Below are 72089 nucleotides of genomic sequence, written 5' to 3' on the forward strand. Positions count from 1 at the left end.
AGTGGTCAAGGTCCAGGCTTTAAAATGGAGGTGAGTAATAAGGTGTTAAAGCTAATTTTGTTTCAGCCAATAGATGCTTGTTGATGCTCCAACATCAAAATGGGTACTTGAGGAACAATAGAACATACGTCAGAGACACTGTGTATGAAGGATGATATGAGTGTACTTGGACAAAAGGACAACATTACACAAGACGTGTTTCAGGCTGAGAGAAAATACATGTGCTGAACCTCGACATTCACTGACAATTAAAACTCATTGACAGAGAGAGAGACTGATACACTTGTGATGTTTACGTTCTATTCACAGATCATGAAAGGAACTGTGACGAACCTTTTGAAATAAAGAGTCAGAACGGAATTATGGACAAACCAATAAATAGTCAAATCATTAGGGGTGATTTTGAGATGAAAGAGAATAACATATGGGCACGGACCCATGTTGAGTTGGGTTTTTGTTGCAGCGGACAGCTTCAGAACGACTGTTGACCAGGAGCTATGCCAAGCAGGGTTGGGCTCAATTGAGCATTTTGGAATTGACTCCCATTAAACTCATGAATTGAAATTCTAATTGAATTGGCCACACCCCAAAGAGTGTAGAACAATAATTTTTGTTTGAGTGACAGGAAGTCGAATTTAATTCAGTGCAATTCAAATAAATTCCACTCAGTCATAGCTGTTGGTAACAAAGTGACACACCCCTCCTCCTTTCGTCTTATCCCAGTGTGCCGTCCGGTCTTGAAGGTACATAGAATAGAAACAGAAAACCTCTGTTAACCAAAAATAGAAACCTCTGTTAACCAAAAATGCATCAACTCAAATTATTTTCATCTTCACATATGTTATTTTTCATCGTCTTAGGTTTTTGTGCTGTGCCCGCAATCGGATGAGACACATCATGCTATTGAATACAGGGTGGGAGTCATGTTTTGGCTGATAAATGTCCTAAAATGGGAATACATTTCACATTTCAAATGGTACCACAAAGATAGTTGGAGGTCCAGACATCAGAGAATGATGACTTGAATGGGAACATCTGTTGTTTTTGATTATACTGTTAATCATCATTGGAAAACCTATTGAAATCATATAAATATAGAATATAAGTTACCATTTCCATTCAATTTCAATGGTATAGCAGATCAATTCCAGTGGTCTGAAGGGATAGGTCCATTCTATGAATTCTGTTTCTATGACTGAAAAGACACCCATCCCGTATTCAATAACATGTTAATAGTTAGTTAATAAGTTAACCAATAGCTACACAGAAATATCTGCATTGACCCTTTTTGCTCTAATCTCTTTTGACTCATCACATACGCCGAGTCACTTTATCCCTACCTACACGACATGACCAAAAGTATGTGGACATCTACTCATCGAACATGTCATTCCAAAATCATGGCCATTAATATGGAGTTGGTCCCACCTTTGCTACCACAGCAGCCTCCACTCTTCTGGGAAGGCTTTCTACTAGATGGTGGAACATTGCTGTGGGGACTTGCTTCCATTCAGCCACAAGAGCAATAGTGAGGTTGGGCACTGATGTTGGGCGATTAGGCTGGCTCGCAGTCAGCGTTCCAATTCATCCCAAAGGTGTTTGATAGGGTTGAGGTCAGGGCTCTGTGCAGGCCAATCTAGTTTTTCCACGCTGACCTCGACGAACCATTTCTCTATGGAACTCGCTTTGTGCATGGGTACATTGTCATGCTGAAAAGTTGGAAGCACAGAATAGTCTAGAATGTTATTCTATGCTGTAGCGTTAAGATTTCCATTGAATGAAAGATTTCCCTTCTACATCTGCATTGCTTGCTGTTTGGGGTTTTAGGCTGGGTTTCTGTAGAGCACTTTGTGACATCTGATGATGTAAAAAGGGCTTTATAAATACATTTGATTGATTGAAACTAAGGGGCCTAGCCCGAACCATGAAAAACAGCCCAAAACCATTATTCCTCCTCCACCAAACTTTTCAGTTGGCACTATGCATTAAGGCATGTAGCTTTCTCCTGGCATCTGCCAAACCAGAAAAGTCAGTTGGCCTGCCAAATGGTGAAGCGTGATTCATTACTCCAGAGAGTGTGTTTCAACTGCTCCACAGTCTAATGGCTGCAAGCTTTACACAACTTCAGCTGACGCTTGGCATTGCGCATGGTGATTTTAGGCTTGTGTGTCACTACTCGGACATGTAAACTAATTTCATGATGTGCCCGATGAATGGTTCTTTTGCTGACATTGCTCCCAGAGGCAGTTTGGAACTCAGTAGTGAGTGTTGCAACCGAGGAAAGACGATTCGGCGGTCCCAATCTGTGAGCTTGTGGGGCCTACCACTTCACAGCTGAGCCGTTGTTGCTCCTAGACGTTTCCACTACACCATAACAGCACTTACAGTTGACTGGGGCAGCTCTAGCAGGGCATAAGTTTAACAAACTGACTTGTTGGAAAAATAGCAGCCACATTGAAAGTCACCGAGCTCTACTGCCAATGTTCTATGAAGATTGCATGGCTGTATGCTCAATTTTATAAACATGTCTATATGTACATATCTACCTCAATTACCTCTCACCCCTGCACACGGCAGCAAGAACAAAATGCCTTTGGTTATGTCAGAGTGTCTTCTAATGACCCAATTTACTAACAACACAGCCTGGAACCAGGCAGGCAAACACACAGCACAACAAGACAGCCTTCATCCCACTGTGACAGAGAGAGGGGTGGAGGTGGAGGGAGAGAGCGGATGGAGAGGGAGTGAGGGGGGAGGGGGGGAGGGAGAGAGCGAGAGAAAGAGGGGTGGGTAGAGAGAAAAGAGAAAGTGGGAAGGAGAGAGAGAAAAGAGAAAGGAAGCGAAAGGTTAGTGAGAGAGAGAGAGAGAGAGAAACTGGGAGGGAGAGGGAGAGAAAGAGGGAGAGAAAAGAGAGAAACACAGACAGGGAGAGAGTGTCTTTCAGAGCTACAATCACACAACACAAACCAAGTGACTGTGTGCTCAACCTTGCCAAAGAAAATAAGTTACCTCTGTTCCTCCACGCGCTCAGGGGACTGGGCACTAACTGGCAGGAGCTGTGCCCACGCTCCCTCCTGTAAACATTTAAAGGTATACTTTGTAGTGTTGGACATGTGGCGCAATGTCGACACTAGTGGCAGTGAGAATAATTGCTTGACTGCACTCCAAAGTGCTTCATCTCGTGCCCCATACTCTAGGAGACAGGGCTGTCTTACAGAGTGCCCGCTTAGAATTGACGGTCAAGGAGAAAATGTTTGGACTCTCCTGGAGCATAATTGATAGCAGTGACAAAAAGAACATGTATGTCTACAGTAAAATTGCATCTGTGTTCACACTTTCCCAACAACTTTGATATTTTTCACTTTGGAATTGTAGTCATGTAAACATTAACGCTAGCAACCAGCTCCTCACATCCACTGGAGTACACATAACAATACATGGGAAAATGCTTATAATTCAATGATGGGAATGTATATCTCAAACGAATTAGCTAGTAAACCAAGGGTAGTTGGTAGCTTTGGTCCAAACTACTTTCAGTTGAGGCAGCCTGGGATGTCCCATGCCTCGATTAGTAATTTGTCGTTGATGAAAGAGTTCATTTTGACATGACTCAGATGTTGGTTAAATTAAAGCACAAACATCAACATGCATTTGAAACATGAAATAAATATATTGACATATTACACGTGAACCCAAGCTAATACAAAACATATATACTTTAGCAATTAAATCTTTTTTTAGCAAATTACAAGTTGTAAATTCATTCCGAGCAATATGGGCCTATATTGCATAAAAAACATTGAATAATAACTAAACCATGGATACACAACAACATATCATCAAACCCATTCACCCATAACTCAGCATCCTAGTATTTCTGACCATTTAGAAATGTTACATTACAGTCTTCCCAACCTATTGTCACATCCTGACCTTAGTTCCTTTTGTATGTCTCTATTTTAGGTTGGTCAGGGTGTGAGTTGGGGTGGACATTCTATGTTTTGTTCTTGTGTTTATATTTCTATGTGTTTGGCCTGGTATGGTTCCCAATCAGAGGCAGCTGTCAATCGTTGTCTCTGATTGAGAACCATACTTAGGTAGCCATGTTTTCCCACTCTTGTTTGTGGGTGGTTATTTTCCATTTCAGTGTTTTTCACCATACGGGACTGTTTTGGTTTTTCTTTATTCGTTTGTTCTCTGTGTTTAGTGTAATAAATATGACGAATATTTACCAAGCTGCATATTGGTCCATTATTCCCTTCTCCTCCTCAGAAGAGGAAGACGACAACCGTTACACCTATCCTCTGAATGACATTTACTGTATGTTGTGCAATGTGACAGTCGTTCTCCAGTCTTTGACATAGGTTAGGCCTAGGCTTCTTCTTGCTATACCCCGGTCAGATGTTAGTCAGCTCTTTGGAGATCTGGGGAGTAGATTTAGTGCCTTTGTCTTCAATGCATATACCCTTTTGTCTTCTGGATTGAAAGAAGATAACATATATTTGGTGAAATATTTATTGAATCAAGGAAATTGTCACGACTTCTACCGAAGGTGGCTCCTCTCCCTGTTCCGGCGGTGCTCGGCGGTCGGCGTCGCCAGTCTACTAGCGATCACCAATCCCTTTTTCCTTTTCTGTTTGTTTTGTCTTTGGTTCTTTTTCACACCTGGTTTCATTTGCGTTAATTTCTGTGTGCATAATTGTAACCTGTTGCCTGCCTAAGTTTGTGCGCGATTAGTCTTTTGTTGTGATGTGCTTGGTTGGATTTACCATTATTTGTTTTCTCGGTTCAGTAAAGCGCATGAGTGTCGGAACTCTGTTTGTTCCTCCGTGCGTTTGCACGGGTTCTCTGTTTAACGAGGGCGTTGTCCTTTTCGATTGTGCCATTCCTGTGTTGGTGGACTGTCTTATTAAAACACGCTTCTCAAACATCCCTGCTCTCCTGCGCCTGACTCCTACACCTACCACCTAGACGCACCTTATCACAGAAATGGCAATAACTTACAGCTAGTGCATTCATCTCAAGATAGCTAGGTGGGACAACCACATATCACAGTTATAGTAAGTACATGTTTGCTCTAAAGTAGCTAGTTACAGCTAGTAAGGGAAGGGAGGGGGAATCAAGTACGAGTGTTGGTTCACAAAACATATTATTTAGTATACTCTTTGAAGAGGTAGGATTTTAGATGTTTTCGGAAGATGGGCAGGGATTCTGCTGTCCTAGCTTCAGGGATAGCTGGCTCCACCATTGGGGTGCCAGGACAGAGAAGAACTTGGACTGGGCTGAGGTGGAGCTTCCCTCCTGTAGGACTGGGAGGGCCAAGAGACCAGTGGTAGAACAGAGTGCTCGGGTTGTAGCGTTTGAGCATAGCCTTCCCCAGGAGGAAGAGCAGCTCTGTCTTGTCAAGGTTGAGATTGAGGGGGTGGGACAACATCTAAGCTGAGATATCTGCCTGGCACACAGATGCGTGTCACCACCTGGTTTTCAGAAGGGGGGAAGGAGAAAAGTAGTTGAGTGTCATCTGCATAGCAGTGATAGGAGACACCATGTGAGGATATGATGGCGCCGAGTGACTTGGTGTAATAGAGAGAAGAGGTCCTAAAACCGAGCCCTGGGGTGAGAGAGAAAACATAGTCAGATGACGAGAGAGCGGCTGGAGTAGCAGTGTTCTCTGGGGTTATACATGTCTCCGTTAGGGCCAAAACGTCAAGGGACTGAAGGGCAGCATAGGCTGAGATGAACACGCCTTCTTGACCACAGATCGGCAGTTCCAAATGCTGCCAGAGACTAGGAATTCCATGTGTTGTGCAAACAGGGTACACTAAATTAGAAGGGGTTGCAGCCAAGGGGTGGAGAGTGTCTGTAAAGCCTACAGGGAGAGGAGCGAACTGGGATAGAAAACACAGACATAGGTGCTAAAGCTACAAAAGCAAAAATAGATCATCTGAAAAGAACTAGGTAAGATACAAGTGAGAGAGTGGTGTGTAGCCTTCCCCTCTTTCCTTCCTCGAACAATTCCGCAGAACAATTAGACAAAACCGTCCTAGAAAGTCGCTGACACGATCGCTGCTGAGAAAACAGCGGAGACTAAATTACTAATACTAATTGCTAATTGCCTTGCAAAAGTGAAGAGCACACCTACCGGTACTAATTTCTTATGAGAGGATAAACCACTCTGCCTCCAATACAGCCACTGAATATCAAAACCACAAAAGCCACAAATTGCCCCTTAATCCTGGTTGATGTGTCAATGTGTGACTGGCAGTCAGTAATTCACAGCAATCAAATCAAATTGTATTGGTCACGTACACATATTTAGCAGATGTTATTGTGGGTGTAGTGAAATGCTTGTGTTCCTAGCTCCAACAGTGCAGTAGCATCTAACATTTCACAACAATACACACAAGTCTAAAAGTAAAATAATGGAAATATAGAAATATTAGGATGAGCAATGCCTGAGTGGCATTGACTAAAATACAGTAGAATACAGTATATACATATGAAATTAGAAAAACAGTATGTAAACATTATTAAAGTGACTGGTTTTCCATTTAAAGTGACCAGTGAAACAATGTCTATGCACATAGAGCAGCAGCCTCTAAGGTGCAGGGTTGTAGCCAGCTAGTGATGGCTATTTAACAGTCTGATGGCATTGAGATAGAAGCTGTTTTTCAGTCTCTTGACACCAGCTTTGATGCACCTATTATTGACCTCACCTTCTGGATAACGGGCTGAACAGGCCATGACTCGGGGTGGTTGATGTCCTTGATGATCTTTTTGGCCTTCCTGTGACATTGGGTGGTTTAGGTGTCCTGGAGTGCATGCAGTGTGCCTCCAGTGATGCTGTATCTATCCTCTGTGTAATCAAAGATCCTGGAGAGAGTTGTACATGAGCAAATGTATGAATATGTTAACAAATAAAGTCTCATGTATGATTTTCAGTCGGGTTTTTAGAAAAGATACTCCACTGATTCATGTCTACTTTCTTTGATTGACTTTGTCAGGAAAGAAGAGCTTGTTGAGAGAAACTGCTTGACCTACAGAAGGCCTTTGATACAGTTAACCACTGTTTTCCTAATCTCCAAACTGGAGGCACTGGGGTTAAGCAGTATCCCTCTAGGCTGGGTAAAGTCCTATTCATCAGGAAGGGAGCAAATAGTAGAATGACCTAACCCTAACCCAACTGCCAGAGAGGCAAAACTAGGGTCTGAAGATAGCATATAATCTAAAAAGCATTTTATCCTTTAATCCTTGCCATTTATTATGGCCATTTACCGCTATTTGAATGAACAATTCTTACATATTGCACCTTCAACTACCCTGCACCTGCAACTGCAAAACTCTACAGACAACACTCCACTCCCCTCATATTCTGTTAAACACTACAGAAAACACGCCCCTTCTGTTCCCCCACCCACATATGTGACAATGTCAGCAGACAAATCCCCAACCTGCTACAATAGCTAACATTCAAACATTTCATTGAAGCAAAACACCTTCCAACGGATAATGTTGCCATACTGTACATATGTCATAACAATTTATGAACAATTTAGATACAGCCAATGTCTTAGATATGGTTTATTATAGTATTCATTTCAATGTAAAAATTAAATAAAAATAAAGATGGGGGATAGAGGGCAATGAATACAATGTTACTGAAAATATCCCTGTCACTCCTCCCTCACTTCTCATCCTCTGAGTTTCAGTGAACAAAATTACCATAACCATCCCACTGTGCAATAATGGGTCATTTTAACTCCAAAATTCTATGTGATCCAATCAAATCAAATGTTATTTGTCACATGCGCCGAATTCAAGTGCTGTAGAACTTACTGTGGTGACCTAGTTAAATAAAGGTTAAGAAAAATATAAGTAAAAAATAAAAGAGCAACAATATAATAACAATAATGAGGCTATATACCAAGTCAATGTGCGGGCGTACAGGTTAGTTGAGGTAATTGAGGTAATATGTACATGTAGGTTGAAGTAAAGTGACTATGCATAGATAATAAACAGTGAGTAGAAGCAGCATAAAAGAAAACTTTATGGCTTGGGGATAGAAGCTGTTAAGAAGCCTTTAAGACCTAGACTTGACACTCTGGTACCGCTTGCTGTGCGGTAGCAGAGAGAACAGTCTATGACTAGGGTGGCTGGAGTCTTTGAAAATTCTTAGGGCCTTCCTCTGACACAGCCTGGTATAGAGGTCCTGGATGGCAGGAAGCTTGGCCCCAGTGATGTACTGGGCCGTATACACTACCCCCTGTAGCGTCTTGTGGTCAGAGGCTGAGCAGTTGCCATACAAGGCGGTGATCTGAGGACCCATGCCAAATCGTTTCAGTCTCCTGAGGGGGAATACACGTTGTCATGCCCTCTTCACGACTGTCTTGGTGTGTTTGGACCATGATAGTTTGTTGGTGATGTGGGCACCATGGAACTTGAAGCCCTCTACCTGCTCCACTACAGTCCCATTGATAAGAATGGGGGCGTGCTTGCTCCTCCTTTTCCTGTAGTCCATGATCATCTAATTTGTCTTGATCACATTGAGGGAGAGGTTGTTGTCCTGCCAGGTGTCTGACGCCTCCCTAAAGGCTGTCTCATCGTTGTCGGTGATCAGGCCTACCACCGTTGTGTCGTCGGCAAACTTAATGATAGTGTTAGAGTCGTGCTTTGCCACGCACTCATGGGTGAACAGGGAGTACAGGAAGGACTTAAGCACGCACCTCTGAGTGGCCCCGTGTTGAGGATCAGCATGGCAGATATGTTGTTCCCTACCCTTACCACCTGGGGGTGGCCCGACAGGATGTCCAGGATCCAGTTGCAGAGGGAGGTGTTTAGTCCCAGGGTCATTAGCTTAGTGATGAGCTTTGAGGGGACTATGGTGTTGAACGCTGAGCCGTAGTCAATGAACAGAATTCTCACGTAGGTGTTCCTTTTGTCCAGGAGGGAAAGGGCAGTGTTGAGTGCAATAGAGATTACATCATCTGTGTATCTGTTGGGGCTATATGCAAATTGGAGTAGGTCTAGGATTTCTGGGATGATGGTGTTGATGTGAGCAATTCATGGTTACAGACGTGAGTGCTACGGGTCATTTAGGCAGGTTACCTTGGTGTTCTTGGGCACAGGCACTATGGTGGTCTGCTTGAAACATGTAGGTACTATATTACAGACTCTCCCAGGGACAGGTTGAAAATGTCATTGAAGACTCTTGCCAGTTGTTCAGCGCATGCTTGCTGTACACTTCCTGGTAATCCGTCTGGCCCTGCGGCCTTGTGAATGTTGACCTGTTTAAAGGTCTTACTGACATTGGCTACGGCGAGTGTCATCCCACAGTACTTCGGAATAGCTTGTGCTCTCATGCGTGCTTCAGTGTTGCTTGCCTCAAAGCGCGCATAGAAGTTGTTGAGCTCGTGTGGTAGGCTTCTGTCACTGGGCAGCACACGGCTGGGCTTCCCTTTGTAAGTCAATAATAGTTTGCAAGCCCTGCCATATCCAACGAGCGTCGGAGCCAGAGTAGTAGGATTCAATCTTAGTCCTGTATTGACACTTTGCCTGGTTGATGGTTCGTCTGAGGTTATAGCGGGATTTCTTATAAGCGTTCAGGTCAGAGTCCCGCTCCTTGAAAGTGGCTGCTCTATGTTTAGATCAGTGGGGATGTTAAACAGAATCCATGGCTTCTGGTCGGGGTATGTACGTACGAGCAATGTGGGGACAACATCATCGATGCACTTATTGATGAAGCCGGTGACTGTTGTGGTATACTCCCCAATGCCATCGGATGAGTGCCAGAACATATTCCAATCTATGCCAGCAAAACAGTCCTGTAGCTTAGCATCTGCGCCATCTAAACAATTTCGTATGGAGCGAGTCATTGATACCGCCTGCTTTGGTTTCTGCTTGTAAGCAGGAATAAGGAGGATATAATTATGGTCAGATTTGCCAAATGGAGGGCGTGAGAGAGCTTTGCAGCTCTGTGTGTGGAGTAAAGGTGGTGTAGAGTTCTTTTCCTCTGGTTGCACATGTAACATGCTGGTAGAAATGAGGTAAAATGGATTTAAGTTTCCCTGCATTAAAGTCCCCGGCCACTAGGACCGCCACCTCTGGATGAGCATTTTCTTATTTGCTTATGGCTTTATACAGCTCGTTGATTGTGGTTTTTGTGCCAGCATCAGTTAGTGGTGGTAAATAGACAGCTACAAAAAATATAGATGAAAACTCTCTTGGTATATAGTGTGGTCTACAGCTTATCATGAGATTCTCCACATCAGGTGAGCAAAACCTTGAGACTTCCTTAATATTTGATTTTGAGCACCAGCTGTTATTGACAAATTGACACAGACCGCTACCCCTTGTCGAGTCAGAGGCAGCTGTTCTGTCTTGCCGATGCACGGGAATACCAGCCAACTGTATATTATCCATGTCATCGTTCAGCCACAACTCAATATTTCAGTTTTTAATGTTGTTAGGATAGTTTTGAATGGAGCTCATCCAGTTTATTCTCCAATGATTTCATTTTGGCCAGTAGGACAGATGGTAGAGGTGGGTTACCCACTTGTTGACAAATTCTAACAAGGCACCTGCATCCCCTGCATTACCATCTTTTCTTCATGCAAATGACAGGGATTTGGGCCTGGTCTGGTATATGGAGTAAATCCTTCGTGTCCGACTTGTTAAAGAAAAAAACTTTTTCCAATTTGAGGTGAGTAATCACCATTCTGATATCCAGAAACTCTTTTCAGTCATAAGAGACGGTGGCAGAAACATTATGTAAGAAGTTTAACATTACATGTCTAAACAAAAGATCCAAGTTAAAGCTTGCTGTTAGCTAGCTAACGTTGACGTTACATGTCTAAACAAAAGACCCCAAGTTAAAGCTTGCTGTTAGATAGCTAACGTTAGCGGAGGTTAGATGGCTGGCTTGCAAGCTAAAATCAACTTACATGTATGAAGTGTGTGTAACGTTAGTGTCTGGAATTTGTCTTTCAGCATCAGTAGAACAAGCCTGACTCTCATCCACCAGTCATACAAGGAAAATGGTCTAATGCCTCCCATCAAAAAGCAAGCTGGCCCAAGCAAGCACAGGTTACACCTGAAGCATGAGGACTTACAGCGAGTGGTGAACTCAACTACGCAGAGGATAATGTAATAGTTTTACCAGGACACCACCCAGGACACAACACTTTGGTGGAAAGCTGCTGCCATCCCATGTGACAAAAGCAGCAGTGTGACATCTTTACAAGGAATCTATAACAACACTTGGTATGTAAAGCATAAACACATTTTTATTATTTAATTGACCTCCAACATGATTGCCACTACTTTTATTGATCACACATTTTTTTCTGTATTTTCCAGAGGTACGTGTCGTCGAGCTGTTTTCCTTCAGGAATTTGTGGAGAAAATTTCTGCCCCACATCTCAAGCACTAAGCCCAGGACAGACCTGTGCTGGCAGTGCCAGAGAACTATCAGATCTGCCAATCTGCCAGAAGCTGTTTAGTCACCCACGCTGAAGAGGCAAGAGCAGCATCTCCTGCTTGTTCAGAGTGAGCGGTCTGTCTACCAGAAGATGGTTGCTGACCTGTCAAGACCTGCAGTTGCCTCTGGGGGGCCCTCCTGAACCAGCAAGCAAAGACATTTGGATGTATCACAGCTTTGATTTTGCTCAACAAGTAAGCAACATTTCCTCCTTTATACTGATTAAGGACATAGATGGATAGATATACACTCGAATAATATATACAGTGGGGCAATAGTTGAAGTGTACCTATGATGAAAATTACAGGGCTCTCTCATCTTTTTAAGGGGAGAACTTGCACAATTGGTGGCTGACTAAATACTTTTTTGCCCCACTGTATAATATATAAATTTATATATATACTATATATATATATATATATATAAATATATATATATATATATATATACACTGCTCAAAATAATAAAGGGAACACTCAAACAACACAATGTAACTCCAAGTCAATCACACTTCTGTGAAATCAAACTGTCCACTTAGGAAGCAACACTGATTGACAATAAATTTCACATGCTGTTGTGCAAATGGAATAGACAACAGTTGGAAATTATAGGCAATTAGCAAGACACCCCCAATAAAGGAGTGGTTCTGCAGGTTATAACCACAGACCACTTCTCAGTTCCTATGCTTCCTGGCTGATGTTTTGGTCACTTTTGAAAGCTGGCGGTGCTTTCACTCTAGTGGTAGCATGAGACGGAGTCTACAACCCACACAAGTGGCTCAGGTAGTGCAGCTCATCCATGATGGCACATCAATGCGAGCTGTGGCAAGAAGGCTTGCTGTGTCTGTCAGTGTGGTGTCCAGAGCATGGAGGCGCTACCAGGAGACAGGCCTGTACATCAGGAGACGTGGAGGAGGCATGTGTCTGCTCAAACGGTCAGAAACAGACTCCATGAGGGTGGAATGAGGGCCCGACGTCCACAGGTGGGGGTTGTGCTTACAGCCCAACACCGTGCAGGACGTTTGGCATTTGCCAGAGAACACCAAGATTGGCAAATTCGCCACTGGTGCCCTGTGCTCTTCACAGATGAAAGCAGGTTCACACTGAGCACATGTGACAGACGTGACAGTCTGGAGACGCCGTGGAGAACGTTCTGCTGCCTGCAACATCCTCCAGCATGACCGGTTTGGTGGTGGGTCAGTCATGTTGTGGGGTGGCATTTCTTTGGGGAGCCGCACAGCCCTCCATGTGCTCGCCAGAGGTAGCCTGACAGCCACTAGTTACCGAGATGAGATCTACATGCACCATTTCTTCAACAAATAGTTGGTTGGGGAAACACATGTGGAACTGAATTGTGATAACTGCAGTGGCCAAAACAAGAACAAGTTTGTGCTCTGATATTGTGCCTGGCAGACCATGCACAAGCTCCACCACAGTCTGGACCTTCCCTTCCTGATCACATCCCACACCAGGTTTTCCCACATCTGGTGCTTTGGCCTCATCAAGCAGCACTTCAGAAAGACCAGAGTGAACACTTTGTCTGAGATTGCTGGTGTTGTGAAGAACAGCACTGTGACAGGGGTCAACATCCCACAACTGGTTGGACTGGAGGATGGTACGGTGCTGGTGGAAAGCAATGGCTGACAACAACACCTGACTGGGTACTTCAGGCCACTTCCACAGATCAAACAGTACCAGCACTTCAGGTGAATATCATTTCCATTACATTGTATGAGCTTATTCATCTTATCTAAACTTTGGAGGTGAATTGATGTTGTGCAATGTTGTAATGTCTTCAATTTTGGGGGGTTATTTCCTGTTTTACAGTTTCGATACTCTGCAGCCTGGTGTTGTCGCCGCCAAGGAGTGTCCGGGCTGTCGGGACCAGATTTCAGCTGCTGCGCAACACTGACATCCTTCCTCCCATAGATAGTCTGCCAGAACAAGCACAACATGGCCTGGACACAGCTCGACAAACTTATGTTTTTGAGAAGATCAAGGAGTTTTGCGTCGAAGAGGCTATGGACATCACATGCCCTGCCCCAAAGTCAAGGGCAGGACAGAAACAGGCTGTCCGAATATAGATTCCCTTGTTCATGCGTGGTTCAGATGGACCAGTCATCAGCACTATCTGCAGTGCCTTCTATTTTTTTTATCCTGCTGCTCAGCCACTGTATCCCTGATTGTATGCATACAGCTACCTCGTCTATCACTACTGTTATTGATACATACTGTATATTGTTTTATTTATATTGACACTATCTGTTTCTGATATTGATAATATGCAAGTACCCATTTGGCTGTACAATTTACACCTTCTGTAGAGACCCATCCACTTAGCAAGACTTAGCTAAATATTGATAAATAAAATGAATATTGATATGTGATTTTGTTAGAGAGAGTCACTAAACACAAATGCTTCATTTGTAAATTATGTCTGAGTGTTGGAGTGTGCCCCTGGCTATCCGTCAATAAAAAATTAAATAAAAACTGGTCCGTCTGGTTTACGGAATTTGAAATGATTTATGCTTTTACTTTTGATACTTAAGTACATCCGAGCAATTCCATTTACATTTGATTCTTAAGTATTTTTTAAAACCAAATACTTTTACTTCCGTCATTTTCTATTACAGTATCTTTACATCTGGACACTTTCTGTTTACCTGGAATGTTTCCTTATTGTAGGCTACTACCACTTTTAGTCTTTGACTTTACTACACTACTCACATGTACTCACATGTGAATCCTTAAAGAGATGGGTGGGGCTGGCATAAGATGGTGTGAACAATGCTGAATGGGTGTAGAAAAGATCTCTCCAGTAGGTACCAAAATATTCAAAGGCCCTTTTCTCCAAAGTGAGTTTACAAGTGTATCAACTTTCAAAGCAGAATTACTTTCCCATTGTTCCTCAAAAATGCAGAGTATGATATACCATTTTGTAGCTCTGAGTCTCTCTTTTTAAAAATGTAAAAAGCCCAATTTCAAATTTTGCTACATAAGACCGAATCCAGGTGGAGTCACATTTAACCTTCTGCTAATCAAGGAGTTCATGCGCATTGGTATAGGAAGAGAACAGAGAAGAAACAAGGCATTCTCTCTTTAATTAACATTAGTCTCCTTGCTTCCCTGACTGGGTCCATTAGCGTACTACCAACCCATTAGTCTTATCAACGCAGGCAGCAAAGTTTTCCCAAGAGACCTCTAAGCTACAAGGTGGGGCCATGAGAGGGTTTGACCCGTGAGCCCTTTGACCCGTGGACCGGAGGAGTATGTTCTATGTGCCACTCCACCCGAGCTTGTAATCATGTCTCCTTTTTGGGAGAAATAGAGCGTTGTATGATTTGTATGAGTTGAGCTCTTGGTGACGTTGGTTGTAGCCTCTCGCAGCTGCGTCAGGAGTGTACCCCGTGTCTGTACTCACCCGGGAGACAAAACATACAATTAGAGCTGGTACCGGCCAACAAATGAAGTCACACTCAGATGCTGGAAATAAGCACTTTCCTTTAGTAGTGCTATTGATAGTGTTGTAATGTGTCTGACCACAGCTGGTGAACAGCGGAGAGGAGCAGCGAGCAGCAGCAACGAGGTGGACGTCCATTGGTCAAGAGGTACCTGTCTGAAATGCGCACTGAAGGTGAGTTCCTTTTAACTCTAGTTCTGTGTCTTTAGAAATTAGTTTGAGGCGATAGGGAATAGGAAACATCTGTCTCAATGTAACTGAAAAAATGCAGATTTTACTGAATAAAAAATTGCAAAACACTCACTTTTACATAACACATGGCATAAATAGAATACAGGACACTTAAAAACATTACAGGAAATGTTTTCATGATGGAAACTGAAATGTTAAAATGTAATTGGTAAAAAAACAAAAACATTTTAGAGTTGTTGTACAGCCTGACAGTAGTTGGTAGAGTCGTGTTTCTCAGGCAGTTCATATGGCAGAGGACCATTCGTGTCTGTTCCTCAGGAGCCTGGTGGTGCAGTCACCACTTTTTGGAGGGAGCAGGTCATGGAGTGGGTGTTCAAGCGTGTGCATGGCCTTAACTAGGTGCACTGCAGCTTGCTCTTGCCTGCTCTGCTCCACCTCTGGAGATGATCCTCAGGGCCCTCCACTGCACCCTGTTGGGTAGTGTTGTGGAAATTTCCTCTATTTACCAAATCATGAGAGCAAACCACACACAAGTCAGAGTTAGTTATCACAAAGTCCATTTTTAATTATATGAGCTCTATCACAACCCTGTGACTCTCAGATCAATTCAGTGTCTATGAGAGTCCCTCACACATTTCAACTGAGATCCTTTATAGCAAAGACACATGGTGAGACAGCATAGGCATAATTTACCGTTCAGCTTTGTCTCCTAAACTATGTTCTTTTCTCAAACTCAGAACCATAAACCAATCCTCCATATCAACAGGCACATATCAAATCCATCCTATCTTGACAAGATCACAGAGACACACTGACTGGCACACAGACATTGTGGAGCCAAGAGATACACGCTTGACCTCTCCCCTCTCTCCGGCCCAAGCAACTTAGTCTTGACATAGAACAGATACTGCAACCCCGCCACAGTATTATACAAAAATAACATTCTGATGAGAAGTAACTTACAAACATATGATGAATATAAAACATCTTACCTATGTTACCAACCAATTCTGATTATTCCCCAACGGTAGGGCCTGCTGCTTTTTGTTGCATCCAACTAACAGCACTCCACTCTATTCCAGACAAGACCTGATCAGTGTAGTGTAAACTGTGACCAGATTTTCAGTGAGTAGGCCATTTCTGGCAAGAATAATCGTTTTGAGGCCATTTTGACTGCTCCACATGTGTGTCAACACGAAGGTTAGAGTCTAGATGAAAACCAAGGTACTTGGTCGTTGCTACAACTGGTACTTCCTGTCCCTCTAGGATGAGTAGTGCAGGTTGTGGAGGGTCTCTTGAAAAACATATCCGAATGTCCAGACTTTTTCCCCATTCAGGAGCATGTTGTTGGATGTGGCCCACTCATCCAGCTGCTTTGCCTCCCAGCCCATGGAAGTGTCCTTCAGGATGCTGGTAGTGGTATGGTTCAGGACAGCCCCAAATCATCAGCATACCCAGTGTCCAAAGTGTCACTGAAGACAACTTTTCGAGTGGACATGTGAAGGAGAAGCAGATATGGTGAGACCACGCCCCATTGTGGCACACCAGAGGTTGGCGTTGACCGACGGCTGAATGTGCCTTTCGCCATCACCCTCTGCCTTCTTCTGGTGGTGTAGCTGTGGAGCCAGGCTAGTAACCTTCGACACAGTTCTACGTCAGACGGAGGTTGCAGGAGCGTCGTGTGATAAATGTTTTTTATTTTACCAGCTAAGTTGACTGAGAAAACATTCTGATTTACAGCAATGACCTGGGGAATTGTTACATGGGTGAGGAGGGGGATGAATGAGCCAATTAGAAGCTGGGGATGATTACTAGGCCATGATGGTATGAGGGCCATATTGGAAATTTAACCAGGACACCAGGGTTAACACCCCTACTCTTATTTTGTGCGATCTACTCAGTCAAAGACTTTGGACATGACAGCAAGTAACACTCTCACCTTTGCTGGTTTTCTGGAGTCTGTAGCTGTCAGCCAGGAGCGTGTGCTTTGGGACGTAGGCATACTGGTTCGTGCACTCAGAGATAACTGTTGGCATGAGTTTTTGATGAAGCTCTCTTGGATTTTTAGAGAGATCGGCCTCCAGTCACTCGTTGTACATGGGTTTGACGCTTTAGGTACGGGGACACAAAATGTGAGTCCTCCAGGCAGCAGGAACAGTTCCTTGTCAGTAGAAGGTATTAACAATATGTGTGATGACAGGGATTAGATATTCTAAGTGCTCTCTTAGTAGCCAGGCTGAAATGCCATCAGGCCCACATGCTTTCCGTAGGTTGAGTCTAGTCAGAGCTTTATCTGCCTAGTAGACATGGGCAGCGGGAAGATGGTAAAAGGTGTGGTGCTTGTCCATGCGTAGCAAAGAAGCCATTTAAAACATCAGGCACGTCATCGTCTTCAACTCCCTCAACCTGTACTCTCCCTACTCATGTTTCCTTTTGCCCCAGTCCTTTGTCAGTGAAGTCCTACCATTCCATGGGGTTTTTCTTCTTTAGGTCCTGGATTGTAGTAGTTTTTTAAAATTTGCTTCCTTCATAAGCATTTGCGCTGTGTTTCTGTATTTTTTCCATTTCATTGTTGAAAGTCTTCTGTCTTTTCCTGATGGCAGCCTTTATTTGTTTAGTCTTCCAGGGCGAGTTGCTTTCTTATTTATGATCGGCATGCATACAACAAGTGCAGTTTAAATGCAGAAGTGGAATGTCTCCACCTTTCCTGAGTAGTTTGTATTTGTATTTATTAGGGATCCCCATTAGCTGCTGCCAAGAAAACACACTGTGTGCCCTCAGCACCTTACTCCACCACTACCACATATCTACAGTACATAGTCCATGTGTGCATATGTTATCGTGTGTGTGTATGCATGTGTCTGTGCCTATGTTCGTGTTGCTTCAGATCCCGCTGTGGCATAAGGTGTATTTTAATCTGTTTTTCTTTTCATTACATTGTACTGCTTGCATCAGTTTACTTGATGTTTTAATAGAGGTCCGTGTATATAGTCGTGGCCAAAAGTTTTGAGAACAACAGAAATATTAATTTCCACAAAGTTTGCTGCTTCAGAGTCTTTAGACATTTTTGTGAGGTGTTACTATGGAATACTAAAGTTTAATTAAATCAAATCAAATCAAATTTTATTTGTCACATACACATGGTTAGCAGATGTTAATGCGAGTGTAGCGAAATGCTTGTGCTTCTAGTTCCGACAATGCAGTAATAACGAGCAAGTAATCTAACTAACAATTCCAAAAAAAAACTACTGTCTTATACACAGTGTAAGGGGATAAAGAATATGTACATAAGGATATATGAATGAGTGATGGTACAGAGCAGCATAGGCAAGATACAGTAGATGATATCGAGTACAGTATATACATATGAGATAAGTATGTAAACCAAGTGGCATAGTTAAAGTGGCTAGTGATACATGTATTACATAAGGATGCAGTCGATGATATAGAGTACAGTATCAACGTATGCATATGAGATGAACAATGTAGGGTAAGTAACATTATATAAGGTAGCATTGTTTAAAGTGGCTAGTGATATATTTACATAATTTCCCATCAATTCCCATGATTAAAGTGGCTGGAGTAGAGTCAGTGTCATTGACAGTGTGTTGGCAGTAGCCACTCAATGTTAGTGGTGGCTGTTTAACAGTCTGATGGCCTTGAGATAGAAGCTGTTTTTCAGTCTCTCGGTCCCAGCTTTGATGCACCTGTACTGACCTCGCCTTCTGGATGACAGCGGGGTGAACAGGCAGTGGCTCGGGTGGTTGATGTCCTTGATGATCTTTATGGCCTTCCTGTAGCATCGGGTGGTGTAGGTGTCCTGGAGGGCAGGTAGTTTGCCCCCGGTGATGCGTTGTGCAGACCTCACTACCCTCTGGAGAGCCTTACGGCTGCCAGAGGGTACAATAATTTCATAAGTGTCAAAGCCTTTTATTGACAATTGCATGAGGTTAATGCAAAGAGTCAATATTTACAGTGTTGACCCTTCTTTTTCAAGACCTCTGCAATCCGCCCTGGCATGCTGTCAATTAAATTCTGGGCCACATCCCGACTGAAGGAAGCCCATTCTTCCATAATCAATGCCTGGAGTTTGTCATAATTTGTGGGGTTTTGTTTGTCCTCCCGCCTCTTGAGGATTGACCACAAGTTCTCAATGGGATTAAGGTCTGGGGAGTTTCCTAGCCATGGACCCAAAATATCAATGTTTTGTTCCCCGAGCCACTTAGTTATCACTTTTGCCTTATGGTAAGGTGCTCCATCATGCTGGAAAAGGTATCGTTCGTCACCACACTGTTCCTGGATGGTTGGGAGAAGTTGTGTTGGTACCATTCTTTTTTCATGGCTGTGTTCTTAGGCAAAATTGTGAGTGAGCCCACTCCCTTGGCTGAGAAGCAACCCCACACATGAATGGTCTCAGGATGCTTTACTGTTGGCATATGACACAGGAATGATGGTAGTGCTCACCTTGTCTTCTCCGGACAAGCTTTTTTCCGGATGCCCCAAACAATCGGAAATGGGATTCATCAGAGAAAATGACTTTACCCCAGTCCTCAGCAGTCCCTGTACCTTTTGCAGAATATCAGCCTGTCCCTGATGTTTTTCCTGGAGAGAAGTGACTTCTTTGCTGCCCTTCTTGGCCACCAAAAGTCTTCGCCTCACTGTGCGTGCAGATGCACTCACACCTGCCTGCTGCCATTCCTGAGCAAGCTCTGTACTGGTGGTGCCCCGATCCCGCAGCTGAATCAACTTTAGGAGACGGTCCTGGCGCTTGCTGGACTTTCTAGGGCGCCCTGAAGCCTTTTTCACAACAATTGAAGCGCTCTCCTTGTAGTTCTTGGTGATCCGATAAATGGTTGATTTAGGTACAATCTTACCGGCAGCAATATCCTTGCCTGTGAAGCCCTTTATGTGCAAAGCAATGATGACGGCATGTGGTTCCTTGCAGGTAACTATCGTTGACAGAGGAAGAACAATGATTCTAAGCACCACCCTCCTTTTGAAGCTTGGTTAAGGGCTTGTTGAATGTCCTTCCCTATAATATTGTATCAACAATTTCTTTCAAAAGTTTACTAAGGGATGGTAACAGGCTGATTGGTCGGATTTTTGAGCCAGTAAAGGGTGCTTTACTATTCTTAGGTAGCGGAATGACTTTTGCTTCCCTCCAAGCCCGGGGACACAATTTCTAGTAGGCTTAAATGAACAATTATGGAATATAGGAGTGGCAATATCATCCATTATTATCCTCAGTATTTTTCCATCCAAGTTGTCAGACCCCGGTGGCTTTTCATTGTTGATAGACAACAGTAATTTGTTCACCTCTTCCACACTCACTTTACGGAATTCAAAATTACAATGCTTGTCTTTCCTAATTTGGTCAGATATACTTGGATGTGTAGTGTCAGTGTTTGTTGCTGGCATGTCATGCCTACATTTTCTATTCTTGCCTATGAAAAAGTTATTCAAGTAGTTGGCAATGTCTGTTGGTTTTGTGATGAAGGAGCCATCTGATTCATTGGAAGATAGAGCTCGCCTTTTTCCACCAAATGTCATTTAAGTTCCTCCAAAGCTTTTAACTATGATTCTTTATGTCGTTTAATCTTTGTTTCATTGTGCAGTTTCTTCTTTTCAGTTTAGTCACATGATTTCTCAACTTGCATTATGTTTGCCAATCGGTTGTGCAGCCAGACTTATTTTCAATTCCTTTTGCTCATCAATCCACGGGGATTTAATATTCTTTACAGTCATTTTCTTAATGGGTGCATGCTTAACAGTAACTGGAAAAAGCAATTTCATAAATCTGCCAAGTGCAGCGTCTGTTTGCTCCACATTACGCACCACAGACCAACACACAGTCTTTACATCAACCACATAGGAATCACAACAAAACTTATTGAGTGACTTTTTATACACTATATTTGGCCCAGAATTTGGAAAATTGGTTTTCCTAGATATGGCTACTATATTGTGATCACTACATCTGATGGTTCAGGATACAGATTTAAAGCTAATTTCTTCAGCATTAGTAAAGACGTGATCAATACATGTTGATGATTTCATTCCTGTGCTGTTTTTAACTACCCTGGTAGGCTGGCTGATAACCTGAACCAGGTTGCAGGCACTGGGTTACAGCTTGAAACTTTTTCTTGAGTGGCAACTTGATGAAAGCCAGTTAATATTTAAATCACCCAGGAAAATATATATCCCTGTTTATAACACACAATTATTAAACAAACATTTCACAAGTTATCCAGATACTGGGCAGTTTCCTACCAGAATGGGCTTTAGGCGAGGCAGATTAACCTGTAGCCATATAACTTCAACAGTATTAAACATGAGATCATCTCGACGCTTTACAGGATTTTTTTTTTACACAATGTTTCTGAATATAAACAGCAACACCTCCACCATTGGCATTTCTACAATGCCTTGCAAAAGTATTCATACTCCTTGGTGTTATCCCTATTTTGTTGCATTACAGCCTGTAATTTAAATAGATTTTTATTTGGATTTCATGTAATGGACATACACAAAATGTTGTTAAATGTTAAAAAAATAAAAAACTGAAGTGGTGAGTGCATATGTATTCACCCCCTTTGCTACGAAGCCCCTAAATAAGATCTGGTGCAACCAATTACCTTCAGAAGTCACATAATTAGTTAATTAAAGTCCACCTGTGTGCAATCTAAGCGTCACATGATATCAGTCTATATACACCTGTTCTGAAAGGCCCCAGACTCTGCAACACCACCAAGCAAGGGGCACCACCAAGCAAGGGGCACCACCAAGCAAGGGGCACCACCAAGCAAGGGGCACCACCAAGCAAGGGGCACCATGAAGACCATGAAGACCACAGATCAGGGTTGAGTTATGAAAAAAATATAAGAAACGTTGAACATACCACGGAGCACCATTAAATGCATTATAAAAAATGGAAAGAATATGGCACCACAACAAACCTGCCAAGACAGGGCCACCCACCAAAACTCAAGGACCAGGCATGGAGGGCATTAATCAGAGAGGCAACAAAGAGACCAAAGATAACCCTGAAGGAGCTGCAAAGCTCCACAGCAGAGATTGGAGTATCAGACCATGGGACCACTTTAAGCCGCACACTCCACAGAACTGGGCTTTACAGAAGAGTGGCCAGAAAAAAGCTATTTCTTAAAGAACAAAATAAGCAAACACATTTGGTGGGAGACTCCCCAAACATATGTAGGAAGGTACACTGGTCAGATGATACAAAAATTGAGCTTTTTGGCCATCAAGGAAAACTTTATGTCTGGCGCAAACCCAACACCTCTCATCGCCCCGAGAACACCATACCCACAGTGAAGCATTGTGGTGGCAGCATAATGCTGTGGGGATGTTTTTCATCAGCAGGGAATGGGTAACTGGTCAGAATTGAAGGAATGATGGATGGTGCTAACCTGTTTGCCATCCAGAGATTTGAGACTGGGACAGAGGTTCACCTTCCAGCAGGACAATGACCCTAACCATACTGCTAAAGCAACACTTGAGTGGTTTAAGGGGAAACATTTAAATGTCTTGGAATGGCCTAGTCAAAGCCCAGACCTCAATCCAATTGAGAATCTGTGGTATGATTTGAAGGAGCTGGAGCGGTTTTGCCTTGAGGAATGGGCAAAAATCCCAGTGGCAAGATCTGTCAAGCTGATAGAAACATACCCCAAGAGACTTGCAGCTGTAATTTCTGCAAAAGGTGGCTCTACAAAGGATTGACTTTGGGGGATGAATAGTTATGCATGCAAGATTCCTGTTTTTTGTCTTATTTCTTGTTTGCTTCACAATAAAAAATACAAAACATACCCTGCATCTTCAAAGTGGTTGGCATGTTGTGTAAATCAAATGATACAAAACCCCCCAATTAATCCATTTTAATTCCAGGTTGTAAGGCAACAAAATAGGAAAAATGCCAAGGGGGTGAATAATTTCGCAAGCCACTGTATATTTTCTGTAAATGGTATGAACTTGTATTTCTACCACTGTATCATCAAAGGTATTATCAAAGTGAATTTCAGAGATAAGTCAAAATATGAATGTCATCTGTTACTAGCAAATTATTAATTTCATTAATATTTTTTCTGAAGCTACATGTCTTACCGCGGGCTAGTTTGAGCACTTTTCTTCTGGGATGCTTATCGCTTTACTGGGAAGCTTAGCAGAAGTAGATATGCTCATGTCATATGTTAGTACAGGGTGAGCTGCACACACTTCCTCCCCGGGCACACTGGCTCAGTGCTAACAGTATACATGTGGTTCATAGGCATATGATTACTGCATACAATAGTTGAATCAGCAGAGGTATTCAGGGCAGTTAGAGGGACATACATTAGGTTACTTACATTGTGTCTAACAATGCCCCTGGTGTAAATCAAATCAAAATCAAATCAAACTTTATTTGTCGCATGCACCAAATACAACAAATGTAGACCTTACCGTGAAATGCTTTCTTACAAGCTCTTAACCAGTGCAGTTCAAGAACTGTTAAGAAAATATTTACAAATAAACTCAAGTAAAAAAAAATATATCATAAAATGTAACACAATAACATAACAATAATGAGGCTATATACTGGGGGTACCGGTACCGAGTCAGTGTGCGGGGGTACAGGTTAATAGAGGTAATTTGTATATGTAGGTAGGGGTGAAGTGACTATGCATAGATAATAAAGAGCAAGTAGCAGCATTGTACAAAACAAATGGAGGCAGGGAGGGGGGTCAGCCTCCTTGTAGGCTGTCTCATCGTTATCGGTGATCAGGCCTGCTGCTTTTGTGTCGTCAGCAAACTTAATGATGATGTTGGAGTCGTGTTTGGCCACGCAGTCGTGGTTGAACAGGCAGTACAGGAGGGGTCTCAGTACACACCGCTGAGGGGCCCCAGTGTTGATGGTCAGCGTGGCAGATGTGTTGTTGCCAACCCTTACCACCTGGGGGCGGCCCGTTAGGAAGTCCAGGATCCAGTTGCAGAGGGAGGTGTTTAGTGCCTGGATCCTTAGCTTAGTTATGAGATTTGTGGGCACTATGCTGTTTACACTCTGAGCTGTAGTCAGTGAACAGCATTCTCACATATGGGTCCTTTTGTCCAGGAGGGAAAGGGCAGTGTGGAGTGCGATTGAGATTGCGTCATCTGTGTATCTGTTGGGGTGGTATGCGAATTGGAGTGGGTCTAGGGTATCCGGGAGGATGATGTTGATGCCAGCCATGACCAGCCTTTGAAAGCACTTCAAGGCTACCGACGTCAGTGGTTTGGGATGGTAATCATTTAGGCAGGTTACCTTCGTTATTCTTAATTTTTTTGTTTCATCTTCGTTATTTATCTTCCCTATTGAACATACTATTCTCCGTCTTAAATATTATCATTTATTTAGATATTAGAGTAGCTGAGGATTAATTAGAAACATAGTTTGACTTGTTTGGACAAACTTTACTGGTAACTTTTTGGATTTGTTTGTATGCATGTTGAAAGAGTGGATTACTGAGATCATTGGTGCCAACTAAACTGACATAAAGAAGGACTTTATCGAACAAAACAACCATTCATTCTGTAGCTGGGAACCTTGGAATTGCAAACAGAGGAAGGTCTTCAAAGGTAAGTGATTTATTTAATCGCTATTTGTGATTTTGTGATGTCTGTGCTGGTTGAACAAGTATTTTGATGTGGGGCACTGTCCTCAGATAATCACATGGTATGCTTCTGCCTTAAAGCCTTTTTGAAATCTGACAACGCAGTTGGATTAACAAGAAGTTAAGATTTTAAATGATTTAAGACACTTGTATTTTCATGAATGTTTAATATTACATTTTTTGTATTTTGAATTTTGTGCTCTGCAATTTCACCGGTTGTCGTAGGTGTCCCGCTAGCGGTTCATGTGCCCTAAGAGGTTTTAAAGTCCCTGGCCACTAGGAGTGCCATTTCTTGATGAGCATTTATTTGTTTGCTTTATGGCCTTATAGAGTTGGTTGAGTGCGGTCTTAAATAGTAAATAGGTGGTAACGAATAATATAGATGAGAACTCTCTTGGTAGATACTGTAGTGTGGTCTACAGTTCATCATAAGGTACTCTACCTCAGGCGAGCAATACCTCAAGACTTCTTTAATATTAGACATCACACACTAGCAGTTATTAACAATTTGACACTTACCCCCACCCCTCGTTGTACCATCTCTGTTCTACCGGTGCATGGAAAATCCCGCCAGCTCTATATTATCCGTGTTGTCGTTCAGCCACGATTCGGTGAAATATAAGATATTACAGTTCTTAATTACTTTTCTTACGATTAATATCTTATAAGATATTAATGGTAATCGTAGGTCATCAGTTTTATTTTCTATTGTTAGCAAGAAGTACGGAATGCAGTGGGAGTTTACTCGCTCGCCTACGGATTCTCAGAAGGTCTACGTCTTCTTTTCCTTCGTCTTTTCTTCACACAAATGACTGGCATTTGGGCCTGTTCCTGGGAGAGCAGTATATCCTTCTCGTCGGACTCGTTAAAGGAAAAAGGGTTTTCCAGTTCGTGGTGAGTAATCGCTGTTCTGATGTCCAGAAGTTATTTTCGGTCATAAGAGACATCATAAGAGATGGTAGCAGCAACATTATGTACAAAATAAGTTTAAAAAGTTACAAAATCTCGCAATTGGTCAGGGGTATGTAAAGCGTCAGCCATCCTCTTCGGCATCATCTTAACTTTTAAATAAATTTGCTGAAGGATTATGACCACTCTGCGTCGCAATGGTAGGCAATAGCTGATCTGGCTTGGGTCATTGATAAGTCAGTTTCCCAACGCAGCCTTATAATGCTGTGAAAGTTTCCAGCAAAGCGAATGATTTGGGTGGATCCCATCTTCATTATACAACGTGTTTTGTTTCCAAAAGGTATCAACATAGTCAACAAAAGTTACATCCATTGAGCTGAAGTAATCACATAGCCAGTTGTGGAGAGAATCCTGCTAAAGCGTTCAATGCCACGATTCAGAGAGGGAACAGGGCCCGATATGATGGGTCTAAATAGAAATCACTAACTCAGAGGCTGCTGCCTACATTGAGACCCAATCACTGGCCACTTTAATAAATGGATCACAAGTCACTTTATACAATGCCACTCTAAATAATGCCACTTTAATAATGTTTACATGTCTTACATTACTCATATCACATGTACAGTATAGACTGTATTTTATTTATAATGTTTACATATCTTACTTTACTCATACCACATGTATATACTGTATTTAATATCATCTATCGCACCTTGCCTAATCCAGTTTCAACTGTTCATAGCTACCCTTCAATATGTAATTAAAACCCACATGGACTACGATAGAATTGATTTCCATGTCTTGACGTTGTACATTCGGGAAGCAGCTTAGTATTGTCATTTACTCGAGCTCTAGAACGGTCACATTTCTTACCATGGAGCTGCCCAAAATCACAGCTGGCGAGAAAGATGAGGAAATCCGCTCACTCCCACGCTTCACAGGATTCGGAGAACCCTTTATGGCGGCCGAGAGGCAGGATAACTTGAGCCCGATGCTCCCGGCACCTGTTTCAGGCCTCCAACAGATGGAGAAGCCCTGCGAAATCCAGAGCCAGGATGGAAGGTTGCCGACATTGACTTCGCAGCAGACACAGGCACCCAGAGCAACGAAGGTGCAGGAAGATCAGGCTCCAAAACGATTTGTTGTTTGTATCCGCTCCAGGCCTTTCGTTGGTAGTGTTGACTGCTTTTCAGGAGGGGGCTGTCTTTGGCGTCCACGGCTCGTGACATGAGACCATCATTGATTGCCTTGCTCCTCTTGCTGTGCTCCTTCAACTCCTCTTTCAGATGGGGGAGTTCCGGATATCACCGGCCAGTCAGATAATGACAAGGCAGAGATGCAGCCAACAGGCGCGAACGCCATCCAGCCACTGGCGTACAAAAGGTAAACATACCACTCTGCTTTCCCCCCAGTTTCTTATGTAGGCTGTTGACCTGCGTGATCAAGGAAGCCATCTCAAGCCTATAATCATCTGCAAGCAAACAATTGTCGCATTGGAACTCTGAGTGAAACGCTTTGTCCCGAAACAAAGCTTAGTAGATATAGCTCTTACAGCGCTGGAACCATTAATTTATTTATCCAGACAACGAGGGCTCCATTGCAAAATTCATCTGGTACCAACTTCGTTAGCTTGATAGCTATCAGATTAGTGTATCTGTCAAGCAGGCTTTAAACTGTCTGTTAAGCGGGGTTCCGGGACAAGAAATAGTGGTCCGAGCTGTTAAAAGCTAATCCATGCAAAACGAAGTTTGGTATTTGTATTTAATGTTTTAATCAAAAATAACAAACCAAGTGTTTCAAATATAAAGTGTTCAGCTGTGCACTCTGATTATGTATGTAGTAGTTGTCTTTTGTGAGAGAGACCTGGTAAGATGACGGACGACTGCATGAGACAACTCTGATCCCAACTGAATAGTGGGAATTGAAAAACGTGGCCTAGATCAGGCAGTCAGTGGGGAAATGATAAACAGTGATAACTTGGGAGACATATTTTCAGTTACATAAAGACAAGTACACCTCAACTACTGTATTTCTGTCACAGAGGGACTTAAACCAAATAAAGTGAGTTGAGAGATTTTCAATTGTTCAATTAGCTCTCATTAAATATGAGTGATTGGTCGAAATGAAATCCTGTCTCTCCCATTGGGTCTCCTGGGCTCAGGTCAAGGGCTTTGAGAGAATGTGATTGGCTGTCTTTCACCCCAAAACTCTTCCAATGGCTGGTCCTGATGGTGAACTCTATACCCGCAGCCTCCTCATCCTCCAAACTCCACGGCTCCATTTGCAAACAGGAGCTGGTAAAGGACTGCTAAATTGTACTTCACCAGTCCTCCAGTCCATTCACTCATTTACCTCAAGTGATTTTTATCACTCTAAACATAATCATAGAGGGTAGAACCACAAAGTGGTGGGTTGTTGCATCAGGACGATCAATTAACAGGTTATGGGACCTTGTCCTGCTATTGTGGTTATGTTATATCACGTTAATAAGGCATTAACAAAACATTTTGGCCAGAAACGTGCTGTATTTAGATTATGTTGTGTAAATAAATACTGTTTGATTAAAACTACACATTAGACTCAAAGAAATGGTCAGTGAATATCCCATCCAGATATATTTTTCCCAGTCAAGTGGCTCTAAAATATTTTGCGATTTGTGGGATGGGGTGGCTAGTCGCTTTGCGGTTCATTTTGGGTCCCGCTCCCACAGTGGTTTGTCTGAGGGGAGATTTTAGGAGGAATTATCAGGATTGGAGAGGGTAAAAGTGAAGGGGATCTGGGTGTTTGGTGTGTGTGTGCGTGTGCGTGTGCGTGCGTGCATTCCTGTGTGCATGCTTCGGTGGTCCCTGTAGTGGCAGATGTTTAGGCTGTCAAAAACCTACCCAGCCCCAAGTAACAGGGCCTTCTGCAAAGCATGCCTGCATCAGTTTTGGTCTGATCTGCTCTAATCCATCCCTACTTGAACCTTAGTCCACCACAATCTGCATGCCAACAGCTTAACACAATACAAACAAATTATTCAGTTGGCCCTCCCCTGGACAGACAGTGATCTCGCAAATCTCTGAAAGGCCGGGAGAAGATGCCTCCCAAAACCCGGATTAAGTCCATGGATCTGGAGATAGAGATAGCGATAGAGAGAACCAGGGAATTATTTAAGAAGGTCTTTGTTTCTTTCAGAAACAGTGATTTGGGGAGGAGAGGAAGGCGGGCGCTTCCATTCTGTAAATATTTTGTGATTTCTCAAAACTTTTGGCCACGACTGTACATCACTGGGGTCAAGCTTCCTGCCATCCAGGACATCTATACCAAGCAGTGTCAGCAGAAGGCCCTAAAAATTGGCAAAGACTCCAGCCACCCTAGTCATTGATTGTTCTCTCTGCTTCCGCACGGCAAGCGGTACCAGAGCGCAAAGTCTAGGTCCAAGAGGCTTCTTAACAGCTTCTACCCCCAAGCCATAAGACTCCTGAACAGCTAATTAAATGTCTGTAATGGAATTTTAATGTCTGCTTTTCTTATAACTAATTTCTGTGTTCTATTCATGTGCTGTTCTATAAACCAATTTATATAAACCATTCATGCAAGTGGCTGACAGTACAAATCCTCACTATCAGTAGCTGCAATTTGGCAGTACGCCCAGATCTTGTTTTGAGAATGAACTAAAGATATATCAGCTTCAAGGTCTCAGCTTAGAGAGAAGAAGCCTTGTGAGATATTTGTCTGTCACATGTTATGAACCAGTATTAGTCTGTCACATGAATGAAACAAAACGGTACTGATTCATTAATTATGCTAAATCATGCAAATATAATTTGTCTCTGTATACCCGTATATAAGACAACTGCTGGTACTGCCCAGGCAGAGCTTCTGATTAACTTGTGTATTATGGTGCATTGAGTTAGTTGGAACCTCTCCAGCACGCTGTCAAATAAACAATGATTCAATTAAGATTCACTTTGAGTGTCCCTGTGTAAGGGTTTCCATGACAGCTACCCAGACTATTTGCAATGTTCCCCCCCAACCCAATTTTTACGCTGCTGCTACTCGCCGCTTATTATCTATGCACAGTCACTTTACATTTGACCTGAATTACCTCAACTAACCTGTGCCCCTGCATATTGTCCCTGTACCGGTACCCCCTGTATATAGCCTCTCTACTGTAATTTTATATTAATGTATTTTAGTAAATACTTGAACACTTATTTGATTAAATATGCATTGTTGGTTAAGGGCTTGTAAATAAGCATTTCACTGGAAGGTTGACACCTGTTGTATTCGGCGCATGTGACATATACAATTTGATTTGATGAAGAATGTAATTTGAAGTTAAAAACGTTTAGCCGAGAATTTGACAGTGATTCTAATATTTTTGCAAGGCCGCCGCCTTACAGATCTTAGGGATGGCACCAGAAGCGATTGGTAAATTAAAAATGTGGGTCATAGGTGCTACATTGAGGGGGGCAGAAAGCTGTAGGAGAAAGGGATCAAGCAAATCAACTCATGTGGATCGTTTTACACACATTTTGTTGCAAGACTCTTAAAATACATAATTGACATAACATTCAAATGAAGAAAAAAAGTGAGGGCCTGGAAGTGTATCATTCTCTGCTATTTGTTGAGAAGTGAATAAAGGTATTTTCCTAAACCATTCTTTCAAATTGATGCCCAGCTGAGGCAAAATGGTTGTCATTTGTGAAATTTGTGTCTGTTATGGAAGCAGAGGCTTTCATAACCTACTGGGGTACTGAGAGGGAGGATATTTCTTTCTTCAAAGATTTGACCACTTTCCTATAAGGTCACAAGGCGAGACCCAAATGCAGACACAGGAGGCAGATGGTTGAGCTCCGATATTTATTATAACAAAAGGGGTAGGCAAAAGGCAGGTCAGGTACAGGCGAGAGTTCATGAACCAGGTCAGAGTCCAAACAGTACCAGAAGATAGGAAGGCTCGAAGTCAGGACAGGCAGGGGTGCTCAGAGTCAGGGCAGGCAAGGGTCAAAACCAGGAGGGCGAGAAAAGAAAAAGAAAGACAACAACTCTGGTTGACTTGACGAACTGGCAGAGAGACAGGAAACACTGGGGAAAATAAGCGACACCTGGAGGAGGTGGAGACAAGCACAAGCACAAGGACAGGTGAAACAGATCAGGGCGTAGTTGTATTTCCACCCCTCTCAGATACACAATTCAAGAAGTATGTGTAAAAAAGAGAAAGGGGAAAAGAGAGAGGGGGAAATGCTGAAAAGGATAGGGATGCAGCAAAATAGAGAGAGAGAAAAAAGAGAAGGAAATTGAGCAAATAAGAGAGTTAGAGTGCTAAAGGGAGAAAACAGAACACAAGACAGCAGACAACAGTAAACAGCATTGGGAAGATGAGAGAAAGAGAGAGACCGGCAGAGAAAAACAGATACTGCACACAGAATGAAATCCCAATCTCTCATCAACAGTCCATAAGTACCAAACTCCAATTGGGCGCTGAAGTTGCCAAACTCCTTCTACCATTGTTTTTTCTGGGGTGGCACTGTAGCTGCTGAAATTGTTGGATAGCCCGTGGTGTTCCTGCGGCGACAGACTGCTGCCCCTCTCTGCTGCGCTCGAGGGCCCTTGAGGCAGCCATTATCTGGACGTCCTCCTCGCCGAGGCATATGGGTAATTACTGAGCTAATAGAGTGATGGAGGGGAGGCAGAAGCAGGAGCCTTGGTCAATTAGATGACACATTAGTGCTCTGTCTTTTGTAAGCACTTAATGTGTGGGTAACGGTGGGGGGACATGTCATTTTGTAAGGGTTGGGATCCTTGAGCGAATACAAACAGTTGCGCTCGTGTTGATAGACATACACACACACACACAATTCTGCCGAATATACACACATGGATGCCCACACACACACTCACACAAACACACTTACAGTATTGGCTTACGAAAATCCACAGATGCATCCCTCCCACATGCATACTCCGATTACCGTGCTTTGTTTTGCTCTTTTCTCTAAGTGTGTAAATAGTGTGAAATCTAATTATCACAGTCACACACACACACAGAGTGAATACAGATGAGTCCAAACAAGCGGGGGGAACCTGCCCAGTCTATTGAGGTCTGATATGAGAATCCACTCCATCAATTACGTTAAAGAGGCTCGCTCTAATGATGGCTACAGCTGTAATCACACAGAACAGGCTTTTGTCGTCACACTGAACCATTTCAGCTCGTATTGTCCATGCCACAATACAAAGAAATGCTAGCTAAAGCCTCAGCAGAATGTTTTGAGGTAAGAATTAGCTTTGTTCATTCGAGTTTTATTTGCTGAATTCACATACTGAGATTGTTGGAGTCTTGGAGATACCAGTTGTCTGCTGGACAGTCAATTTCAAGACTGTACATACTGTAGTCAAACAAAAAACTGCAAGATGTATTGTATTTCCCTTAATCTTAGACAACAAAAAAACAACAGCAATTCCTGATTAGCGTCCTGACCTCCTAACCCCAGACAAACAGCGAGGACTAAGTGATTCAATAAAAACACATCTATCCCTAAATAGCACCGTAAACACATTTACCTAAAATACATCTAAAGCTCTGTATCATTACCCTAATTATTATTCCACTGTACCATTAGCATAAAAACAGACTTGTCAAAAGATTGATTCAAAAGAATAAGACCACATAGCGGGAGATTACCTGCCTGCGCAGTAAAGCATATCATTAACTGTCCAAATGGACTTCATTGTTACAGTGTCCATAACAATAGGAAGTTCAGGCATGTAGTTTCCCTTCAATATAATCTGACCCCGACCCCTGTCTACTTACACACAACCCCCACAATTAGCAACATGTGTCTTTTATTCTAATAGTGAATATTGCATAGAAATGTATTATTCATTCAGTCCCAACATATGAAACTGTGTAACAGCTAATTGTATTTTTTCCTGTCAGAAGTAGAATCCTTCATTATCAAATAAAAGACTATTACTGATATCATTATCAAAGTTTTTTGTTGTTGTTGCTTTCAACGCTTAAATTACTTTGGTCCCTCCGTGGCATGGTCCCTCCGTGGTATGTTTCAATTGCCGTGGAAGCCATGTAACTTTTTCCCCAAAGGTCGGCTCACAGGCCGTGTGCTATTGAGTGACAATCTGTGGAGTTATAATTAGGATTATATGGGTAATGGTAATACCATGCCTTTTTTATCTCACAGCTTTTGTTTAAGCCAGAAACTAGAAACAGCTTAATTGTATCTAATTCGGGTGTACCTTTGAAGAAGAGGGATTTTCAACTGCGCTTGCATGACGGCCTGTCTTTTCTGCAGACGGCACTTGCTTCGGGGTGGTTCAAAGATATCCCCGATCTCTGGATCACCTTGAGGAGGTTGCTCTAGGCGTTCCTACCTCCCCTGACTGCCAAATGAGGGAGGTTGGCACCAAAATATGGTGGAAAAAACTCAGTGACCACTACTAGAGCAACCCCCACTAAGTCTCCCTATAAATATATTGAACAGCATATTGTATGTGTATTGAATAGAGTTCAATTCGACCACAGAGTGCCCAGAGGTAGTGAATATGACTGACAGAGTAACAGACTCCCAAAATGACTGAGAGCAAAACAAAACAAATGCAAATTGTGAGGCCAGGCTGGGTAAGACAGCACCTGGGTTAAACAGGGACGTGCGGCTCTCAAGTGCTGGCAACCTGGTCCTTATTCCATCAATGGGGGCCAGAGCACTCTCTATGCCATCTCCTCACATTCATACAGTGATCCATCTATCCTTCCATCCTCCAGACAGGGACCCTCTCCTCTCTTCCTGGCACTCCACCGTGGCCCCTGCCCCGGGGAGGCCAGACCTAGTCTCCTCAACTCTCCACGGCCCTTCAGACATCTACTAAGAAAGAGCAGGCTGGGAAAGAGGCTGGGAAAAAGAGAAGAGAGAAGAGAAAGAAAAGCTGGAAAGACTGTGCAGAGATGCAGAGACGAGAGAAGTGAAAAGAAGATTAAAAAAAGGTTGAGTGAGTGAGAGGAGGATGGAGGAGAGGCATATTGCATTGTGCCCTTGAGGGCGGTGGTTGGTTGGGGTTCACATGATCTATTAATGTGTGAAGCTCAAGCATTCTCTGTCATGCTAATCTCCCTGTGTGTGTTTGTTGTGTTGGCTGATATCTGTTAGTGTCACACACACACTTGTCTTTCCTCACTTACTTCTCTTTCATGTGCCCCCCTCTCTTTTGGATTGGACGATCAGAGGGAGTAAGAGGGTAAACACTGCTGTTGTCTAAAAGGATCGCATTTGAATAACTAATATATTGTTAGCATTAGCATATATACATAATTCAGAATGGAAAAGGTTTAGTCGTTTTCCAACTCAATGTTACATTAACTGGCACAGCAATACAGTGTAAGAACTAAGAACTGCTTCCAGGAATTCTTGCACAATATAGACCATTTGAAAATGAATTTCTTTTAATACTCAAAGGGAAGTGACTTGGAGATTCATTCATTCTGCGCACTCCGGGGCAACTACAGTGGTAAGGGAAGATACATATTTTAACTGATTATTTTATGTTAATATTAAAATAAAATGTACTAGATGATACAGTAAGCTGTCTACGTTCTTATCTGGATTCAACTCTATCTGGCTGAAATCTTTGACAAAAGGAAAAAATGGAGAGAGAAAAAGGAACAACAACAGCCAGGATATCTTAGAGGTGCTGTGGCTCTATGGACTCTGTCGGTATGGAGAGATGGAGGAAACAGGAGGGAATCTCTTCCTGCATGTTTATCCACAATGATTAGGCTGTGAGGCTGGGTCTGGAGAGGCAGGGTTGGGCTTGGCAGTAGGAGGCCACTGCCACATTAGAGAGGAATGAATATGGATGCACCCGTCAAGCCTGGCCAGAGTTCGAGCACATCACCACCCCAACACTGGAGACAGCAAGCATCCTTTCTGATTTCGTCTACCTTTAGAGAGCGGGAGCGAGAAAGACAGAGGGCAACACCGAGGGAGGGAAAGGGAGAAAGAGGGGAGGGGAGAAAGAAGTTGAGACTGTTATATACTCTTGTGTTAACTGGAAAAACATTTGTTAATTTTCTTCCTCTCTATAAACTTTAGCATGAATACAAAGGGGAAGAAAAAAAGGAGCCAGGCTGGGTTGACAAAGACGAGAATGGATGGTATGTGAACGCTGAGCCGCCATCTGCTCTGGAGAACAACCAAAATCATGACACACTTCAGCAATCCCACAATCCTCTGCTCCAGAGCGTTCCAGCTAGGCGCCCCATTCATACACTTCTCAGCTCCCAGAGTCGGTGTGATTTTTCCTTTTTCTCTTCGTTAATTAAGTCATTAATTCCTTTCTTCTCCCCTCTCTTAATGACCGCAGAGGCTCAAACAAGCCCTGGTCGCTTCCTATTGAGGCCCGGTGATTGGCCATAATTGCAGCGAGGGCCTAAGTATGGGGGAGTGGGATTGGGGGATGTGGGACACCCTTTTTTGGGGGGTGGGTTAGGTGAAGCCCCTCCTCTCTTGAACTGTACTACATTAGTGTCACTGATCATTTGCCAGAACCTCAATGGAGCCCATGATGAAGATGAATTGAACAAGTGCAACCACAAACATTTTTTTAAGAGAAAGTGCTAGAATTCGGCCTTCTCTGAAAACGCTGGGGGCGGCCCTCCTAATTTTATTATCAGGCAAGATTCAGCCCAGTCTTGTTCAGAACCCTCATCTGGTCAGATGCTTGTTGATACTACAGGAATATCTTTTACACTCTTACTTTTTGTATGAAAATGGAAGATAATTGGGGCAAATAGCTACTTAATATGCTCTATGATTATTAAATATGATAAATCACACAGGTCACAGCAAGACACAAAATGTTTTATGTTGAATTCAAGGTGGGTATCACCATCAACTACAATATGCTAGATCCACCAGAAGAATGCACGGCAGCCATTTTATATTTCATTCTTGTCCACTACCTTGTTTTGAAACACCCAAGAAAATGCTCTCCATCCCGTTCTTTGGGCTGGGCCTCGTTATACATTTATAGCATAGTCTACTACAGTATGAGTTATAATACCCATAAAGCCTAGCGGTCAAACACAGAAATTCTTTCAATCGTTTTTCAACCATTCATTTTATCCATTGTGTATTTTAGAAACACTTCAAATAAGGGCTGTGTTTCGTGCAGGCTTACCCTGCCATGGCGTTTTGATAACAGTGTAAATCTCTCTCGACAAGGTGTCTTTTATCAATATATTCGCCTGTATTTACACCCCCAAAATGAAATGCTAATTAGCTGCTAATGTGGCTATCATACAGAAGTACAAATGCCTGTCTTAAGCTACACATTACTCACCAGAGCTGTTGCTCCTTAAATATTTGTTATATTTCAATAATGTTTTTTTTCTGAAAACTGAATTGTTAAGGGCTTGTACAGTGCCTTGCAGAAGTATTCATCCTCCCTGGCGTTTTTCTAATTTTGTTGTATTACAACCTGTAATTTAAATGGATTTTTATTTGGATTTCATTGAATGGACATACACAAAATAGTCAAAATTGGTGAAGTGTAGTGAAAAAATGCCACCACAACAAACCTGCCAAGAGAGGTCCGCCCACCAAAATTCACAGAGCAGGCAATGAGGGCATTAATCAGAAAGGCAACAAAGAGACCAAAGATAACCCTGAAGGAGCTGCAAAGCTCCACAGCAAAGATTGGAGTATCTGTATATAGGAACACTTTAAGCCAAAGAGCTGGGCTTTAAGGAAGGGTGGCCAGAAAAAAGCCATTGCTTAAAGAAAAAAAGCACCTTCTATATGTTTGGAGAGTCTCCCACATGCCTTGTGGCGAACACCAAATGTGTTTGCTCAGATGAGACTAAAATTTAGCCATTTGGCCATCAAGGAAAGTGCTATGTCTGGCGCAAACCTAACACCTTTCATCACCCCAAGAACACCATCCCGACAGTGAAGCATGGTGGTGGCAGTATCATGCTGTGAGGATGTTTTTCATTGGCAGGGACTGAGAAACTAGTCAGAATTGAAGGAATGACGGATGGTGCTAAATACAGGGAAATTCTTGAGGGAAAGGGAGGTTTGAGACTGGGACGGATGTTCACCTTCCAGCAGGACAATGACCCTAAGCATACTGCTAAAGCAGCACTTGCGGGGTTTAAGGGGAAACATTTACATTTCTTGGAATGGCCTAGTCAAAGCCCAGACTCAATCCAATTGAGAATCTGTGTTATGACATAAAGATTGCTGTACCACCAGCGGAACCCATCCAACTTGAAGGAGCTGGAGCAGTTTTGCCTTGAAGAATGGGCAAAAATCCCAGTGGCTAGATGTGCCAAGCTTATAGAGACATACTTCAAGAGACTTGCAGCTGCAATTGCTCCAAAAGCTGTCTCTACATACTATTGACTTTGGGGGATGAATAGTTATGCATGCTCAAGTTCTTATTTTATGTTTGTTTCACAAGAAAAAATATTTTGCATCTTCAAAGTGGTAGGCATGTTGTGTGATGATGATACAACCCCCCCAAAATAAATGATACAACCCCCCCAAAATATAAATTTTAATTTGAGGTTGTAAAGTATTAAAATCGGGAAAATGCCAAGGGGATGAATACTTTCGCACGCCACTGTAAGTAAGCATTTCACTGTAAGGTCTACTGTTGTATTTGGTGCATGTGACAAATTTTTTATATGATTTGAATTTAGTAGTTAATAAATGGGTTAAAGTTATTTAAATGGATAATTCTGTGAACTGTCTTCGGCAAGGTTTACATTGAAAATACATGTTATTTAACTATCTAGCTCATGGTTAGCTAATTACCAACATTAGCCTGGCTAGATGGCTTCAATAGCCATCTATTTGTCTTGCCATTTAAATGCGTGAGGAATTCATGAAAACAGGTTTAGATTTCTGTTTTTTTTATAAATCAACAGTCTGGCTTGCTAGTTTTTGTATTTGTGTTTATTATGGATTCCCAAGCTGCCAATGCAGTAGCTACTCTGCCCGGGGTCCAGCCAAATTAAGGCCGTTTATACAATTTCTGAAACATTACAATACATTCACAGAATTCACAACACACTGTGTGCCCTCAGTCCCCTAATCCACCACTACCACATATCTACAGTACTAAATACATGTGTATGTATGTGTATGGTGCATATGTTACCGTGTGTGTGTGTGTGTGTGTATGCATGTGTCTGTGCCTATGTGTGTGTCTCTTCAAGGTGTTTTTTCCATCTGTTTTTAAAATGATTCTACTGCTTGCATCGGTTCCCTGATGTGGAATAGAGTTCCGTATCTTGGCTTCCACACATAGCCTACAAGCCATTTTAAAAAGTCTAATAAATCCATGTAATATAGCCTACACCTTCACAATAAATCCATTATTCATTTTAGACAGGTCGAAAGAAGCATGATATGAAGAAAAGGTAGTTTCAGAAAAAATTATGCACTCTGACATTTCCTTATGTTAGGTCCTGATGTGGCTATGCCAAATGGCTGTGGGCTACACTAGTTCATTTAAGAGACAAGATTTGCTTATAATTCCATGGCATTATTTTATCATATTTTATAGTATGAAGAACACAATTGAATTGAATAAAATATAAATATTTTCTCCAAGCGATTTGAAGCTATTCTGTGTTGAGCTGTTAACAAAGAAATTGGTACTCTTATGTGCTTAATTTGAAATGATTAATGTAACTTTAGTTGTTCTACAAACATGGGCTGTAATGTTTTGATTTTTAATACGTTGTAAGGCTGCATGACGAGACTCTAATAATGATTTGAAAAAAGTTGCTAGAAAGGCATGAGCTCTGCTTTGTTATTTTTGCACAGGCTGTACACACTTCAATAGTCTCTCATTCACAATTTGACAAGCACTTGATAATGGCAAAAATTTCACGGTGGCATCCCCTTTGTGTCCGGAAAGCACCCTAAAAAAATCCATCCCTTTTGTCGGCAGGAGTGTGGCCTTGTGCCCTTCTCCTTGAGTGTGATGCTCAATCTGAAGCGTCTCTCACTCACATGGCTCTTAGTCATGTGATCAGGTGTTTCTCCCAGGCTACAAGTTAAGGCAGACACATCAGGGACACAACTGTGCGCGTCCTTATCGAATTCCGAGGTGCATATTGAAGATATTGGATGAACTGTCCACATTTACTTTTCGTCAGCCAACAAGATGAGTAGGGAGGATGAGTAGTAACGAACAGCAAAAGCACTAGCCTGTGAATCTACTATCCCCCATAGTACAAAAGTCAACCTATTCTATTCTGTGCACTAAATACATATTCCTAACAAGTCTGGGACAGTTGAGGGATGCGATAGATCCCAACTTAATACAACCACTAGCATCAAAAAAACTTGTTTATGCAATGTGGCTGAGGCAACAGATCAGAACGTTTAGCTTAAAATGTTGATATACTATTAGGCTATTTCTTCACATTATAAGCGCAGCAATGCACACATGGTCGTAGTCTATAAGCGGGAATGTTCCATTAGCAGAAAACACCATTATCAAAAGTGACCGCAAATGCAATTATGCATTAAATGCTTTTATTATAAAATGTGCATTTTTTATGGTGAAAATAATCTTCCCCATATTTGAAACTCAAGCGTTACTTATATACAGTATGCCAGTTAGGCTCTACACCCCTTGTAAGGCCGATTGATGTGCTTAACTTCTTAAAATTATTTGGCCACTTTGTTGTGATACAAACCTTATTAAAACATATACCTGTATGCCTATGGGATAGGCTTCCTGAGGTGTGTGACTATTATTTGAATAAGCGGCAAAAAACGTATTGTTTCTTATGCTGGTCATCATTCACAAGTGATAATATATCATTCACAGGTGATAGGCTAATATTGTCACCCATCAGACAATTCTTGATTTAATCTTGTCTTAAAATATACTAAATAATATATGTATGACACTTATTTTGATTTAGAATGGACCATTATCATGCACCTGTATCGAAACAGGGGCAGTTGGAAAAATACATGTCATCTATGCACTGAAATAGCGGATGGAGGACGCTTTTCCTCATGGTTTATTTTCATGCCATCCAGGTAGGCTATACTCCTGTTGTAATTATAAGAAATGTGCTTAATATTAGGAAAGTTGAGAAAAAAATATACTAGGCCTAGCCTATAGAAAGCTGATGAGAACCTCCTCTTTTTATTAGTGGACATCACTCTGTATAGCCTATAGAAATGTTTCGCAACATGAGCTCATGGGTTCACATGATGTGTTTGATAGATTTTTGAATAAATTTGCATTGATGTCAGAGTGATTAGAGGGACAATAGAGTGCTGAGTACCAGGCAGTGACCAGCAGCAGCATCAGAGCTTGGAGGAGCCTAATTGCCGTGACTACAAGGTCATGTGGAATTTGACTGCCTTCATGACTCTTGACTGCAGGTTTGGCAGCCATAGCCCTAGTCCGAGCTGTGTGCTAGTAGTTTAAACAGACAGCTCGATGCATTCAGGAAGGTAATACTTCTTACAAAAAAGTAGTGATGAAGTCAATCTCTCCTCTACTTTGAGCCATGAGAGATTGACATACATATGATTAATGTTAGCTCTCTGTGTACATCCAAGGGCCAGCCTTGCTGCCTTGTTCTGAGCCAATTGCAATTTTCCTAAGTCCCTATTTGTGGCACCAGACCACACGACTGGACAGTAGTCCAGGTGCAACAAAACTAGGGTCTGTCATCGGGTTTCAGGTAAGACCCAAATGCAGACTATGTAGAAGTAACAATGTTTATTCTAACAACAGGGGCAGGCAAACGACAGGTCAAGGTAGGCAGTGGTCGATAATCCAGAGCAGTGGGGCAAAGGTACAGGATGGCAGACAGGTTCAGGTCAGGCAGAGGTCGGTAAATCCAGTGTAGGGGCAAAGGTACAGGACAGCAGGCAGGCTCAGTCAGAACGGTCGGGCAGGTGGGCTCAGATTCAGGACAGGAAGGGGTCAAAACCAGGAGGGCAAGAAAAGAGAGCCTGGAAAAAGCAGAAGCTAAAACTTTATAAAGCCCTTTTTACATCAGCCGATGTCACAAAGTGCTATACAGAAACCGAGCCTAAAACCCCAAACAGCAAGCATTGGAGAAATAGAAGCACGGTGGCTAGGATAAACTCCCTAGGAAGGCAGGCACCTAGTAAGAAATCTAGAGAGGAACCAGGTTCTGAGGGGTGGCCAGTCCTCTTCTGGCTGTGCCAGGTGGAGATTATAACAGTACATGGCCAAGATCTTTCAAATGTTCATAGATGACCAGCAGGGTCAAATAATAATAATCACAGTGGTTGTAGAGGGTGCAACAGGTCAGCACCCCAGGAGTAAATGTCAACTGGCTTTTCATAGCCAATCATTCAGAGTTAGAGACAACAGGTGCGGTAGAGAGAGAGAGTCGAAAACAACAGGTCCGTGACAAGGTAGCACATCTAGTGAACAGGTCAGGGTTCCATAGCTGCAGGCAGAATAGTTGAAACTGGAGCAGATGCACGACCAGGTGGAAGGACTGGTGACAGCAAGGAGTCATCTGGCCAAGTAGTCCAGAGGCATGGTCCTAGGGCTCAGGTCCTCTGAGAGAAGAGAGAAAAGAGAGAGAGAGCTTATTTAAATTCAATCAGGACACCGGATAAGACAGGAGAAATACTCCTGATATAACAGACTGATCCTAGCCCCCCGACCCTGAGACAAGGCCGAGTATAGCCCACAAAGTTCTGCTCCACGGCACGTCAGTGACTCAACCCACTCAAGTGATGCACCCCTCCTAGACACGGCATGGAAGAGCACTAGCAAGCCAGTGACTCAGCCACCGTAATAGGGTCAGATGCAAAGAATCCCAGCGGAGAGAGGGGAGCCGGCCAGGCAGAGACATCAAGGGCGGTTCGTCGCTCCAGTGCCTTGCCGTTCACCTTTGCACCGCTGGGGCAGACTACACTCAATCATAGGACCTACGGAATAGATTTGTCTTCAGTAAGTCTGTGTGTCTCACATGGATAGGCAGACCATTTCATAAAAATGGAGCTCTATAGGACAAAACCCTGCCTCCAGTGGTTTGCTTAGTCATTCTAGGTACAATAATGATGGGAGAGGTGGTCACAAAAAAACATACAGTAAGATATGATCAGTGATCAGTGTAGTACAGTTCAGGGAATACTTGTACAGCTGTGGGAGTAGTGCGTACGGCCCGGGAAAATCACTGGGGCCAAGCTTCCTGCCATCCATCCCTATGGCAGGCGGTGTCAGAGGAAATTAATGGTCAAAGACTCCAGCCACCCTAGTCATAGACTGTTCTCTCTGCTCTGGCATGGCAAGCGGTACCGGACCACCTAGTCTAGGGCCAAAAGGATTTATGACTATCAAGGCACAAGGCGAGACCCAAATGCAGGCACAGGGGGCAGATGGTTGGAATCTTACAATGTTTATTAATCCAAAGGGTTAGGCAAGAGAATGGTCGTGGACAGGCAAAAAGGTCAAAACCAGATCAGAGTCCAGGAGGTACAGAGTGGCAGAGAGGCTCGTGGTCAAGAACAGGCAGAATGGTCAGGCAGGTGGGTACAAAGTCCAGAAACAGGCAAGGGTCAAAACCGGGAGGACTACAAAAAGGAGTATGCAAAAAGCAGAATGGTAAAACCGCTGTTGACTTGGAAACATACAAGACAAACTGGCACAGAGAGACCGGAAACACAGGGATAAGTACACTGGGGAAAGAAGTGACACCTGGAGGGGGTGGAGACAATAATGAGGACAAGTGAAACTGATCAGGGTGTGACAATAACAGCTTCTACCCCTTAGCCATAAGACTCCTGAACAGCTAATCAAATGGCGACCCAGACTATTTACTCGGCTGCTACTCTCTGTTTATTATCTATGCATAGTCACTTTAACTCTACCTACATGTCCATAATACCTAAATTACCTAGACTAACCTGTGCACCCGCACACTGACTCTGTACTGGTACCCCCTCTATATAGCCTCGCTACTGTTATTTTACTTCTGCTCTTTAAAACCTTTTAAGGTTCGGGGGAAGTGTTCGGAAGTTCGGATGAACGACGTGCCCAAAGTAAACTGACAGTTACTCAGGCCCAGAAGCTAGGAAATGCATATAATTGTTAGCATTGGATAGAAACCACTGAGGTTTCTAAAACTGTTAAAATAATGTCTGTGAGTATAACAGAACTGATATGGCAGGTGAAACCCAGAGGAAAATCCATCCGGAAAATGTGTTTTTGAGGTCACAGGCCATTTCAATGCTAACCTATGGGAAAACAAATAGATAGGGCCCAGATTGCAGTTCCTATGGCTTCCACTAGATGTCAACAGTATTTAGAAAAAAGAACAAGTAGTTTTTCTAAGGTGTCCCTCATTAGAAAAGTAGTCTTGTTGGCGCATGAATGAGGTGCGCGGTCTTCGTTATTTATCTTCCCTATTGAACATACTATTCTCCATCTTAAATTGTATTGTTTATTTAGATATTAGTGTAGCTGAGGATGAATTAGAAACATCGTTTGACTTGTTTGGACGAACTTTACCAGTAACTTTTTGGATTTGTTTGTATGCATGTTGAACGAGGGGATTACTGAAATCAATGTTGCCAACTAAACATACTTTTTTTGGATATAAAGAGGGAATTTACCGAACAAAACTACCATTCATTGTGTAGCTGGGACACTTGGGATTGCAAACAGAGGAAGATCTTCAAAGGTAAGTGATATATTTTATCGCTATTTGGGATTTTGTGAAGCCTGTGCTGGTTTGAAAAAGTATTTTGATGTGGAGCGCTGTCAGATAATCCCATGGTATGCTTTCGCCATAAAGAGTTTTTGAAATCTGACAACGCGCTTGGATTAACAAGAAGTTAAGCTTTTAAACAATGTAAGACAATTGTATTTTCATGAATGTTTAATAATACGATTTTTGTATTTGGAATTTCGCGCACTGCAATTTCAATGGATGTTGTCGTAGTGGACACCAATCCCAAAGTTAACAATTTTTTGGATACTATTTGATTCCATATGTGTTATTTCAAAGTTGTGATGTCTTCACTATTATTCTACAATGTAGAAAATAGTCAAAATAAAGAAAAACCCTTAAATGAGGTAGGTGTCCAACTTTTGATGGTAATGTACATATACTTACATACACATACAGTTGTAGTCGGAAGTTAACATACACCTTAGCCAAATACAGTTTTTCAAATCCTGACATTTAATCCAAGTAAATATTCCGTGTCCCGGTCAGTTAGGATCACCACTTAATTTTAAGTATGTGAAATGTCAGAATAATAGTAGAGTGAATAATTTATTGCAGCTTTTATTTCTTTCATCACACTCAATTAGTATTTGGTAGCATTGCCTTTAATTTGTTTAACCTCTCTAGGGTATGTGGAACGCTAGCGTCCCATCTGGCCAACATCCAGTGAGGTTGCAGAGCGTCAAATTCAATTACAGAAATGCTCATTATAAAAATTCAGAAAACAAAACATATCTTACATAGGTTTAAATATTAACTTCTTGTTAAACCAACCACAGTGTCATATTTATAAAATACTTTTCGGCAAAAGCATACCTAGCCCAGAACATACCTAGCCCAGAACATAGCCCAGTTGACAAATTATTACAAACAGTAACCAGCCAAGCAGAATCGTTACAAAACTCAGAAATAGAGATAAAATGAATCCCTTACCTTTGATGATCTTCATATGGTGGCAATCAGAAGACATTAATTTACTCAATAAATGTTCCTTTTGTTCGATGAAGTCTCTTTATATCCAAAAACCTCAGTTTTGTTAGCGCATTTTCTTCAGTAATCCACAGGCTCAAACTCAGTCAAAACAATCAGACAAAAAATCCAAATTGTATCCGTAAAGTTCATAGGAACATGTCAAACCGATGTTTATATTCAATCCTCAGGTTGTTTTTAGCCTAAATGATCTATAATATTTCAACTGGACAATAACGTTGTCAATATAAAGATAAACAAGAAATACACATGCGCCTGAAAAAACTCTGCGTCACGTTAGGGTCCACTCGTTCAGACTGGTCTTACTCCCTCATTTATAAGAATACAAGCCTGAAGCAATTTCTAAAGACTGTTGACATCTAGTGGAAGGCATAGGTACTGCAAATGGAGTCCTAAGTCAATGGATACTTTAATGTCATTGAATAGAAAACTACAAAACGCCCCCAAAAAACTACTTCCTGAAAGGATTTTTCTCAGGTTTTCGTCTGCTAAATCACTTTTTTTCTATCCAAATCTACCAGTTATATGCATATCATATCTTCTGGGCCCGAGTAGCAGGCCGTAATAATTTGGGCATGCTTTTCATTGAAAATTCAGAATGCTGCCCCCTACCCTAGAGAGGTTAAAACCTGTTACGGCTAGACGTTCCGCTAGCGTTTCGACAACATCCGGTGAAATTGCAGAGCGCGGCATTCAAAATAAAGTATTAGAAATATTTAACTTTCATCATTAACTTCTTGTTAATCCAGTCACCGTGTCAGATTTCAAAAAGGCTTCATGGCGAAAGCAAACCATGCTATTATCTGAGGACAGCACCCCATCAAACAAACACAGACAATCATATTTCAACCAGCCAGGTGCGACACAAAACTCAGAAATAATGATATAATTCATGCCTTACCTTTGAAGATCTTCTTATGTTGACACTCCAATATGTCCCATAAACATCACAAATGGTCCTTTTGTTCGATTAATTCCGTCATTATATCCCCAAATGTCCATTTATTTGGCACGTTTGATTCAGAAAAACACCGGTTCCAACTCGCCCAACATGACTACACATTATCTAATAAATTACCTGTAATCTTGGTCCAAACATTTCAAACAACATTCCAACTTTAGGTATTTTAAAACTTAAATCGATTAAATTTAAGAAGGAATAAACTGTGCTCAGTAGCGGATAAAATTAAAGTGGAGCGAGCGCCAGGTCGTGCTCCCCAAACACAACAGTACACTAGACTCGACACTCAGTCTGAACAGCCATACTTCTTCATTACTCAAAAGAAAAACATCAACCAATTTCTAAAGACTGTTGACATCTAGTGGAAGCCCTAGGAACTGCAAACAGATGTCCCAGAAGTCTAGATTCCCATAGAAAACAAATTGAAAACACAGTCACCTCAACAACAGAAAAATCCTGGATGGTTTGTCCTCTGAGTTTCGCCTGCCAAATAAGTTATGTTATACTCACATTTTTATAGTTTTAGAAACTTTAGAGTGTTGTCTATCCAAATCTACCAATTAAATGCATATCCTAGCTTCTGGGCCTAAGTAGCAGGCAGTTTTACTTGGGCATGCTTTTCACCCGGACGTGAAAATACCACCCCCTATCCCAAACAGGTTTTAACTTCAGTCAAACGTTTCAGGTAGCCTTCCACATTTTGGCCCATTCCTCCTGACAGAGCTGGTGTTACTGAGTCAGGTTTGTAGGCCTCCTTGCTCGCACACGCCTTTTCAGTTCTGCCCACAAGTTTTATATGATTGATGTCAGAGCTTTGTGATGGCCACTCCATTACCTTGACTTTGTTGTCCCTAAGCCATGTTGCCACACTTTGGAAGTATGCTTGGGGAAATTGTCCATGTGAAAGACCCATTTGCAACCAAGCTGTAACTTCCTGACTGATGTCTTCAGATGTTGCTTCAATATATCCACATTATTTTCTTTCCTCATGATGCCATCTATTTTGTGAAGTGTACCAGTCCCTCCTGCAGCAAAGCACCCCTACAACATGATGCTGCCACCCCAGTGCTTCACGGTTGGGAGTGTTCATCGGCTTGCAGGGCTCCCTAGTTTTCCTTCAAATATAACAATGGTCATTATGGCCAAACAATTTTTTTCTGAGGTCTTGGCTGATTTCTTCAGATTTTTCCATGATGTCAAGAAAATAAGCACTGAGTTCGAAGGTAGGCCTTGAAATACATCCACAGGTACACCTCCAATCGACTCAAATTATGTCAATTAGACTATCAGAAGCTTCTAAAGCCATGACATCATTTTCTGGAAATTTCCAAGCTGTTTAAAGGCACAGTCAACTTAGTGTAAGTAAACTGCTGACCCACTGGAATTGTGATACAGTGAATTATAAGTGAAATAATCTGTCTGTAACCAATTGTTGGAAAAATTGCTTGTGTCATGCACAAAGTAGATGTCCTAACGGACTTTCCAAAACTATGGTTTGTTCACAAGAAATGTGTGTAGTGGTTGAAAAACTAGTTTTAATGATTCCAACCAAAGTGTATGTAAACTTCCGACTTCAACTGTATGCCGCAAAAAGGGATATAGGAAAATTACAGTTGGCCCAGAACAGAGCAGCATAATTTTATCATCCTTAAATGTATGTGGTTGAACCTTACATGCATGTCTATCTCTCCTGGCTCAAAGTAGAGAAGAGATTGATTGCATCACTACTTGTCTTTGTGAGACATGTTGAAAGCACATATCTGTCTGTTTAAACAACCAGCACACCCCACAAGACATGCCACAAGAGGTCTCTACAGTCCCCATGTCCAGAACAGACTGTGTGAAACGCACAGTACTACATAGAGCCATGACTACATGGAACTCTATTCCACATCATGTAACTCATGCAAGCAGTAAAATCTGATTTAAAAACACAAAACTACACCTTGTGGAATATTTCGGACTGTGAAGAGACACACACACGCTAACATTGGCACTCTACACACACATACATCGTAATATTGTTATATTGCTGTATTATGGATTTTGTATTATAGATATGTTGTTGTAGAGTATTGTGTTATGTGTTATATACTTGCCTTACTATTGGCAGCAGCTAATGGGGATTTGTAATAAAATACCCCCCCCCCACAAAAGAAAAGTTAATAAGCCATCTGATTTGATTAAAGATTTGTCTTTTTGCCCATCATTTCGTTGAAAGTACTCCCAAGAAAATATCTGTCATTCTTTATATCATTGATCTTGGCTTCAAAATGTCTTCTTTTCTGTTGAGTTAATCACGTAATTTCTCAATTTGCAGTAAGTCAGCAAGTGAGATGTGCAGCCAGGCTTTTTTTGCCACTCCTTTTGCCCCAATCTCTTCCTCATCAATCGTCAGAGACTTTACAGTACTAACAGTCAGTTTCTTAACAGGTGCATGCTTATCAATACTTAGAAGAATCAATTTCATAAATTCGTCAATTGCGGTTTCTGGATACTCCAACAGACCAACAAATAGGACAAAAATACATTGCTTGGTCATCATCACAATGCAAGCAATTCAGTTTGTCCTTCTCTTAGCAACCTAATGCTTTAACCCAACTGTCCTTGAATAGTCCAGCTTTATGAGGGCTATCCCTATGGTGCAATTCTACAATCTCAAAACTTGGACGGAGAAATGGGCTAGGAACTAGCCTTACAAAATAAAACATTGCATGGCTGTCTTGTGTTTTTCAAAAACATTTTATCAGGAACCATTAAACACAACCCAATACCATTACCATTGCAAAACACAGTACAGTGGTTTGTCCTTTAAAAGTTGCAGCGTACTGCAGCACAGCTTGTGTGGTGCCACAGAAATCTATGTCACGCTATTTAAGTGCCAACCACTGGTACCATTAATGCTAGTTAGTGCTAGTTTGGTAGCCTTCAATAGTTGCTGTACTAGAACATTTACAATCTTATTTTGTAAAAACTTAGTATATTGGACTGATTTTAAGAAATTTTGCTTAATTTCTTTGATTAATATTATGGTGTTTCTATTCCAAGAAAAAGGAAAAACCCTCTGGGTTTCCATTAGGATGTAATGGAAAATATGGCGCTGTAAAACGTGATGGTCGGGAGTAGGCTACAGTGCCGGGCTAATTAGCTAAAGAATCCCTTGACATGCGGGCATCTGAGAGACCGGGGTTCGATTATGTGATGGGGAGGAAGGAGTAGGCTGTCCTTGTAAATAAGGATTTGTTCTTAATTGACTTGCCTAGTTAAATAAAGGTTACACTAAGAGCATAACATTTATACACCCTAATTGTATAATTGTAGTCTAACCAATACCCAAACGGAGATTCAGTGAAAATAAAAATCGAATTTATTTAAAAAGACCAGTCCCCATGCTTGTCTCAGAGCAGCACGAAATGGTGCTAAAATAGTTGAAGGATATTGCTTCAAATCCTATTGCTTCTAACTTCAATATGCTCTTACTCAACAATAATTACATATAGAGGATTGGAGGATATTTCTGTAATTCAGTGATATTTATTCCCATAGTAATTCGTTATGGATCCGTAACGAAATAAACATTGTCATTTTTAAAGATTATTTTTATCATAATTGTATTAACGTATGCATAAAAATGCCATTATTAGTTACATTGTTTTAGTTTGAACTTACAGACTGGCACTAAAAACAGCGGGAACGTTTCCCTAGTCAGATCCATTATTAGTGCAATGCCCCTTAAAGTGTTGCTCTGTGCTACCCAGTGTGGCAGGGTTGGGGTCTCCCCCTCCTTTCCCTTCCTCCTCCTCCCTTCTCCATGGGCTAGGTCCATCTTCTGCGCACAGTTCTGCGGCCCATCCATGCATTGAACCTGGTACTCTTTCAGTGAATACAGCTGGAGAACTGCAAGGCAATCCCATTGTGCACCACTCGGGAGCCATGACAAATACGACCAATATATATTGTCCTGCTAATAACAGGGTTAATAATATATCTGTGAGAATATCCAAGGGGCTTTTATATCATTCTAAATTAATACAAATAATAGTCGATTTGTTAAAAAATAACAATATTTTGGAGATGATTTCATTTTCAAAAAATGTTAAATGAGCGAGAAAAATGACATTCTTGATGGGGTGAGACATTGTTAATAATTTGTAAATGAAGCCAGTTTGTTATTTACAATGATTTATTTCTGATTTTAGAGGGAGAGAAACCAAAAACCTAGAGTCATCTCAGGAATCTCCCAGTTGAGGCAGTCACGGGTATTGAACCAGCATCTGCAGCAACACAGGTTGCACTGCTATGCAGTATCCTAGACCTTTGCGACACTCAGCTGCTGTACAATGTGACTGGTCGGTCGTGGGTTACAGTACTACAGTAAGAGAAAAATAATTGTAACAAAATAAAATAATAAAAACCTTAGTGTAACAACAGTTTTAGAAAGTAATACTGAAGTCGTACCCAATAATCATTTTCTATTTAGATATATGTCGCCCATTCATTGTCAGTTAGAGACACAATATGATCCGAAAGCATAATCAGTGCTCTAACTCCCCCTTGTAGTGGTCTGGAGCAATGAAGTGTTGATGCAGGGTACCGTACTAAAACACAAATTACCACTAAGTACCACAGCATAATCACAAAACTTTTAGTGGAGCAACCACTGTACACCGTGTGTTTTGGACTTCTACCATTGAAGACCCTAACATTGAAAACATTTGAACTGCTTTAGCCTAATAGTTTGTATATTCACCAGGAATAGTCTAAGAGTAACTAATCCAGACCTTTTTTGAAGGGAAAAACCATACACAAAGGGGCCATTTCTTGGACCCTGATTTTGCGTAAGAGGACAAACTGAATTGCTTTCATGGAGGACTTGAATTGAATTGTGAAGATGACCACACTATTTATTTTCCTCCTGGGCCAAATCTAATGGTTTTCTACCCAAAGTTGCAAAGTAAATGGATAAAATAGTGAATCTCCTGCAACCTAAAAATGTACATTCCCAGAACAGGCATTTTCACTTGCGTTCTCAGAACATTTTAAAAAACGTTCAGTTTAACCGTTGAGGAAACTTATTAAGGTGGGTACCATGGATTTGTAGAGGCTGTCCAAATCAAGGGTGGGGTGATGAGCCAGGTAAACATTGAGTTTCGAGCCACAGTCATGGGAGATGCTTGTATGGTGGCAGGGTAAAAGTATTTTTGTAGTAGAAGAGTAGAGATGGCCACTCTTGAGTTAGGGAATGTGGAAGAAGCTTTTACAATTACTACCTTGAGTGCTGTGGCCACCGATTCCCGCTGGGCCCTCAAGGCGTTTGTGGCTGTGTTAATTATTATGTGGCTGGGGGACCCTAGTCGGTCCTCTGACAGCAGCTCCAGGGCGCTGGCTGTTTGGATACCAGTTTTCAGCCACTTCGTGAAAGAGGAAAGAGTTTATTTTCATGTATGTCTTTCCCATTTGAGTCTATTAGGAACACAATCTCTGACTTTTGTGTCCTCAGTGGGTATGGGGAGGTTGTCAGGAGCGCTCTGCCTCTCTCCTGCAGTTGTCTCACCTCCTCCTTCAGCTGGGCCATTTGTTCCTCTGTCTCCTGCAGCTTTCCAACCTCAGTCCAGAGTGCAGACAGCCCTCCCTCTCCCCTGTCAGCTCGCTGGGTCTGGTCGAAGGGGTGTTGTTGTGCCGTTTGACCTCTCCCAGCTCGGTGCCTGTATTCTTCGTATTAAAAAAATAAATCCCATTTCGTTGTATTTAATTAAAGACCAAGCATAGCCTCCCCTCCGCTCAAGAAAGGCTTTTTTTTGTAAATTGTTGGTCTACTATGGTATTCAAACAAACATGAAAGTACTATTTCCACAGTGTTGGGAGGGGATCACAGCTGTGATTAAACGAGGGTATGAGGTATGCGTTGAGGTGTTCAGAGGCTTGGCTTCAGTGCTGGATAGGATTATTATGGATGTACTGTATTGTGTTGGAGAACAGCTCAACTCTTCCACTGAGGGCAGGACAGGATTTGACAAGGAAGACAAAAAACAACAATAATAAAACACAGATAGACAAAAGAGCTAAGAATTAGTTAGTCCAAGGAGTAAAGTAATTTTATGTGCCATAATTATATTGTGTTAGTTGCTGTTCTACTACGGTATAGTGTTGTACAGTATACAGAAACGTCTGTACTTTTTCAATACATAAAGAAAACTTTGTTTCGTTCGGTACTTCTGTCAAATGGGTCTCACGTGATTGAGAGGATCTGTCTATCAGCACACCCCCAGAATCTGTCTGTCTATCAGCTCAGCCCCTTTATAGCGTGAAGAGCCAAGTGCCTGCTCCACTTTCTCATTCATTGCTTAAGCTGTCTGGGCTGCATTGTTCACCCCCCACCCGTGCTGCACAGAAGATAATGTCACGAGATGGATTGGTAGATAAGAGGATAAGTGGGTTGCGGGGCTTGTGGGATCAGATGCACCTGCAACGAGTTAGCTAATCAGACTGCTGAAGAAGGACCCGACTGGTGGCGGACCGAACAGGAGGCTATATATCCCTGGGTCAGCCCTTACCTACTTGTCATGACAGATCTGTTTTCCAGATATGGGTGGCCTGTTCCCTCAAAAGACCAGACTGCAGAGACCACTAAAAGCACTTTGGTCAGCTGTAGTGCAATACTGGGATTTGTCCTGAGCAGATTTTGTCCGATCAGGGGGCAGCTTTAGAATCCACACTTAGCCCAGTCCTGCCAACTATATGGGTGTGCCGAGATCCGAACCATTCCCTACCGCCCTTAGGGCAACAGGGCCTGTTGCCCTGGTATTGTTACCTTTCCTTGGGTCTGTCGTGACGTATTATCGTTAATGTGATGACATGCTATTTATTGACTAATTAACTATGTTTATAATTACGTGATTAGATTTACCAGGTAACCAGTAACTCAGTAACCTGGGGCACCTGGGGAAAAGTTTGTTTAATGAGTTACTGTTTCCCGATTTAATACAGCTCCCCCCTACTTTGTGCAATTTGCGACTGAAGACATACCCAAATCTAGCAGCCTGTAGCTTAGGCACAGAACCAAGGATATGCATATTCTTGGTACCATTTGAAAGAAAACACTCTAAAACAATAGATCTGGTTTTGATAAAACAATTTTTGTATCATCATCATTAAAACGAACAAGATAAAACAAACATTCAGATAGGATGATGGGGACAATTTCAGTGAAAAATATAAGAGGGCAACAGTACTTGTGCAAAGTTTCAGAATGATAACTTCCAAAATGAGTGTGCTACATGACATTTATCATGATGTCACCCAGGTGTCCCACACAAGTAGCCCACATGTACCCAAGTGGCCAAATTGGTGAAGGTATACATTTTGAAACAAATAACTATATACAAAATACCAAAATGGCATTCTAACACACCCCCCCAAAAAAAAGAAAAAAAATGGAAAAAAAAATTCTGGAAAAAAGATGTAAAAAAATATGAAAAATATATATACATTTACAAAATAACATCGGTAACTATTTACACACTTTCAATATTTGGAGGACCCTCAGTCCTCTATCAAATCAAATCTATTTATATAGCCCCAGCCTAAAACCCCAAACAGCAAGCAATGCAGGTGTAGAAGCACGGTGGCTAGGAAAAACTCCCTAGAAAGGCCAAAACCTAGGAAGAAACCTCGAGAGCAACCAGGCTATGAGGGGTGGCCAGTCCTCTTCTGGCTGTGCCGGGTGGAGATCACAGTGGTTGTAGAGGGTGCAACAGGACAGCACCTTGAGTAAAAATGAACAGTGTAGGGTTCCATAGCCGCAGGCAGAACAGTTGAAACTGGAACAGCGGCAAGGCCAGGTGGACTGGGGACAGCAGGGAGTCACCATGCCAGGTAGTCCTGACGCATGGTCCTAGGGCTCAGGTCCTCCGAGAGAGAGAAAGAGAGAATTAGAGAGAGCATACTTAAATTCACACAGGACACTGGATAAGACTCCCATTCGGAGTCAGTGTCACTGTGAAAGAAAACGTTCACTTAGAATAGTTTCACATATGAGCCCTGTTTCAACAGGTATAATAAACAGATATATATATCGAGAGTACAGGGAACATAAGGTTGACTATATTATTATGACCTGCTTGATCTACTGTCTCTATTATATTATGACAGACCAGCTAGATCTACTGTCTTTATTATATTACAACAGACCAGCTGTATCTACTGTCTCCATTTCACTTTGGCCATTGATGTGGTCCTGCCCTCTCCTCAACAGCCTCAAATAGGCTATTTCATGTGGGTTGGGGTGGGGCGGCAGACACACGCATCTCACATTTCATGACATTACATGTTTATATATTGCTTCTAAAATTTAAAAAAAATCACTAATAATATTTTATATTATTAATTTCAAACAAGGGCATTAGCATGATAAGAACTTACCAGTCCAAAACAATATACTCTCCCGTTCAAAAAATATTCCACCACAATCGCTAAATGAATCGTCCTACAACAATCTTTGTCTCACCTTCCCAATCAATTTATTCTAAAATTGTGTGTACATCTGTATATCAAGACTTAGATTTAGCTTTCCCTGACTTAGTCGCCATAATGATTGATATATAAACAGCTGAATCTGCGCGTTCACAAAACAATGCAGTGCGTAATTTGTGTTTCTCCTTCCGGTATGAAACTTCAATAGCGAATGACTCACTTTACGTTGGAGCTTACTACATGGGTTGGTCTTGCAACACATAAACATGGCGTATTGTCATTTAGCTCCGCTCATTGGCTATCTACCCAGCTAGATTTCAAGACGATCAGTGGTCAATGGGTTAAAAGACAGTCAATCAACGAAACAGAGGTCCTATCATTCGTGCACAATGATGTCATGACTTGTTGTCTTCAAATCGGTTTCTTTCAGTCAATACGTCCCGTGAAATGGCACATCATGTTTGGTTGTGTTACAAACAAACCAGTTGATTGCAATGAAACCAAACATGACTGGAAAAGTCACGTTTCGTGTGTGTATTTTCATCTAATGTGCGGTCGAAAATGGAATGAGACGGAATTCACAACACAAGCGGTTCACAAAATGTTTTGTGTTAGGCTATAAAAATGGATTATTTTCAAACAAAAGACCATTCATTGTGTAACAATGAGCATTGGGATTGCAAACAGAGGAAGATCGTCAAAGGTAAACTATTTATTTTATTGCAGTTTGTGATTTTGTTACGCCTGTGCTGGTTGAAAAAGGTGTTTTTTATGGGGATAATCGCATCATATTATTTCGCAGTAAATCCTTTTTTAAACCTGACAACGCAGTTGGATTAGCAAGATTCTAGGCTTTCGAAACATGTGAGACACTTGTATTTTCATGAATGTTTACTATGACTATTTATTTAGCAATCACCGTATGTTGTTGAATTTCATCCCGCTAATGGGTTCTGTGCACAGAGATGTTAATAAATTGACTTAATAATGGTATCACTAGTCACTTTAAATAACAACACTAGTAGGGGGCAGCATTTTCACTTTTGGATGAATAGCGTGCCCAGAGTGAACTGTCTCCTACTCAGTCCCAGATGCTAATATATGCATATTAGTATTAGTATTGGATAGAAAACATTCTGAAGTTTCTAAAACTGTTTGAATGATGTCTGTGAGTACAACAAAACTTATATGGCAGGCAAAAACCTTAACTCAGCCCCTATTGAATTCCCAGCGGGAAATGGGTTATTTTACACTTCCTAATGCTTCCACTAGTCAACCAGCTTTAGAACGTTGTTTCAGGCTGATCCTGTGAAGGGGGTCCGGATGGGAGCTGTTTGACTAAGGGATCTGCCAGCAGCCTCGTAATATAAAAAGTAATATAACCTTTAGTCCGACTGGACCTGAACACGCTTTTGGATTTGTTTACCAAACGCCCTAACAAAAGAAGGTATTTGGACATAAATGGACATAATCGAACAAAACAAGCATTTATTGTGGAACTGCATTCTGATGAAGATCATCAAAGGTAAGTGAGTATTTCTAATGCTATTTATGACTAATGTTGACTGCACAACATGGCAGATATATATTTTGGCTGGTTTGGGCTCTGAGCGCCGTTCTCAGATGATGCTTTTTCCGTAAAGTTTTTTTGAAATCTGACACAGCGGTTGCATTAAGGAGAAGTGTATCTAAAGTTCCATGCATAACACTTGAATTTTCATCAACATTTATAAAGAGTATTTCTGTGACTTCATGCGGCTCTCTGCAATATCACTGCATGTTTTGGAACTACTGAACATTACACGCCAATGTAAAATAAGATTTTTGGATATAAATATGAACTTTACCGAACAAAACATACATGTATTGTGTAATATGAAGTCCTACGAGTGTCATCTGATGAAGCTCATGAAAGGTTAGTGATTAATTTTATCTCTGTTTATGCTTTTTGTGACTACTCTCTTTGGCTGGGTTTTTATGTGATTTGGTGGTGACCTAACATAATCGTTTGTGGAGCTTTCACTGGAAAGCATTTCAAACACTGTGGCTGGACTAATGAGAATTTTAACTTTAAAATGGTTTCTAATACTTGTATGTTTGAGAAATTTGATTCAAGAGATTTCTGTTGATTTGTATTTGGCGTCCTGCAATTTCATTGGCTGATGGCGAGGGGTTCCGCTAACGAAACATAGCGGAACCCCAGTCCTAGACAGGTTAATAATGTTTACATATCCTACATTACTCATCTCAAATGTATATACTGTATTCTATACCATCTACTGCATCTTGCCTATGCCGCCATCGCTCTTCAATATATTTACAGTGGGGCAAAAAAATATTTAGTCAGCCACCAATTGTGCAAGTTCTCCCACTTAAAAAGATGAGAGAGGCCTGTAATTTTCATCATAGGTACACTTCAACTATGACAGACAAAAGGAGAAAAGAAATCCAGAAAATCACATTGTAGGATTTTTAATGAATTTATTTGCAAATTATGGTGGAAAATAAGTATTTGGTCAATAACAAAAGTTTATCTCAATACTTTGTTATATACCCTTTGTTGGCAATGACAGAGGTCAAACGTTTTCTGTAAGTCTTCACAAGGTTTTCACACACTGTTGCTGGTATTTTAGCCCATTCCTCCATGCAGATCTCCTCTAGAGCAGTGATGATTTGGGGCTGTTGCTGGGCAACACAGACTTTCAACTCCCTCCAAAGATTTTCTATGGGGTTGAGATCTGGAGACTGGCTAGGCCATTTCAGGACCTTGAAATGCTTCTTACGAAGCCACTCCTTCGTTGCCCGGGCGGTGTGTTTGGGATCATTGTCATGCTGAAAGACCTAGCCACGTTTCATCTTCAATGCCCTTGCTGATGGAAGGAGGTTTTCACTCAAAATCTCACGATACATGGCCATTCATTCTTTCCTTTACACGGATCAGTCGTCCTGGTCCCTTTGCAGAAAAACAGCCCCAAAGCATGATGTCTCCACCCCCATGCTTCCCAGTAGGTATGGTGTTCTTTGGATGTAACTCAGCATTCTTTGTCCTCCAAACACGACGAGTTGAGTTTTTACCAAAAGTTATACTTTGGTTTCATCTGACCATATGACATTCTCCCAATCTTCTTCTGGATCCTCCAAATGCTCTCTAGCAAACTTCAGATGGGCCTGGACATGTACTGGCTTAAGCAGGGGGACACGTCTGGCACTGCAGGATTTTAGTCCCTGGCGGCGTAGTGTGTTACTGATGGTAGGCTTTGTTACTTTGGTCCCAGCTCTCTGCAGGTCATTCACTAGGTCCCCCCGTGTGGTTCTGGGATTTTTGCTCACCGTTCTTGTGATCATTTTGACCCCACGGGGTGAGATCTTGCATGGAGCCCCAGATCCTGGGAGATTATCAGTGGTCTTGTATGTCTTCCATTTCCTAATAATTGCTCTCACAGTTGATTTCTTCAAACCAAGCTGATTGCCTATTGCAGATTCAGTCTTCCCAGCCTGGTGCGGTCTACAATTTTGTTTCTGGTGTCCTTTGACAGCTCTTTGGTCTTGGCCATAGTGGAGTTTGGAGTGTGACTGTTTGAGGTTGTGGACAGGTGTCTTTTATACTGATAACAAGTTCAAACAGGTGCCATTAATACAGGTAACGAGTGGAGGACAGAGGAGCCTCTTAAAGAAGAAGTTACAGATCTGTGAGAGTCAGAAATCTTGCTTGTTTGTAGGTGACCAAATACTTATTTTCCACCATAATTTGCAAATAAATTAATTAAAAATCCTACAATGTGATTTTCTGGATTTTTTTCTCTCATTTTGTATGTCATAGTTGAAGTGTACCTATGATGAAAATTACAGGCCTCTCTCATCTTGTTAAGTCGGAGAACTTGCACAATTGGTAGCTGACTAAATACTTTTTTGCCCCACTGTATATGTACATATTCTTATTCATCACTTCAAATGTGTGTGTATTTAAGGTAGTTGTGAATTTGTTTGATTACTTGTTACTGCAGTCGGAACTAGGAGCACAAGCATTTTGCTACACTCACATTAACATCTGCTAACCATGTGTATGTGACCAATAAAATGGGATTTGATTTGATTTGATGTGATTGTGTATGTGATTCACTCACATACACAAGAAAATTGACAGGGCTACTCACAGTGCTTGGGGAGTGGATGAGAGGGCACATGAGACATGGCTTCAGTTCATGTCAGGAGAAAGTTGACACTGGTTTTGGAGTGGAGTGGTCATCACCTATTAACAGGAGACAGGAGGAGACTTCGCAGTAAATACAAATAGCAGACACTGCTCATTGAGTTACACATGAATCACTGATTTGAAAATGTAATTCACCCTACTTACAGTTATGAGAGAAAATTGACTGGGCTACTCAAAGTGCTTGGAGAGGAAACATGCAATGCACTAGTGGATGAGAGGACAAATGGGACATGGGGAATAACAGACAGCAGGAGGGCTTTAGTTCTTCAGCGGGCACTAGGCTGTTCAGTTCTTCAGAGGTCAGAGAGCCTTAGGTGGGGCAGGAGGGCAGAGGACCAAAGGCTTCAGTTCTTCAGAGGACATGGGGTCAGGGGTGGGGCTCTGGAACAGAGGGAAATTACAATAAATATTAATGAAATAAAAAAAATCTGTAATATAATTTAAATAACAATTAAACTAATGTAAATGTATTATAATTGAGAAAAAAGCATGTTGAAGCCTTAATTTAAAGGGTTGGAAAATTGGCTGATATTTCTGCAGCGATTGTCCCATAGGGTTCCGAGAGAAGCTCTTCCGCCTCGAGGCAGGAGAAGCTTCCCTCCACCTGATGTTGCCCCAAGAGTAGGCACATAAGCCTGTACAGCGCAGACATCGCTTCATCAAGTCCACTGCTCTCATTGTGCAGGATGTGTCACATAGCTTTGCAGTGTTCCATTGAATCTATCTCCCCACCACAGTCTTTCCAGTTATTTTTTTTACATAGATCTGTGATAGACTTGTCAAAGTATCATCTGGTTATTTTCTCTTGAATTAATAAAATTGACTGCCATCTAACAACTCCAGGAATCGTATGCTGTCCCAGCTTTTGAACCTTTGTGCTATCTGAGTTGATGTTATCGTGAATTGAGTCACACAGTGCCTTGTAGGTGTGACTTACATCCTGAATGCCCTGCCGATGCCACCTCATGTGCATGATCTCAAGATCTTCTATCATGCTTGCTGCACATGACACTGAATGCTATATCAGACTTGTGCTCCTCCATTGTGCTTGTCCGAAAAAAGTGATGAAGCGGTGATGAAGCAGCCCTGTGTCGCAATAAACACTTTAACATTGGGAACGGACTCAGTGTTCTGACTCAGAACTAAATTGAGCCGGTGTGCATACCAATGCATGAAGGTGGCACGTGGAGCTACTTCTATAACTTTTGCCTGCTGGCCATTTAAGTCAGAATCCATTGCATCATAGGTTTGGACAAGAGGGTGAGTACGAGCCTCCTAGGTTTTGTAATGAAGTCAATGTAGCCAGAGGAGGATGGAAACTAGCTGTCCTCCAGCTACACCATGGTAGTACCCTAGAAGGTGCTGTTAATACAACTGCTGTGTCAGATTTTTAAAAAAGCCTTACCGAAAAAGCACACCAAGCAATAATTTCAGTACAGCGCTCAGACAACAAAGCCATACAGATATCCGCCATGTTGTGGAGTCAACAGAAGTCAGAAATAGCATTGTAAATATTCACTTACCTTTGATGATCTTCATCAGAATGCACTCCCAGGAATCTCAGTTCCACAATAAATGTTTGATTTGTTCGATAAAGTCCATCATTTATGTCCAAATACCTCCTTTTTGTTTGCGCGTTTAGTACACATTCTAAAATCATGACGCGTGGGCAAGTCCAGGCGAAAGTTCAGACGAAAAGTCATATTACAGTTCGTAGAAACATGTCAAACTATGTATAGAATCAATTTTCAGGATGTTTTTATCATAAATCTTCAATAATGTTCCAACCGGAGAATTCCTTTGTCTGTAGAAATGCAATGGAACGCAAGCTAACTCTCACGTGAGCGCAGATGATCAGCTCATGCCACTCTGGCAGACCTCTGACTCATTCAGCTCCCATTCCCCCCTCCTTCACAGTAGAAGCGTCAAACAAGGTTCTAAATACTGTTAACATCTAGTGGAAGCCCTAGGAAGTGCAATATGAGCCCATAGACACTGTTGTGACGGCCCTGAATTATTCTGAACCGTCTCAGTGCAGCTCCTTCCAATAGGGCGCTTTCATCGACAGTGGTGACTCGTTCTCGGAGTTGACTGGCTAGTAGTGGGTTGATGTTCTTCAAGATCAATTTAATGACCTCTTCCTCCTCAATGCCAGGTTTCCACCTTCTGCACAGGGAGTGGTAACCGTATGCAAAGTCACGGATACTCTCTTTCTCGCTTTGCACTCGATTCCTGACTCTGTCTGCCAGCTCATCTGTGTAGTCCTCAGACAGAAATGCAGAGGAAAACTTGGCCTCAAAGTCAGCCCAGGAGGTAGTGGTAAGACGTGCCACATCCCACCAGTCTCGAGCTGTCCCATGCAACACATTCCTCAATGTGGCAAGGAGTTCTTCGTCAGCCAGGGGATTGAGGGCAAGAAAGTCACAACATCTTTCTAGATACATTAGCGGATCAGGACTGTCATCTTTTTTCCCAAAGGTGGGAAATTGCAATTTAATGGGCATCGCCCCCACATGACGTCTACTCATATCACCATGAACAAACGAGCTAGGAGGGATTGAGGAAGTAGAGGGGGAGGGTGTTATCGGACAATGAAAATGAACACCAGGATGCATGGTAGATTGCATCCTGCAAGGGGTGGCTGCAGCATGGCCTTGTCTTGGCTGTTCAGAGGTGCCAGCTTGGCCCTCAGTGGTCTGAACAGAAGTGGACACCAGGGAAACTCTGTGTAAGGAGTTGTGCCTAATGGAGGCCATGTCCACAGACACGTCATCCAACATTTTAACACAATTAGAGAGTTCTGTCTGCAAGTGGTCTACAGTGTCAACCATGGGAGAAAAAACAGAATTAACGTCCTTGAGGACCTCAGTGTGGTGATGTTGCAGGCGCCATTGGAGAGTGGCAGTGAGTTGGTTTCGTTGGTACTGAGGGCTTGTTTTCCTTTAAGGTGATGCCCTTTGGATTAAAGAATGCCCCTGCCACTTTCCAAAGACTCATGGAGATTGCGTTAGGTGAGCTCAAAGGGAAGATCTGTTTCGTCTACCTGGACGATATAATTATCTACTCTCAGAACAGAGAAAGACACTTTCAAGATCTTCAAGCAGTGTTGGACAAGCTAAGAGAAGCTGGTCTGACCTTGAATATGAAGAAGAGCAACTTCTGCCAAACCTCCCTGAAGTTCCTTGGGCATATTGTGTCTTTTGACGGCATTCATGTGGATCCTGAAAAGACGAAGGCTGTACAAGACTTCCCTGTGCCAACCACACTCAAGGCCCTTCAACGGTTCCTTGGGATGGCTGGATGGTACCATCGGTTTGTGTCGAACTTCTCCCAGGTTGCAGAACCCTCAACGCGTTGAAGCGAAAAGGAGTGAAATTCCAATGGACGGCAGAGTGCCAGACCTCCTTTGAAACCCTGAAACGACACCTCGTCACACCTCCCATTTTAGGTCATCCCAACTTTGATTGCCCTTTTGTTGTTTACACTGATGCAAGTGATGTTGGACTTGGTGCTGTCCTAGTCCAACAGACTGGACTTGGCACTGAAGAAGTGCTAGCGTTCGCCAGTCGGACATTGAATGGAGCAGAACGGAACTACTCCACAACCGAGCAAGAGTGCCTTGCAGTTGTCTGGGCTTTGGAAAAGTGGAGGTACTACCTGGAGGGAAGACACTTCATTGTGGTCACTGACCATTCCTCCCTTGTGTGGGTGTTCAAGACCAACAAACCAAGTACCAGACTCATAAGATGGGCTCTACGGTTGCAAGAGTTCACCTTTGCAGTAGAATACAGGAAAGGAAAATATAACACTGTTCCAGATGCCTTGTCCAGAGCTCCTGCTTGTGATAACGGTGGCCCTCATCTTACATGTGCTACTGTCCTGTCAAGCAGTCGAGACTCGCCCAAAACGGACTTTCCCATCTCTGATGAGGCCATATGGAAAGCCCAACAGGATGATCCAGAAGTACAGGCTTTGTACCAGACTATCCTGGAAGATGGAGAAAAGATGGTCAATCCTACCACAAAGCTGACCATCATTGAAGACAAAGTCTACCGTGTTGTACAACTACCTCACAGAACACTCTACCAAATGTACATACCTGAAACTCTACGCCTTCAACTGCTTCAACATTTCCATGAAGACCCATTAGCTGGTCATTTGGGCAGGTTCAAAACCTACAAGCGGTTGCAAGCGTTACTGTACTGGCCAAATCTGGGCATGGATGTGAAGTCGCACATCCGAAACTGTCAGGTTTGTCAAATGTACAAACCAGAAGGTAGAAAGCCTGCTGGCAAGTTGCAGCAAACGGTGGTTACCCGACCTTGGGAAATGTTAGGAGTGGATTTGATGGGTCCATTTCCTAGAAGCTCCAATCAGAATGTGTACATGCTTGTTTTTGTTGATTATTATTCAAAGTGGGTGGAGCTATTTTCCCTGCGTCAGGCCACAGCAAGGACCGTCTCTAACATCCTTACGAAAGAGATCCTGACTCGCTGGGGAGTGCCTGATTACATCCTGTCTGATCGAGGTTCCCAATTTGTCTCTGATCTCTTTGAGGAGACCTGCCAAAGATGGAACCTGAGACAGAAGTTGACCACGGCCTATCACCCACAGACCAATCTCACTGAGAGAGTAAATCGAACCTTGAAGACGATGATTGCTTCCTATGTAGGGACCCAGCACAAACACTGGGACAAGCACCTTCACGAGTTTCGATTTGCCCTGAATTCTGCTGTGCAAGAGTCCACTGGAGTCACACCTGCAGAGCTGAACCTAAGTCTTCCTCTCCGAGGACCCTTGGATATGGTGCTACAGCCCCAGCAGCTTACTCCAGACGCTGCTTGCTATGACCAGGTAGTCCATCTCCACGACTTGAGAGCTCTTGTCTCAAAGAACACGATCCAGGCTCGACTCAAGCAGAAGAGAAATTATGATAAGAACAGACGAGACATGCAGTTCCAGCTTCGTGATCGGGTGTGGCTTCGCTCTCATCCTTACTCGAAAGCTGAACAATTCTTCTCTGCCAAGCTCGCTCCTAAATGGCAAGGACCATATAGGATTGTGGAGCAGGTGGGCCCTTTGAACTACCGAGGGGTGAAAGAGGACACAGGTGAAGATATGCGCGTTGTCCATGTCTCACGCCTTAAGGCCTGTTACCCCTTGGCTGAGGAATTGGAGGCGATTGAGCGCCGCAAGGTCCTGGATATCTTTGAAGAGGAAGGTGAGGAGACTTTTCTTGGATTCCCAGACTCAGAAGTCTCACACCTTAAGGCCTGTGACCCCTCAGTTGAGGAGCGTGAGCTCCAAAAAGTCATGAATATTTTTGTAGAGGAAAGCGATGAGACCTTTCTCGGTTTCCCCGACCAAGATGTGCCTTCCAGGGCAATGGTCGGCTTTTTCCAGGGGAGGGGGTGTGTGACGGCCCTGAATTATTCTGAACCGTCTCAGTGCAGCTCCTTCCAATAGGGCGCTTTCCCTTTAATTCCCAATTAAATAGCCAGCATCAGCTGCGCAAAAGTGGGGTTGTGATGGAGACGTGAATGAGGATGTGTTCAACCCTCAGTGCCGAAGCTTCTCTATTCCGTTTGTTTTGTTGCCGTTAAACGTGTGTTTTGTAGCCTAAGAGAGTTTACCCAGGATCGGATCCACTCTTTGCGTCCATGCGACTGACTACCACCTTTTTGTATACGGTATTTCATTTGTTTTGATGCGATGTATACTTTGATTTATGTAGTTAGTTGTAGTTGAGGACTTAGTAAGAGTTGATACGCTTTAAAGTTCTGTGGTAAAATAATTGTTATATTGATTGTATGTTTAATACTGGGTTTACGCTACACGGAATGAACGGACAAACATTGCGTGACAAAAGTCACTTGAGTTCACTGAACTCCTTTACCGGGCTGGACTCTTTTTAGGCCCGAGGTACAGGACATTTCTGGAGGAACCAGAACTCATTGTGATATTATATGTGTGTAATCATTGTTGTTGCTAATACAACCCACGCAAAAGAATATAGTTGTTTTTGAAGTTCTTTCCAATGTTTTAAGGGTTTATGAAAAGTTTATTTCCATCCTGACTTTTACATAAGTCCTTTGTATTGGTGTAGACTTGACGGACCAGATGGGACTCATCCCCACCCAAACTAAAAGGAGAAACTAATGTTTTCTCTGGTAGGCACAACCTACCTGGCACCCCTATAAATAATAACCTCAAGTCAAAACCGTTACACTGTATATTCGATAGGCAATCACTTGAAAAACGACAAACCTTAGATTTCCCACTTCCTGGTTGGATTTTTTCTCAGGTTTTTGCCTGCCATATGAGTTCTGTTATACTCACAGACATCATTCAAGCACCTTTATAAACTTCCGAATGTTGTCTATCCAAATCTACTAATACTATGCATGTATTAGCAACTGAGCCTGAGGAGCAGGCAGTTTACTCTGGGCACCTTATTCATCCAAGCTACTCAATACTGCCCCCAGCCATAAGAAGTTAACCTACACAGACACCTGTCCAGAAGAGAGAGAAACACACACCCGTGACATTTTTAATCTCCTCCTTCCTTTTTCTCTCTCTCCTGGTCTCTATTTTTCTCTGAAATATTTTATTTGTTTCCTTGTCAGTTCTTTGAGACGTTGTCTTTTTTCTCCACATTGAGTCATTTTTTGGCAGCAACAGAACACCTCACAAGCATAGAGAGACAGAGACAAAGTGAAATCGCGCTCCCGTCGCAAATCCTTCAAAAGTGTCCTTTTTTTCGTCCCTCCCTTCTTCTCTCCCTTTCCTTCTCTCTGTCACTTAATCCGCATTTTCTTACAATTTAAGCACTTAGCTCTAATCCTCATGAAAAGCGATAGCCCAGCACAAGTCACTCTCCTACCATTAAAGAGACACAATCAGGGCATGTTCGGGACTCACTTAACTGGATTGAGAACAAAGCCTGCAGTTGATAAGTTCTGAGCAGGGAAGAAGCCTCTGTTTACCCCCATCTCTTCGTGTATTCTCTTGCATTTACTGGTCTCCTTTTGTGCTTTTAATTCCTGTGACACTAATAGGCTTTAAATTATGTCCAATTTCTTTCTCTCTTTTTTCAAAGAAATTTACTGTAAAAGATTTAGACTGCAAATATGTCTATTTCCTGCAAACAAAACACAGGGGATGGTACGGTATATATATCTATCTTTTTTTACTTCTAAGCTCTCCCTTAGAATTAAACCATTTGTTCTGTTCTCCTGACATGGAGAATTAAATAGAGAATTGGACGTGTGTTCACTGTTTTATGATATGGTTGTCTCTGAGACTGAGGCAGTGGAGGCTATACATTGGGCTCTGAAGAATGAAATCAAAGCATCAGCAGCCAAGACAAGAGATGAGGGACATACGTACATTGTCCTAGCCAGACAGTCCAAGTAGCATCTCAGAGAAACAAATCCTTCTATTGCGAGTCAGTCCGTAGATGTGAAATCAATTAACAACATAGTCATGGTCAAGCCTTTTAAATGGTCTTGTTGTGGTTCTCTCTATGTGTATCAAAATATACATAAACAAGAGAAAATGTGGTCATATTCATAATATTCAAGGACATATGGATGGTTTTGGATATATGGAGGCTGTTTCAATATGATCATTTCATACTCCCTCTCTATGGTTTGGATGGGTCTTATTATGAGTCATGTAGCCTACTCCTATCACCAGCTATTGTGACCAGGGCTCTAAAGTGCAAACAATTTTAAATGTTTTGCTGTGAGACCAGGAGTTTTTTTGGGGGAGCACAGTGCGACTATGAAAAACTTGTAAAAATGTATTTATTTAACCAGATAAGCCAGTTGAGAACACGTTCTCATTTACAACTGCGACCTGGCCAAGATAAATCAAAGCAGTGTGACACAAACAACAACACAGAGTTACACATGGAATAAACAAACGTATAGTCAATAACACAACAGAAAAGTCTATATACAGTGTGTGCAAATGAGGTAAGATTAGGGAGGTAGGCAATAAATAGGCCATAGTGGCGAAATAATTACAATTTCGCAAATAACACTGGAGTGATATACGTGCAGAAGATAAATGTTTCAAGTAGAGATACTGGGGTGCAAAGGAGCAAAAAAACATATATATAAATAAAATAAATAAATAACAATATGGGGATGAGGTTGTTGGATGGGCTATTTACAGGTGGGCTATGTACAGGTGCAATGATCTGTTAGCTGCTCTGATAGCTGATGCTTAAAGTTAGTGAGGGAGATATGAGTCTCCAGCTTCAGTGATTTTTGCAGTTCGTCCCAGTCATTGGCAGCAGAGAACTGGAAGGAAAGGTGGCCAAAGGAGGAATTCGCTTTGGGGGTGACCAGTGAGTCAGTTTTACGAGGGTATTTTGGCAGCATGAGTGAAGGATGCTTTGTTGCGAAATAGGAAGCCGATTCTAGATTTATTTTTGGATTGGAGATGCTTAATATGAGTCTGGAAGGAAGGTTTACAGTCTAACCAGACACCTAGGTATTTGTAGTTGTCCACATATTCTAAGTCAGAACCGTCCAGAGTAGTGATGCTAGGCGGGCCGGTAGGTGCGGGCAGCGATCGGTTGAAGAGCATACATTTAGTTGCCTTTGGAGGCCACGGAAGGAGAGTGTAGTAGTGTGTTTATATATCACTTGGATGGCACTTTCAGATTTAAAATTAGATTGCCAGAATTGGTAATGTTACAGGTAAATGGCGTTGTTCGGGCCAAAGCGATAACAGTGCTGATACAGTACTGCCTCGCATGCCTTATTGCTTAATAAAACTGCTAACAAAATATTTAAAATAACATTGAATGAAATATGTTAATTAAACGATATGTTGATAAGTAAATTCATACAATTTCATTCTTCCACCAGAAAATCTGGTTGTTAGTTCTTTTGGTCATGTTGTTACACACGTGACCCAATCGTTAACTATTTTTGCATAGTTGCTATTCAAAATGATTGCTATGCAGGCTGGATAGCTAACGTTCATGTAACTTGCTAGTTAGCCAGCCAACTCTAGCTAACTCAGTCATGTCAAATATCAAACCTGGAATGACAGGACTAGCTGCATTTTCATTTTTATTTCTATTGGAATTTACTTGGATATGTCCATGATAATAACGTTGATGTGTGATTTTGACTGTCTCAGAAAAAAGTAGTTTTGTCTCATCTAGGCACCATCTAGGCACTTTGTGTATGGTACTACAGAAATCGAAATTCAAAAGTGAAATGTTGTTTCCGATGTATATGTCAAAAGCTTTTGATAATGTTGATTGTACTATTTTATTGAATAATGTGTCCTTGATAGGCCTGAGCTCTGACACCTGTTTATGGTTTCATGATTATCATAGTGACAGAACTCTGAATGTGTCTGAATTTCTTAATGAGAGGTTGCTCCACTAAAAGTTTTGTGATTATGCTGTGGTACTTAGAGGTAATTTGTGGTTTAGTACGGTACCCTGCGTCACCACTTCATTGCTCCAGACCAGCGCAAGGGGGAGGTAGAACACAGCACAAGCACCACAAATGATTATGTTAGGTCACCACATAGTCACAGAAAAACACAGCAGTTTTTCTAGCAAAAGATTTTCAGCCAGAGTCAATAAAACCACACAGAGATAAAATTAATCACTAACCTTTGATCATCTTCATCAGATGACACTCATAGGACTTCATGTTACACAATACATGTATGTTTTGTTTCATAAAGTTAATATTTATCAAAATCTGAGTTTACATTGGCACGTTACATTCACTAGTTCCAAAAACATCCAGTGATTTTGCATGGCCACATCATTCAACAGAAATACTTATCATAAATGTAGATGATAATACAAGTTATACACATGGAATTATAGATATACCTCTCCTTAACATCTTTAGAGCTACTACTTTTTTCAATTTCCGCCTGTAGACATACCCAAATCTAACTGCCCATAGCTCTGGCCCAGAAGCAAGGATATGCATATTCTTGGTACCATTTGAAAGAAAACACTCTGAAGTTTGTGTAAATGTGTATTGAATGTAGGAGAATATAACACAATAGATCTGGTTTAGATAATACAATGAAAGAAACATACGTTTTTGTCTTTTGTTGTATCATCATCTTTAAAATGAACAAGATAAAACAAACATTCAGATAGGATGATGGGGACAAGTACAGTGAAAAACATAAGAGGGCAACAGTACTTGTGCAAAGTTTCAGAATGATAACTTCTAAAATGAGTGTGCTACATGACATTTATCATGAAGTCACCCAGGTGTCCTTCACAAGTAGCCCAAATGTACCCAAGTGGCCAAATTGGTGAAGGTATACATTTTGAAACAAATAACTATATACAAAATACCAAAATGGTATTCTAACACACCCCCCAAAAATAGAGAAACAAATATGGGAAAAATAATATGAAGAAAAAATATATACATTTACAAAATAACATCGGTAACTATTTACACACTTTCAATATTTGGAAGACCCTCAGTCCTCGATCAAATCAAATGTATTTATATAGCTCTTCGTACATCAGCTAATATCTCAAAGTGCTGTACAGAAACCCTGCCTAAAACCCCAAACAGCAAGCAAGAAGCACGGTGGCTAGGAAAAACTCACAAGAAAAGGCGAAAACCTAGGAAGAAACCTAGAGAGGAACCAGGCTATGAGGGGTGGGCAGTCCTCTTCTGGCTGTGCCGGGTGGAGATTATAACAGAACATGGCCGGGATTTTCAAACGTTCATAGATGACCAGCAGGGTCAGACACTAATAATCACAGTAGTTGTAGAGGATGCAACAGGACAGCACCTCGAGTAAATATGAACAGTTTAGGGTTCCATAGCCGCAGGCAGAACAGTTGAAACTGGAACAGCAGCAAGGCCAGGTGGACTGGGGACAGCAAGGAGTCATCATTGCAAGTAGTCCTGACGCATGGTCCTAGGGCGCAGGTCCTCCGAGAGAAAGAAGGAGAGAATTAGAGAGAGCATACTTAAATTCACACAGGACACCGGATAAGACAGGAGAAGTACTCCAGATATAATAAACTGACCCTAGCCCCCGACACATAAACTACTGCAGCATAAATACTGGAGGCTGAGACAGGAGGGGTCAGGAGACACTGTGGCCCCACCCGATGAGACCCATGGACAGGACCAAACAGGAAGGATTTGACCCCACCCACTTTGCCAAAGCTTTACACAATATTGTGCTGCTGATGCCAGGTGCCATAGCAGTCTCTTTCTGCTGTAAAGCGGAGGGTCACCAAGCATGTGGTGCAAGTGATGGGGGACTACATCTTGCAAACAACACAGCGACGCCTCCATGCTGTGCCCTTTTGGGCCTTAGGCACATCCATGCCTGCAGAAATAAAGTTGGCCAGATGAACACTTGTGGCAGGAGCAGAAGGGACAAAGGTAGAGTAGGTAGAACGTGGTGCAGTGGTGCATCAGCCAGCAAGCAAGGAAGGGCTTTCCATAGCTCTTAGCCATTTCCATGTGTAGGATGAATGCATTCACCACAGCAATGTCAATGAAATGATAGAAGAATGTTTTGTACCATTTCATTGTCTTATGGAGGACATTGTAATAGCCTATCAGCACATCTGACAGTTCCACACCTCCCATACTCTTGTTGTGGTCCTTTACTGCAGTTGGAATGGGGCCATCTTTGGTGGTCCATGCCCCGGCACCGTCCTTCACATGTCTGACGACATGATCCCCACCGAAGGACTTGTGGATTGTTGTGCACATCACCACCTCTCTGGTATCCATCCACTTTACAAACAGCAGGCCATCTTCACGGTTCCATCGCATGGTCCCCCGCTCAGCCTGCTTAGGCATGTCGTTCACCTTCGTCTTTGGAAAGCCCACCCTGTTGGTATGAATGGTACCACAAGCCCACACTTCCCGCTTCCTAAGGTCTGCAAAGAGGGTAGGGCTTGTATAAAAGTTATCCACGAACAGTTTGTAGCCCTTCCCTAGCAGTTGAAAATCCAATAACTCCATTACAGAGTCATAGCTTAGTCCCTTACCGGTAGCAAAACTGTTCTTCCCCTCGTAGACAAAAAAAATGCATGTGTAGGCACACACAGAATCAGCCAACACAAACAGCTTGTAACCCCACTTGGCTGGTTTGTTTCTCTTGTACTGGTTGAGGCCAATTCTGGCCTTTGAGGCTACCATCCTATCATCTATTGACACATTCTGGGCTGGCTGAAAGTAGGTTTTGCAGGCCTCAACAATGCTGTAGTAGAGAGGTTTTATTTTGCACAGTCTATCAAACGTTGCTGTGCCTCTCTTCTTGTCATTCACTTCATCAACCTTTGGGTCACTGATTTGAAGTGCCTGTGAGATAACCAGAAACCTTTTGCAAGACATAACAGTCATGGGGAAAGGCAGTTGGTAGAGAGATGATGTTTTCCAGTAGTCCCTCAGGCTTTTCAGCCTCACCAGCCCCATGTAGACGACCAGTGAAAGGTAGCAGAAAAAGTCTGACATGGATATGGGCTTCCATGCTGCCTTTTTGCCTGCTTGCTTCTTCTCCCCATACTTATTAGTGTTAGACACGAGCGACTCGACAACGGATTGGGTGAAAAACAGCTGAAAAAGCTGAAGGGGGCTGTAAGTTGCGGTTATGTTCACCTGAGAACCTGGCTTCCTTTTCGGCCTAAATGTTGGTTGAGGTGGCTCCACATCATCTTCTAGGACAGTGTGCCAATGCCCTTCTGTCCCTTCATTCGCAGGTGGCACACACTTCCCCTCCTCCGCCTCTTTGTCAGTGCCTTCACACCTCTAGACAGCCCGGGAGGTGTGGAGCCGGAGACAACAGGTGTCCGGCTGGATGAACCAGCTTCAGTGGGGGATGGACACCTTGGCACTGGGGGCTCCCATTCAGAGTCAGTGTCACTGTGAAATAAAATGTTCAGTTAGAATAGTTTCACATATGAGCCCTGTATCAACAGGTATAATAAACAGCTTTATAGGGAACATAAAGTGCTGTTCCATTTCACTTTGGCCATTGTTGTGGGCCTAATATGTAGACTTAGAGGAGGAAGCATGGTCGCTGTGTGGGTTTGCTGTTACATTCTACTCCATTCCATGTATATATATATATATATATATATATATATATATATATATATATATATATATATATATATATATATATATATATATATTGTGGCAAACCTCTTCAAGGTTAGGAGCGTTTGTCACAAATTAAGTGGTAAACTGTCACCAAATCACCCAAGAATGAGAGTTCTTTGAACAGGACAGTACCTGTGTGTTTGTTTCTCCGTCCTGGTCCACCCAGGCCGTAGGCGAGGTCAAGGATAGCAGGGTTCGGTACACGAATCGGGTTCTCAGTAGGTCCAGGTCCAAACGCCAACAGGTAAGTCCAAAACAATCCAGCTCATACACGGTAAATCCAGCCAATCTCTATTGTCTCTTTCTCTATTGTTCATAGATCCTTCCAGCACTCTCTCTCCCTCTTCCTGGTTTTTCTTGACCCTTTATCTGTGGGTCGGCTCCACCTTCTGAGGGTTCCCCTTGCTTCTGGGACTTGTAGTTTTGGCGGTCGGCCATTTTTCTGATCTGACAGTGGTGGCCATTTTAGTGATCGGGCAGAGCCCGTTTATTAGTTCTGCTCTCACATATCTGCCATTTATCACTCGACCCCCTTCTTTGCCACACATCTCTCCCCCTAGATCCAACCCCCTAGGTCGGGCTACCGCAGCAAAATATGCGTGCAAGCGGGATAACCCATCCACGTTTCCCATTTCCTTCCCTGCTCTGTGTTTCAAGTCAAAATGAAACGGTTGGAGACTCAAAAACCACCGCATCACCCGAGCGTTCTTCTCTTTAGCCCTATGCATCCAGGTGAGTGGGGCATGGTCACTGATGAGGGTGAAGTGGCGCCCCAGCAGGTAGTATTTCAGGCTTTCTAGAGCCCACTTTACTGCCAGCGCCTCTTTCTCAACAACTGAGTAGTTGGTTTCCCGTGGTTCCAGCTTC

Source organism: Oncorhynchus tshawytscha, linkage group LG05, assembly GCF_018296145.1.
Source record: "Oncorhynchus tshawytscha isolate Ot180627B linkage group LG05, Otsh_v2.0, whole genome shotgun sequence".
Classification (NCBI taxonomy): Eukaryota; Metazoa; Chordata; class Actinopteri; order Salmoniformes; family Salmonidae; genus Oncorhynchus; species Oncorhynchus tshawytscha.